General features: G+C 34.2%; 2 protein-coding genes across 2 annotated transcripts; one reads left to right on the plus strand and one right to left on the minus strand.

Annotated features, from left to right (window-relative positions):
- Positions 1–2,581: 2,581 nt before the first annotated feature.
- LOC127838111 (cell adhesion molecule 1-like) lies at positions 2,582–36,327 on the minus strand. The gene is made up of 6 exons (XM_052365681.1): positions 36,248–36,327; positions 32,335–32,667; positions 31,651–31,974; positions 30,885–31,163; positions 4,337–4,461; positions 2,582–3,952 (listed from the first exon to the last, which is right to left on the minus strand). Exons 2-6 carry the CDS (start codon positions 32,645–32,647, stop codon positions 3,926–3,928), a joined length of 1,068 nt encoding a protein of 355 aa, XP_052221641.1. The 5' UTR covers positions 32,648–32,667; positions 36,248–36,327; the 3' UTR covers positions 2,582–3,925.
- LOC127839705 (uncharacterized) lies at positions 34,406–54,869 on the plus strand. The gene is made up of 3 exons (XM_052368089.1): positions 34,406–34,716; positions 51,891–51,957; positions 53,434–54,869. Exon 3 carries the CDS (start codon positions 53,484–53,486, stop codon positions 54,867–54,869), a length of 1,386 nt encoding a protein of 461 aa, XP_052224049.1. The 5' UTR covers positions 34,406–34,716; positions 51,891–51,957; positions 53,434–53,483.
- Positions 54,870–72,089: the final 17,220 nt, after the last annotated feature.

Genomic DNA, 72,089 nt, shown 5'->3' on the forward strand with positions numbered 1-72,089 from the left:
AATATACTTTTCTTGTATAAGACCAATTCTTGAATATTCAGACACTCTTTCTGATAAGTGTTCACAAAATGAAAAAGATGAACTTGAAAAAATCCATACTGAAGCCGCGCGAATAACATCTGGATGCACACGTTTAGTTTCATACGAAGACCTTTTAAATGAGCTAGGGTAGTTGGAATGCCATCAGCCAACGCAGACGCAAACACAAATTAATATGAATGTATACAATGAATTCCACCAATGTCGCAAACTACAATCAATCTCTCTTGCCTCAAATAGTCGGTTCACGTAACAATTGCTCTTTATGAAATTCATCACATTTACAAACAATTCAAGCTCGAACATCACTATATTGAATTTCTTTCTTACCATCTACTGTATCCGAATGGAATCGTCTTCCCGACGACATCAAAAATGCTGAATTCCTTCAACTTCAGACAGACAGACAGGCAGGCAGGCAGGCAGGCAGGCAGGCAGGCAGGCAGGCAGGCAGACAGACAGACAGACATACAGACAGACAGACAGACAGACAGACAGACAGACAGACAGACAGACAGACAGACAGACAGACAGACAGACAGACAGACAGACAGACAGACAGACAGACAGACAGACAGACAGACAGACAGACAGACAGACAGGACAGACAGACAGACAGACAGACAGACAGACAGACAGACAGACAGACAGACAGACAGGACAGACAGACAGACAGACAGACAGACAGACAGGACAGACAGACAGACAGACAGACAGACAGACAGACAGACAGACAGACAGACAGACAGACAGACAGACAGACAGACAGGAACAGGCAGGCAGGCAGGCAGGCAGGCAGGCAGGCAGGCAGGCAGGCAGACAGACAGACAGACAGACAGACAGACAGACATTGTCACATCTGTTAGAAATATAAAAAAAAAAGATTTTAAGCAAATTCGATTTAAAAGGATTAATTTTCTGAAAATAAATAAAAATTATAACTGTTTGAAATATAAAAAGATCCTGAAGGAAATTCGGTTTAAAATTATTAGTTTTCTTAAAATGATTAGTATTCTTAAAATAAAAAAATATATCATCAAACGATATAATAAGATAAAATTTCATTTTGTACATTATAAACAGTTTTGTACTTATGAAGTACAAAGTATATTATTATTTGATACGCAATTGGATATGAGCACACATTAAATCGATTTTATATACATGTGGTTGCGTCGCTTCATTAAAATGCCATGACAGCAAGAAGTTCATTTTCTCTCTTGGGTTTAATGCGTTGAAATTTGGTTTTACCAAAAGAGCACTTTTTGTTAAATTGGCTCTTATATTTAGACAATAACACACAACAGAGTTGGTCCGGACGTGTATTATCGGCCCGCTGCCGACATAACGGCCCGAGGGCCATTATAAGGCTAGGGCCGATTTTAGGCGTCCGGCCCAGCTCTGCCGTGTGTTATCGTTTATATCACATATCATACTATTTTGGTCCTTTACTAAAATTTAAACAGAACCAGCCTTCCGTACTTTTATTTTCATTCAATTGATTACGCAATTTATGACGTATCTCATGTGACGTAATTTCAATGACGAAACTACCTAGATTCTCTGTCTTTTGGACGTGGATGGTTTTTATTTATCAGTTAAATATTTTTAAGCATCGAACGATTCCAAAACGTGTTTCGGATTTTGTGTTTGTCATGCATACTTGGGAGCTTCGATAGAAATAAAATTATTATAATCGTTTCGACATTCGATTTCGTAAATCGTGTTTACGGTGACAGTGTTAAGCATTCGATGCAATCGCTTTAAAAAGTGTGCTTTAGAATCAAAGTCGATAAACGGATGGAATTACAGAAATTGGAATTACAAATCTTTGTTATTTTATTATTATAAGAACCGGATTTAAGTTTTGTATTGACTGATGAGATTATCGTTTTGCTCCAGTTGTTTCGTCTAGTTAAGTCACTAAAGTAGTCAAAACACTGTACAAGATACAAGAATCTGTATTTAACGTCGGATGTGAATAACAATGAACATTAGCTCATGAGCTATTTCCCGACTAAACAATTGTATATATATAACAAGTGTATATTGAGCTGAAAGGAAGAAAGATTAAGCATATTATATAAGCATTTATACTACAAGGACATATTTAGAGCATATAAAACACAAAATTAAGTAAAAAATGTTCATTAAAAGCATAATATTTTGTAAGTTACACACAGATACGACAAAAAGAAATATACCTTAAAACTATACTGGAGCTGTTTTTACATAGTTCATAATTAAAACATATGTTATACACTTATAAGTTGTACAAACAAAGCATTGCAGACCTATATTAAAATTTAAGATATTAAAACAAGTATAGCACACAATTCATGTTAAAAAGCATATACAAGCACATGCACACTAACTACATAGTACAACAAATAAATAGCACAGATATACACATATATACATGTTTATAACATTTTAAAAACACACAAGAAGGGAGTATAAAAAAGCATATTTAATTACATGAAAAACATCTACATAGCACATATATTCACATATATACATGTTTATTTTTATTTATTATTATTATTTTTTTTTAAACACACAAGAAACTCATATACACTTTATACAAGGATAATAAACAAGGGGTTAACTGACAGATAAATAAATAATATAAGCAGGACAGCAAAAAACAAGCAAGCAAGCAAAAAATGTGAGAAGCAGGTTACTCACACATGGCGCATTTACATTTTGAACCTGTCCAGGTACGGATCAGCCGTACAAAGTCTTTATATTTGTCTTTATATTTGTCGACTGTGCGAATATCCTCTGGGAGGCTGTTCCACACCTGTACAGCCTCAAAACGAAAGGAATGTTTGCCATACCTTGTTGTTCTTACTTGTGGTGTCTCAAGGATGTTTGAAAATCTGAAATTATAGGTAGAGGATTTAACTTTAACCAAGGATTGAAGATATTCTGGGGAAAGATTGTGTATACATTTAAATGTTTCTGACGCAACGAGGCGTAACCTGTTTAAGTGAAGAGTAGTACTGTTAACCTTTTTTAGTAGTGTATCATAACTAGATTCATAGTCATTAAAAACAATTCTTAGGGCTCTGAACTGTATCTTTTCTAGTTTTTCTGTGTTGGATTTGCTACAAAAATGCAATACAAGAGGACAAAAATTAAAATTTGACCGGATAAAAGATTTAAAGATTATTAACCTAGTGCTTACATTCAGGAATTTGCTTAGTCTTTGGAGAACATTTGGCTGCCTTTTTGCATACATTTGTAACCTGTGGATCAAAGTTTAACTGGTAATCAAGTTCCACTCCTAAGAGTTTTACTTTTTGTTCACATTTAATTTCATTTTGACCTATAGTAAATGATTTAACTTCTATATAAGTCTTATTACCTACACATATTGCCTGGAATTTATCGGGGGTTGCCTGCATTTGGTTAATATTGAACCAGTGTATCAGGGATTTAATTTCTGATTCAAATGTTTTCTTAAAGGTATTTAAGTTTTTGTGACTGAAGGAAAGGGTATTGTCGTCTGCATAGTTATACAGGGTTGACTTATCTATAAGTCTGTTTATTAAGTCTGTTATCGTCCATCCTGTTTAAGCGAAACCATTGTTCAATCACTGATTTCCACTGTCGGAAAGTATGGTGGGGTCCATCCCATGTCTTCTGTCACTGCTGCGTTTGGTGTATGTATCCCTACACCTAGGAAGAAGCGACAGGCTTTGTGATGGACGGCATTTATACATGTGAATTCCTGTATTCCCCATTGTGCAGCTCCGTAGCTTATTGTTGGCCACACCATTGTGTCGTATAGCTTAGTAAAGACTTCATAGTCCATTTTACCTACGGGTTTATACTTCGAGATCAGTAATCCTAGCGCTCAAGACGCTGACTGCTACGTGTTTTACGGTTTCAAAATGGTCCAATGTGGCTGAAAGAGAAAGCAAAATATAGCAACATCAATTTCCATCTCGTGCGCCAACTCTCAAATCTTTATAAATGTTGATTTATATATCTTATTAGGGAATATTTTATAGAAGAGCTTCTAAAGGAATCATCCTCTTAAACCACAAAATAGCGTGGCTAGATTGTAAAAATCTTATTAACACTCCAGTCTATTTCAAAAGTGAAGCGGCCAGCAAATCCGTAATCTATGTTTCCGTGTGTTTGCAAATATATAAAAATAACTAACATTAAAAACATGAAACGGACAATAGAGCGTTTAGTTGTATAGTCAACGACATTCGGTTAATCTAATGCATTCACCAAGCGGGTATTGAAGTTGATGTAGCACGTAAAAAGAAAGAATGCTCACCATTCTTCTTCTTGATGCATCTATGACGTAGTTCAGTAAACACACCAACAAAGTTACTAGAGTGACACAAGAAATTATACCGCCCACAATAAATCCAGTGTAAGATGGTTTAACGTCAGTGCACGCTGTAAAAAGAAACACATAGCGCATATGAAAATGACATAAACGCTAGTGTTCATAGTTACATGTTGTACTTTATATTTACATGGTTTAACGATATAGACAAATAACGAAACTAAGATTCATGCGTCATTGCTTGAGCAATAGTCCACGATATCCGCGGATGATATCGATGCAAAGGAAAAATAAATATACTAAAGCCTCATTATATGTAAGGAGTCTCATAAATACTTATCTGCCAAATACATTATGGCTGTCATTACCATTTTGTTTTTGTTTCATGATATGATATGAGTTGTTTTGTGTGTAAGAAAACGCTTTATTTTGATATCATATGCTTTTAGCTTAAACACCAGCTCTTTCAATACATGTAAATATTTACGATTACCGCATAAGACAATGTTTAACAAACATTTACTTACGAACAACCACAAGACGAAAGCTCCCAGCATCAATCCGCGTCTGTGACTATCCTATGGTCGGAAGAAGCATGTTAGACGCTGTACACGTATAGACGTCAGCGTCGCTAATATTTACTGTCAGTATTGTTAACGTCTTAGAGGACCACTGTGCGCTAGATTTCTCGCGTTTCCAAATAACAGATGTATTCGACGGATTGCCAGGGGTTATAGGACAATCGAACTGAAAATGACTGCCTTCCTGAGCCATTTGGTCATTCATGTTTTGAACCTTAGGCCCATCTGCAAATGGCAAAGGAATGTGTTAGCAGGCAATGCATATACGTTTAAACTATGTTTTAATACTAATGTCTTAATATATAAAACACACGAATATAAAAACATAATTGAACCATATTTCGTCAAAGAGGAAGTTTATCTCATATAGGCACATTCTATACCGTGTTGCATTAATAAATGACCGAGATATTTATACTTAATATGGGACTAATCGTTTATATGCCAGGGACGTTAAACATAATTATGACCACTTGAAATTAGGATATGAGGGTGAGAAACAAATCCGCAGCATGCCCAATGCTGTATTATTCACTATTTTTTAACTAACCTTTTCTTCGATTTTATAAACTAAAAGTTATAAAGCATAGTCTCTGTTTGTAGATGTTTACGTTTTCTTTTTTTAAAGGAAGTAACACGATATATATATTTTACTGATTTAAAATGACGGACATTTCTTACGAGTATTATTTGTGATAACAATTTTACACGTACGCAAGACATTCAGGCCCACTCTCCTCTGTGATTCAACTTCGGTAAAGTTATTCATCGCCTTGCAATATATGGCAATGCCGCTGTCATTCCGCCTTGGTAGTATTTGCAATGAACTGATCGTGCCAGATATATTAGTGTGTATGGAGAATTGAGAACTATCCGTGAATTCCATATGGGGAATGCCGGACTTGTGTTCTGCTTTGAACCACCGGACGGTCGTAGCGGGGACTCCCGGCGATGTTTTGCATGTAAATTGGACATATGCGCCTTCTATTACGGATAGTATGCTAAGGTTTGGTGTGACCGTTACCCAGGTTACAAGCTCTGAAATCAGCATTGCCATTGCAAACATTAGTATGCATGAAAAACAACTGTTCTGTCCAAAACTAATGGTGCCTGAAAACAAATCAGTTCGTTTAGTGATCCTCTACTTAATATCTTTACATTTTTGTATATTCTTTTAACAATAGATGCATACGTATGTGAAGTCATGCATTAAGGTAGGACATATTAGTTTACTTTATTTAGGTTTGAACGAATTGAACAATTTTACGATCACTAAGGTTAAATTTCCGTATCAGTATATTACGGATATGTAATATAGAAATGAATGAATCCAAAAGTTCGTCCAATGCGAGTCTTGTTTTAAGTATGGACAATATGAACGTATACATACAAGCTAGAACAATCTGTATTTTATTGCTGCTGTAGGTAACTCCTTTCAGTTCTACTTCACATTTCCAAGATCAGACCGTGTCGTTTGCTTCTACTGACAAAATTGTGCAGACGTATTCAAGGTCATTACGGCAGTCACAGTCCATTGTAGGACTTTGGAGAAGGAAATTGCATTCTGTTATATTGCTGCTCATGGCCACTCGTTCGATATATATCCCAGTCTGGTCCGTCAACCAGTGAACAGAATTGCCGCTTTCGGACAGATGACATCGCATTACCAATTGGTCTCCCTTGCGAACAATGGCTGTATCCATAGATAATGTGACCCGAGCCTCTATTTAAAATATTAGTAATTATTGTGTGAATTTAGCTACAGTTATACAAATAGTTAATGTGAAGGTGATCAACAAACAAATATACAGTTACGTGTTTGGAATCTAAGAGTTTCAGAAAAGACATGACCGGATTTTATATTCAGATCTAAACATTTATTTAACATGACAAAATGACCGTTGATGTGACTTTATTTGAATATATGTTAAAAATGGACCTTCATTATTAAAAACTAAATTTGCGCGCGTTGTTTGTGATTGGTTTACCTGCTCAATATGCAGATATTAATAGAAGTAGCTTTAAGTTGTATTTATCAAACTTAATGATGTACCTTATTTCCAATAATTGAAGAAATCCATAGGCTAAATGTGATGTAAATGTGGCTTGTCTAAAGTGCTTTACATCTCGTTTATTTATGAGTCTATGTTAAATATGATGACAAGTCACAGGCAAGATAGATAATGAACGTTAAATGCATCGCTTTTTAAAAATAGATTATGTATGTGCCATTGTGATTGTAGGCAAGCACTTATGTCACGATCGGAAACACCTACTTAGGTATCTTTGATAACTGAAACTTTAAAACACTTTCTTATAAATAGACAATTGAACAAACATGAAACTAATACATTAAATTGTATCGTATTATACTGTTAACCATTTAGTAATAAGATCGTAATCTGATCGCATTCTGTTCATATATAACATCTATAATTAAGAACACGTAATGCCAGGTATCGAACAGAAGGGAAGGCTAATTCTGCAGGTTTATAATGGATTTCAAGTACATATCGTTGTTTGAGTACAAGTTACATTTTGTTTGTTTGAACAAACATGAAACCAATAAATTATATTTATCGTATTACACTGTTTACCGATGAGTAATACGATAGTAATCTGACGACATCCTGTTGACATATAACGTCTAAAATCAGAGTACACGTAATGCCGGTATCGAAAAGAACGGAAGGCTGATTTTGCAGGTTTATAATGGATTTCAAACGAAGTTACCTTTTGTTTGTTTGTTCGGTTGACATCACATTCCTCCAACTGACTATACGTCATTTCACCCTCTATAGATTGCGATATTTGTATAATATTGTGATAGTTCAATGATCTGCTTACTGCATGTATATTAATGTATAACGCGCAACTACATTCATTTGAAGGAATGCAGAAATGACACAACTAACTATTTAAACACCTCATTCGAATACATTGTAAACTATCATAATAACCCGAACATCATATGCATTTTGTTTTTCCAATAAGACCAGCCAGTGTTTATACAGTTGTTTATGTAACACAGATCAGTGTTAATATTTGATCTCCATGTTTTGATAAGCATATGTGTATGATGTTACCCGCAAAAGTGCTATACGGTTACTTGCAATATTTTTTTTCAAAACGTCTCCGCGTATCTCAACGCGTCAAATACATGGGACTTAAATCTACGAGGGTGTGTATAATAAGTCAAATTAACAGGACCTCAAATGTATGTGAACATGCGCTATTTATATGACACAAGTACACGATAACTGCAAAAATAGTTAATACCTCGCAACTAGTTGAGTTTCAATTAAAGTCTATTGAATGAATGACACAAAAAGTTCTAAAACCGTATTTGAGCAAAAAGTGATGGTTGCCATGTGTGAGTATGAAATAATCTCGTGCACGACATTTGCTCTTAACCATGAAGAATGTTATACATAAAGCAATTCTTGAATAATTAAATTAAAATAATATTCTTTATTTTTAGACTTAAGTCTAAGAATAGTACAGTTAATAGGTGCCCAGATATGGTTTAACAATGCGCGTGTATGTAATCCTTGTGCCCGTGTTCTCTCATTTTAGATATGGTTCCAGTATAAGAGTGCGTGGAACAAGAAGATGCTGCTCCATGGGGCCAAGGGACGCATATCAACAAGAAAGGTAAGCTGTCTAGAAAGGGATCTAGCGTCCATATTCATCACACCAGTTTTACACTATTGCATTCTTGGAATATTGAATAACTAATATAAACCCAATACAAAGATTAGGTGTTTTCAAAAATCAAACTGGTACCTATGTTTATTATTCCATTATTAAATTGTTTTGCGGTCTTCTAGAACTGGTTTATTACCAAGTTTAATTTTTACATTTAAGCAATATCGAATCTGTGTGCAAACTTATCGAAAATTATTTATTCTCAATTTCGCTTTCTCCATTTCTACTTTTTGTGAAATGCCCTCGTGATCTCTAATCTTAAAAGGTGTTCTTAAGAAGAGCATCCTAAAAAATGTAATGTTGAACATAAAAGGTCTGATTACACCAGATAAGAAGTTGGTCAATAATTAAATCTATCAATACAAAATGATATTGTTTGTCGGCGCACATATATACTTTTTCTTCATTGTCCAGGCAATTCGCGGCCTCTGTGGGTGTCCGTTCCTCGTAGTCCAGGGCCGTCGCAGTTTGTGGAGTAAAAGACAGTCGGCACCAGTCACCAATTTTGTCGCACACGATACTGTTTTTTTGCACTCGTTATTGTTTAATTATGTGCAGTTTTACTTGTTCGCCAATGAGCAATCGTCTACAAGACTGTTGTGATTAAAGCATTAAATTATTATTGTTTATTTCCTTTTGTAAATGTGCGTCTGTGAACGTGTATATAGATTTGTGAAAGGCATCACCGTATTCAAAATCGTTATTTATTATTTCAGTCTTCATATATGTGTGTTCTATTTGGCATATGTTAATAAACAATGTTCCCAAACTCTACGTGATGCCAGCTTGTCAGATCCGAAGGAAGGGTACTTAAGCTTTTTACATTCAGTTTTTGCTATAGTGTGTATGCAAATAATTCTTCTGAAATAACGTTACACTCTGAAACTCGTTGATTTATTGATTCAGGTGTGTATTTTGAGTTTTTTTTTACGTTTGCACCGGTGTAGCGTGAATATGGTCAGATCGTGAGATCTGTCAGATAAACCGGAAATCTGACGATTCTCACAGTACCCCCGTGAGATTGCTCAGATCAGTCGCCGTGAAAAATGTCAAATAATATTTTACGAATGGTTGTTTATATTCAAATTCATTTCGCGTTTTAACACCTTGCAATTATTTTCGGAAATCTTTTTTTCGGACGGTGAACGTAAAGACGTTGTTCACAACAAAGATATCAAAACAGTAGTTCTAACACCATGCACACATTTGATTTTTTAAACGATGTTCTTTTCAAATGTTATATATATCGATTATGTACATGCATTATGTTGTAAAGAAATAGGTTAATGTGTACTTTATGGTGTTGCAGTGTTTTAATAGAAATATATAACATTGATTTAAGAAAATATTTTCAGAATATATATATATATATATATATATATATATATATATATATATATATATTATTTCAGATAAAAAATGTAAAAAAATGATTATAAACAAAATTCAATTCCAGAAATGTATAATCATAAACGTTGTTTTTATCATTATTTTAGCTAATTCACATGTACACTCAATTCAAGAAAATTATTGTATTATAATATATTTCACACAATCAAAGTTAACACTATCATCATTTATTTACTCTGTCAATAAGCTCCATTGGACATTGTCGGTTTTGCTAGGGTACTGCTTAAAAGTACCCCGGGTACTCTTAAGTATTCTTAACTGTACCCCGGTTACACTAAATATACTAAAATGTACCGTCTGCCTGTCTGTCAGTGCAGTCTCTCACAAACTTGTCAGGGCTTCTTCTCAGAAACTCAATATAAGTTTTCAACATGAAACTTTATGTGTGTATAAATATTGCTGAGGAGAGGTGCCATGCACAAGAACCATAACCCGTCGCTTTCTGAAATAAGAGTGATTGCTCTTTGTTGTTTTGGTATGATGTTACTAGGGCTATATCTCAGATACTATACAAGATTTTAACATGAAACTTCATGGATGTATAATTATCAATGCACAAGAGCCATAACCGTATACTTTCTTACATAACGGTTATTGCCCTTTCTTGTTATTGTTTTTGTATGATGTAACTTTTCAGGGCTATATCTCATAAATAGAACCATAACCCTTCACTTTATTAAATAAGAGTTATTGCCCATTGTTTTTATGTTGTAACTTTTAAATAAGTGAGAAAGGGTACAACCCTTCAAATAACCTTTTCTGTAAATTCTGCACCCATCAATAATCAAAATTTATTTTGCGGGGAATATCAATTTAATGAATTTGCTTGTTATTATTAGTCTAAAGGTGGAAATGGACTTAACATTTTAAATAGCATTGATAATATAAGACACAACAGGCTCATCAGTCCTCAGTATTATGTTTGCATAATATTCTTAAGTCGGTTACTGGCCTAGGTCAAAATATAGTTGAAGTTTATCACCTTTTGAGGTGGTCTAAAAATCCTCACCACCTAGTAGATAAGTCTACAAAGTATTTTAAAACCGGTTCATGAACATGAAATAATAAGTCAATTCCGCCATCGGTATTATTTATTTTAAGTCAATATGTTCTTGGAATCTTAAGGCACACATTTAAAAATACATCACCATAAATAAATAAATATTTAGGTCAATTGTGATTCTGTCAAGCAATGATTATCATATCAATTATTATCTCCAGAGTTTGTTTTTTCTGGACCTTATAATAATCTAACCATCTGCATTATTTTTGCCAAACAGTTGGTTTTGCGATTTGAGCACCACAATCATCAATATTTCGTGTGTGGATAAGATGTTATAAAAAAATTAGGATTTATTTATAGAACCTTTAAGTTTCATTTTGCTGTACTTGTTTAGGAGATGTGTAATACCAACTGGCTACTTCTGTTTTTAGAAATAAAAGGCACAGAAGGATTTTATTAATATTTTGTGGAGTTCTCACATTAATCGAGCCCAAAGCACTTCCTGCTACAAAAACATATTTTCGAGCAACAACACATATTGATAATATACTATTGGTTTATTAAGACATCAACAATAATCAACATGTATGCATGAGCACATATAGTAATTATGATTCATATACATTAATAAATGTTACAGTTGTCTGTACCCAAATAACATGGTGTTATTAATACTTCATTATGTTAATTGATGATTTTTTTATATCCTCTGATTATCCATTATTAAGTGGTCAAAATGAGAAATGCATTTCTAATTGAATCACATGTTATTAAAACCATCAATAGAAATTACACATGCAGTTACAACCAGCTGCAAACAAATTTTTGTTTCTTACATGATTACTGATTCGTGTGAAGGATAGGAAACTACACACATAGTGAATGAAATATTATCAATGTGCACTTATCAACATTTGTCTTTGATTTAATCTATCTTGAATAATGCATACTTTTTAACATGAAAATCTCAATTTCCAACAAAACACTAAATTAAAGGTTACAGGAAGGTGGTAAAAAATACATATATTCAGTTACAAAGCAAGGAATTGAAAAATATCTGTACATTCAAGTTAACTATAAAACATGGCATCACTTTAAAATCAGTATCAATATCACCTAAAATCCGCAAATGTTCAGTAAGATTGCCTTTTTAAACAAACAATTATAATTGCCCTAAAATGAGTGATTTAACAATATACATAGAACTATCATGAACCATTTTCAACATTTACTTTGTTGTTCTATAATTTAAATAAATATGCAATTCAAAATTATTTATGCAGGTAAACCATGTACACACAAAATTTTAGTGCCCATCTTTACTTTTTCGTATTCGGTGTATTTGACCTTGATTTAGTTTTAAAGCCTCATTAATGAAGGAGCTGACTGGACAAACACTTAGCTTTTCTGTAAAACTGCAAATACATTGTATTGTATTTACTCTGCCGACTCCTGTTTGAAGCTTTAAGCATTTTTCTTCTGATTCCACTGCTGATTCCACAAATATTTTTAAGTTGTTGAGACACTCCAGACTTCAAAACCTGTCCACTCATTGTTTTTAGAGTTGCAATATTCCCTTTAATATTGTCTACAACATATGGTCCAGTGTATTTTTTTCAAGATTTCCTTTGGCTTTTCTCGCCGCCCTCGAAGCATTGAACTTAAACACCCTAGCCACAACATGTATTTGATTAAATTTTCTTTTTTTGTTGTTGGCTTGAATTAAGTCTTTTTGGCTTTAGACATATTGTCCAGTACAACTTTTCCTGCGGTTTCTGTTTGTTGCTTTCGCACACTGGATTGTTTTTCAATCATGTCTGGGTCGGACAATACACCTATTATGTCCTGATGAAAAAAAGACAAATGCACATCATAAAACAATCCACCAATTAAGAAATGTGTCCACAGCACACGGATGCCCTCAACTGTAACTTTGTCACTGCATAAAAGTATAACTGTGTAAATGTTTTTGAGAAATACAGCGCGTACATTTAATTAAACTATTAGTTTGCTGCATAAAAGGTGTTCAATATTTAAATTTTGTTGTTTGTTACATATGTCATCTGCTGCAGTTTGTAGATATTTTTTCGCTGTAAAAATAACTATCGTGTTTTCTATATATCACCCTCTTTATTTTTTCATATTTAATACATTTTCAGAATTAAAATACTGCTTTGAAGTAGACAAAAAAAAGCGGACACCATGCTTAATCCTTAAAATGTACTAAGTGACCCCGTGACCTAGTTTTTGACCCGGCATGACCCAGATTCGAACTTGACCTAGATATTGTCTTGATACAACTTCTTACCAAGTTTAGTAAAGGTCAGATGAAAACTACTTCAATTAAAGAGCGGACACCATGCTAAATCCTTGAAATGCACTAAGTGACCCAGTGACCTAGTTTTTGACCCGGCATGACTCATATTCGAACTTGACCTAGATATTGTCTTGATATAACTTCTGACCAAGTTTAGTAAAGATCAGATGAAACCTACTTCAATTAGAGAGCGGACACCATGCTAATTCCTTGAAATGCACTGAGTGACCCCGTGACCTAGATTTTGACCCGGCATGACCCATATTCGAACTTGACCTAGATATTGTCTGGATACAACTTCTGACCAAGTTTGGTAAAGATCGGATGAAAACTTTTTGAATTAGAGAGCGGACACGAAAAGAGTGACCGACAGACCGATGGACAGTGCGAAAACTATATACCCCCTTTTCTTCGAAATGGGGCATAAAAAAAGGAACAAGTATTGTTCATAATTTTTTTGCTTTTGCTGATTAATATTACATTTGCGTAACAAACAATAGTCTTTTTACTCTTCTAAAGAACACTTCTTAACAAATATACTTCTTTATTTCGAATGAAACATACCAGTACTTGATTTAAGAAGGAGAAAATAGTCCATTATATGTCAATATCCAGAATTGTTTTCCTTTCAGTTTGACAAAACATAAAACATAATTTTTGTTTCCCTGTTTGTTTCCAAAGTGAGTGTTTATTCATAAGTGTAGTTGATGAAATTTTGAGCAAAAGATATAACTTATTATGTAGACAGAACAAGAAATATATCGTTGTAAAAGAAAAAGCACATAAATTGAACATACAACATAAAAGTTGACGTAATTATTAAATATTTCTAGAGAAATCCTTATTCTAAACACTTATAATTTAGGTGGTGATCAAGAAATATACTCGTTGTTTAACAAGTATGGCCCTGAATTGCTCACCTGAGTTTGAGGTAACCAAATAATCAAAACTTGACCTAGTGACCTAGTTTTTGGATACACATGACTTGGATTAGGTATTTTCAAAAATAATATTTCGTCAAGATTGGGTCATAAATGTGGCCACTATAGAAGTCACAAGATTTTGGTAAAATTTAAACAGTTGACCCGGTTTTTGGACTCACTGACCCAGATTTGAACTCGGCCTGGATATTGTCAAGATTCTAACCAAGTTTCGTAAAGATTTAGCCATGAAACTAGGGAGTTCACAAACCTTTTCTTTAATTTTACCTAGTGACTTAATTCTTGACCTCTGGCAACTTAGTTTCAAACTTGGTAAAAATATAATAGGGACACATTTTTTACCAGGTTTCAGGAAGATTGGACAATAAATGTGGCCTGAAAGGGAAGGTTCACGAGGTAATTATGATGACGCATTACCAACGACAAACAAAAGGTGATTGAACAAGAGATGTATTCGTCAGAAACACAATGCCCCCTATTGCGCCGCTTTGAAATAAAATTTAAATATATCATAAGGCAGGTTTAGAAATTATCTCCCTTGTATAGCTTATTACTTCCCTTGGATTGTATTTTTTTCTTTTAAGGAAGACCGTGACCTTAAAATTTGGTTTTATTATATCTTTAAAAAAAATATTACTTCCCTTGTGGAATTGATATGTACATGCCAAAAAATATAAAATAGCAATTATCTCCCTTAAAAGCTTGTTATTTCCCTTGGATTTAGTTTTTTGACCTTTGACCTTGAAGGATGACCTTGACCTTTCACCACTCAAAATGTGCAGCTTCATGAGATACACATGCATGTCAAATATCAAGTTGCTATCTTCAATATTGCAAAAGTTATGGAAAACGTTAATATTTTGTTTCGGACAGACTAACATACTGACTGACACACTGACGGACAGTCCAACTGCTATATGCCACCCTACCGGGGGCATAAATAGCTCAGCATGTGCTCGTAGTTCTGAGGTGAGCTAAAAATGTATAAAATTTAAGCACTTGTTTGGTATTTTTGGTTTTGACCAACCAGGAGGGGCAGGAGGGATTAACCAATAAGAGAGTGCTATGCTGCCCCCTTCTTTTGCACTCTAGGGCTTTCCATAACAAGGATATGTTAAAGAATGTGGGACTTACACAATTAAATTGACACAGGATATGGAAAACATTAAATCTTCATCTAAACTCCTGTCAGCAACATATTAAGTATGTAATCAAAGATGCTTAATTTACATACATCAAGAGCCACAGTCTGCAACTGACTCGGGTACATCGCTTCCCGTCCGTACAGAAGGAAGAATGGGCTGAATTTTGTTGACGACTGTTTTTTGGTCCGAATTACGAAAAGAACCTCATCAAGCCTTTCATTCCAATCGTTCTGTACGTCGTTGACTAATTTGCTTAAGGCCCTTTAACAAAAATCAGACAATTAGTGAGGTTTTAACAAATCAGAAGCACATAAAGTGATATTGAACACTATTCTGGTATTAATTATGCAACTTAATGAATTCAATGAAAATTTTTAAGACAATATTTACGCTCCCTACACATATTGTACAGAATCGATATTGAACCAGCTAAAGTCTTCAGGGTAGAAATCCAAATCTTCAAGGCTTCGTTAGAATTACATGTACCAGCAATTGAGGAGGAACCTATCTCTCTTTATGATTAATTTTGGAAAATCTTGTGTGTAAATTTAAGGGTGAGCAAGGCCCAGTACACACACAAAGACAAAACAGATTGGCAAATGCTTGGTTAAAATTTATAGTGAATAATAAGCAAAAACACAGTCACATCTCAGTGATAAACAGTTTGAAATTTACCGTTTGATTGGTCCTTTCATCAAGGCCGTTTGTTTGTGGGTGGTATGCAGCTGTTACTTTGTGTTCAATGTCCCACGTTAAGCACAACTCTTGATTTATCTGAAAAACAAAATAAGCCAAACATATAATGTCGTCCGTTCACCTGTTAATAAAACAGAGCAAGAGCTGTCACCATAGGATGACTTATGCCCCCTATAAATGCTTGATATTATGAAGTTATGAGCTTTTTTCGAAACCTAAACGCAGATTTCGAAACCTAAACGCGGACCGTAAGTTTAAGGTCAAGGTCAAGTAAAAATTTGTGTGCGTAGGGAAAGGCCTTGTCTATATACACATGCATACCAAATATGAAGGTTATATCTCAAGAAGATAGAAGTTTTGAGCATTTTTCGAAACCTAAACGCAAAGTGTGGCGGAAAGACGGACATACAGACACACAGTCAAATCACTATATGCCCCCTTTTCTTCATTATTATATAAAGAGAGATGGTCTGACAAATCTCACGGGCAGTAATTATCAATGTATTCATAAGAAAGGCAAGTGCGCACTACCACCTTCATCATAATCATTATTGCATGCTTGGAGTTGGTCTGACAAATCTCACAGGCAGTTATACTCATGTTATCATGAGAAAGGCCAGTCACCACCACTACCACATTTATTATCATCATTATGGCATACATAGAGTTGGTCTGACAAATCTCACGGGATGTAATTATCAATGTATTCATGAGAAAAGCAAGTGCGCACTACCACCTTCATCATAATCATTATTGCATATATAGAGTTGGTCTGACAAATCACATAGGCACTTATAATCAAGCAATCAAGAGAACGACAAGTCACCACCTTTACCACCTTTATAATCATCATTATTGCATAAAGAGAATTGATTTGACAAACCTCACAGGCAGTTATACTCGTGTTATCATGAGAAAGACAAGTCACCATCACTACCATCTTCATCATCATCATTATTGCATGCTTGGAGTTGGTCTGACAAATCTCACAGGCAGTTATACTCATGTTATCATGAGAAAGGCCAGTCACCACCGCTACAACCTTTATCATCATCATTATTGAATACATAGAGTTGGTCTGACAAATCTCACGGGATGTAATTATCAATGTATTCATGAGAAAGGCAAATAACCGCCACTACCACCTTCATCATAATCTTTATTGCATACAGAGAGTTAGTCTGACAAATCTCACAGGCACTTATAATCATGTAATCAAGAGAAAGACAAGTCACCACCTACACCACCTTTATCATCATCATTGTTGCATACATAGAGTAAGTCTGACAAATCTCACAGGATGTAATTATCAATGTATTCATGAGAAAGGAAAGTAACTGCCACTACCACCTTCATCATAATCATTATTGCATACAGAGAGTTGATCTGACATCTCACAGGATGTAATAATCATGTTATCATGAGAAAGACAAGTCACCACCCATACCACCTTTATCATCATCATTATTGCATACAGAGAGTTGATCTGACAAACCTCACAGGCAGTTATACTTGTGTTATCATGAGAAAGACAAGTCACTATCACTACCACCTTCATCATCATCATTATTGCATGCTTAGAGTTGGTCTGACAAATCTCACAGGCAGTAATACTCATGTTATCATGAGAAAGGCCAGTTACCACCGCTACCACCTTTTTCATCATCATTATTGCATACATAGAGTTGGTCTGACAAATCTCACGGGAAGTAATTATCAATGTATTCATGAGAACGGCAAGTAACCGCCACTACCACCTTCATTATAATCTTTATTGCATACAGAGAGTTGGTCTGACAAATTTCACAGGCACTTATAATCATGTAATCAAGAGAAAGACAAGTCACCACCTTCCTGTACACCACCTTTATCATCATCATTATTGCATACATAAAATTGGTCTGACAAATCTCTCGGGATATAATTATCAATGTATTCATGAGAAAGGCAAGTAACTGCCACTACCACCTTCATCATAATCATTATTGCATACAGAGAGTTGGTCTGACATATCTCACAGGATGTAATAATCATGTTATCATGAGAAAGACATGTCACCACCTATACCAACTTTATCATCATCATTATTGCAAACAGATAGTTGATCTGATAAACCTCACGGGCAAACTTATACTCATGATATCATGAGAAAAAGTCACCATCACTACCTCCTCATCATCATCATTATTGCATGCTTAAAGTTGGTCTTAAAAATCTCACAGGCAGTTATACTCGTGTTATCATAAGAAGGACAAGTCACCATCACTACCCCCTCATCATCATCATTATTGCATGCTTGGAGTTGGTCTGACAAATCTCACAGAAAGTTATACTCGTGTTATTGTGAGAAAGACGTTAGTCACCACTAACCACCTTTATCATCATCATTATTGCATACATAGAGTTGATCTGATAAACCTCACAGGCAGTTATACTTGTGTTATGAGAACGACAAGTCACCATTACTACCACCTTCATCATCATCAATATTTCATGCTTAGAGTTGGTCTGACAAATCTCACAGACAGTTATACTCATGTTATCGTAAGAAAGGCCAGTCACCACCACTACCACATTTATCATCATCATTATTGCATACATAGAGTTGGTCTGACAAATCTCATGGGCAGTGATAATCATGTTATCATGAAAAAGGCCAGTCACCACCACTACCACCTTTATCATCATCATTATTGCATACATAGATTGGTCCGACAAATCTCACAGGCAGTAATAAACATGTAATCATTTATATGATTACAAAGACAAGTTACCACTACTTTTACTTTTATCATCATCATTATTGCATACATAGAGTTGGTCTGACAATACTAATGGACAGTAAATATAATGTTTTTATGAGAAAGACAAGTCACCCTCACTACCATCATCATCATAATCATTATTGCATACAAAGAGTTGGTCTGACAAATCTCACAGGCAGTAATAAACTTATACATGTAATAACTAGAAATGGCGCGGTAGAGGCCGACGAGTATCCCCACACCGCATGTTTGACCCAGGGGCGCTCCAGGGTTGGTAATGGGGCCATGCATAGTTGAGATTGACCGAATTGTCATAAGAGAAGTTCAGTATCAATAAGAAGTGTAGAAATGAAGAAGTTATAGTAGAAGGCAATTTTGGGTGGGTGTGGTCTTTGTTAGCGGGGCGCCCCAGGGTTGGTAATGGGGCCAGGCATAGTTGACATTGACCATATTGTAATAAGAGAGGTTCAGTATCAATTTGCAGTAAATCGGTGTAAAAATGAAGAAGTGAATGTAAAATAGCCTACAAAAATGAATGAAAATCTCTGACCCGGCCCCACCCCAACCCCCATAACTTTTGACCCAGGGGTCAGATAAAAAAAATCCAAATAGTGCAGGGTCGCACATATGCTCGTAGCTACCATGTGCACATATGCTCGTAGCTGCCATGTGTGACAGTTTCAAGGTTCTTAACCAACAATTTGCTTGATAAAGATCTCTTTATCACAACTGTCTATAGGTGAATATCTTCACTAATGAATGATCATTTTAATAAGGCAGTGGTATGGCAAGCGAAATGCACATTAATTCCTTAAACCACGGTTTAATAGTTAACTATATATTTCAAAGAGCCGTTTGCACATGAAGTCCTTAAACCGGGGTTCAAGACTTGGAACCGCGGTTCAAAGTGTGTCTAAAAGTAGATACAAATCTGTTATCTGAAACAACCAATCAGCGGGGCTTAAACCACAATTAGAAGGTAAATACCGCGACTTCATTGGTCATCTCTTAACTATAGGGTTAAGATACTTTGAACTGCGGTTCAAAGTCCTAAACTGTGGTTAAGAGGCGCGGAATGCACATTAATTATTTAACAGTCAATTGTATAGTTAAGAAACTTTGAACCCGAGTTCAAAGTGCCGTTTGCACATTAATTCCTTATTGGTTCTCTCTTCACTATAGGGTTAAGAGACTTTGAACTGCGGTTCAAAGTCTTAAACTGCGGTTTAAAGTCTTAAACTGCGGTTCAAAGTCTTAAACTGGGGTTAAGACGCGCGGAATGCACATTTATTATTTAACAGTTATCTATTTATTCCTTAAACCCGAGTTCAAGAGTTTGAACCGCGGTTCAAAGTGCGTCTAAAAAAGATACAAATCTCTTATCTACATAATTCAGAGACAACCAATCAGCGGAGGTTAAACCACAATCAGAAGGCAAATGTCACAGTTTCATTGGTCGTTTCTTAACTATAGAGTTAAGAGACTTTGAAACGCGGTTCAAAGTCTGGAACCCGGGTTTAAGGAATTAATGTACAATGTACAATGCGTATTTAAATACTACATAACTGTGATTTATATTAATTGCTGTATTTGTTGTTTGGCGAAATAAATTACATTTTCATATCTCCCTTTTTTACACCCTTTATATACTATGCACAAATTGGAATTTCACTATCTAAGTAGCTAAAACAAATGCACTAATTATCTTGCGTGACGTTCATGTAGCAAAAAACAATTACCATCTAATCAGCCTGCGTGGTAGCACACAATTTTAAGTACATGTATTCAGTGCTCCAGCTAGGCCTAAATTGAAGGGCGCCCCGCCCTGCCCTCCCGAACCTGGGCCCTGCCCTTCCTAGGGCCCCCCCTGCCCTTAAAAAATATTATTATTTATTTTTTATTTTTTTATATATGATGATGAAAAAATCTCTTATTACCTAATTACGATACATTATACATGTAATTAATTTATTCCTCATTGTAGACATTATATTTAAATTGTTTAATAATAATGGGAATATTATATTCTAACAATTATTAATAACACATATATTAACATGCAAGAGGAAGCATTCCAGAAACGCCCGCGCGCTCGAAAGTGCCCTTTTGACAAAATACTGCGTGTCCAAAGTGCATTTTTGACAAAAAAGCCCCCCCTGCCCTTTTCAAATCCTAGCTGGAGGACTGTGTATTAGCACGTGTTCTCATGATGCATGGCAAAGAAATCTGCATGTAGATCAATAACTAATCAATATATTTATTTGTTATAATAGCCGTATGGCTAAACATTCCCTATAGAAAAGGCTAAACGTACAGAGCAGTACGACAAGCCAATATAGGCTAGTCGTACGGCCCCGTATGGCTAGCTTATATAAAGTATATTGGCAAGTCGTACACGGCCGTACGGCTAGCCACTTTCTTTTAACAAACAATTTATAAAATATCTAATCTTTGACTTATCCTTATTTCCTAGAATTTTACATTTTATTTGGATTTTTTGAAATATACAGTTGCCAACTTTGCTACACATGTTGTGTAGATGAAAATAATTTGGAAAATATTCACTAACGCTCGATTGGTCATTGTCGGCTCGGGTACTACTTACATGTACCCCGGGTACTCTTAATTATACTAACATGTACCCCGAGTACGGTAAATAAACGAAATCGTACCCGTTCGATATTAGACTGTACCCGAGTTGTATTCCCGCCTAAAATCCGATGTCGTAAAACGCGCTACCGATTATTTTAAACAAACTTATCTTTAAAAAAACTGTGTCAACAGGCTTTTTGAGTATGAGTTTCGATAATATAGAGGCCATTTTACAGAAAAATAGACATAAATATGAATATAATTAATATTTAAAAAAAAATCTGACAACGTCTGATTTAGCGTTAAATTTCCCGGGTACGTTTAAGTATATTTACCGTACCCGGGGTACATGTAAGTATACTTAAGAGTACCCGGGGTACATGTAAGTAGTACCCGAGCCGACAATGACCAATCGAGCACTATTAACAGTGTGTTGGTGATCATTCATGTATACGATTTATAGAATGCTTTATATCAAAATCATGACAAGTTTATTGTTAAGTGTGTTCTTATAAAAATGATGACTGCCATTCAGTCTGAACAGATCGAGAAGAAAGATATCAACAAATCAGGGTTGCTAGGCCCACAGGAGTTTGAAATTCTATCCATAAAACTAATAATAACTAATATTACAAAAATATACCCCTATATGGTAGTCTATATACTATAAAGGGGTATATTTTTTGTTATTTAGCCATTAGATAAACTTTATGGATAAGGCTTTAGGTCAGTTACAAAAGAACTATCTGAAAATAATTATTTCGCCTGTATTTTGTTAAGACATTACTCCTATAAATATGAGGTCGATTTACATCGGTAGATTACGTCTAATTATTTGGACTATTAAGACATCAGTCTTAAAAGAAATTATCTCACTTGGGACGAAATTGTTTTTGTTCAGTATAAAAAGCACATTCAGCACAAGTGTCCGCATTAGTCTAATACATTATTAAATGAGACGTTGAAGTTGAACGCACCGAAGTGAAGTAGCGATATTGCGCACCGATGTCGTTAAGATACATTTAGTAAATAACTGCAGTAAAATTGAAAGTAAATTGTTATCGTAGTTATACATGAAATATTATGCATAGATTGGCATGTGTCTGTTGCAATTATAATTAAATAATGGAAAGAATCGTTCCTCAATATTACCTGTATCTGACGGTTCTCACGCATATGATTTTGTTTATTTATGTTCTATTGCGCATGCGCAGTGCTCTGTGTTTTCCGTTTATCTGACCCTTTTCATGGTCTGACGAGTTTCACGTCACACCGGCGCTAACCAAGTCCATAATTTAATGTTTAGCTATTTTATATTTATTTATTTTCACATTTTGTCATCGCTTAATATTGAAAGCCATTATTCGTATATGTAAATAGTTCTTCCTCCCATTTTAATGTTTCATTTCGTTTTTGTCTGGACGACTTCGTTCTTATGTATAATTGTGAATTTATTGCTAGTATTTTCTGTTTTGCAGAAATAATGCACATGATTTCTTACAAAAAAACTGTGCACTTTTGTGATTTCACAGCAGCATTGTACTCAAACAAGGACGTGTACTGAGTGTAGATATATCGATAATTCTTCAATTGAATCCATTTTATTTTCTTTGTAATTTTGTTTGTACTAGTTAAATAGACATTAGTGTCTTAAAATTGATACTTTGAAAGGCTTTGGATGAGGTAAGGGATCGAGGAATGTTAAAAACACCAGAGTGTTGATGTCATGTGTCTGAGACTGAAAATAGTTCATTCACTTTCTGTAAGTTTATACACGTGCATACATAATGATGTATATTTACGATTAGATATTTCGCTTTACGAGGAACATGAGGGGTAGTTGACAACGTAAACATCACGTTTTAGCACACACAGTACTGTATTCACTATTGTTTAATTATGACAATGATTTAATATTAGTGGTGTTTGTAAATGTGAATATAAATTATATACCTTACGCAAATTGTATTTGCGGATAATGGTTGGTAAGCTTAAACCCCTCAAAATCTGAATCGATGCTTATACCTAGAAAAATAAACAAACCATCTCATCCGCCGTTGACTATGCATAATTTTGTTAACGTCCATAAACATATCGGTGTATTTATGTCTAATGACTGACTTTGGCATGCACATAGTAAAAGAAAAAGCATGGAAACTATTCCATATAATGCGTCGATTAAAAAAAATCTTGAAAGAAAAACTCAATAAAAAATATACTTTTGTTGTATAAGACCAATTCTTGAATATTCAGACACTCTTTTTGATAAGTGTTCACAATATGAAAAAGATGGACTTGAAAAAAATCCACACTGAAGCCGCGCGAATAACATCTGGATGCACACGTTTAGTCTCATTCGAAGACCTTTTAAATGAGCTAGGGTGGTTGGAACACCATCAGCCAACGCAGACGCAAACACAAGTTAATATAAATGTATACAATGAATTCCACCAATGTCGCAAACTACAATCAATCTCTCTTGCCTCAAATGCTCTTTATGAAATTCATCATATTTACAAACAATTCAAGCTCGAACATCACTATATTGAATTTCTTTCTTACCATCTACTGTATCCGAATGAAATCGTCTTCCCGACGACATCAAAAATGCTTAATTCCTTCAAAAGATTAATTAACAGTGAACAACCGATCTCAAATCCTTTATTTTCATATGGCGAAAGACGCTCCCAAATGTTACATACGCGCTTAAGAACAAAGTGTAGCGCCTTAAATGATTATCTTTTCAGACGCAACATAATAACATCGCCTCTATGTCTCTGTGGACTTCACGAAACTACGGCACACTACTTCCTTGAATGCATTCAGTATAAACATATTCGTGGTGAACTAATAAACACAATATCAATTTATTCTGTCACATGCATTGAAACTATTTTATATGGAAAAGAAAAAGGCGACTACTTAACCAATACTAAAACAGCTGATGTAGTTCACAAATTTCTTATAAATAGTAAGCGATTTGATACGTAAATATGCTACAGAACCAGTCACACACTTCTTTTCTTTTTATGTTCGAACGAAAACAAGTCTTCACAAACGTCTTCTTTCTTCTCTTTCCAAAACATTTCTCTTAATTTCTTACCCTTTTCAAACATGTCAATCTATTAATTTTATTCAGCAAATATAACTCTATAATTGGAGCTTTTCTGTCTCAACATATTGTTCACTTTGTCACTTTGCTTAGATAGCCAATTATGTCCGAAAACTTGCAACTCTTTATATAGCAAGGGAGAAGAATAATATACGACTTTGTCTTTCGTTCTAATCCTATTCGAACATGCGAATATGGGTAATGTTGTATGATAATCTATGTATAAATAATGTCAACTTGTATTAAATAAACATATTCAAACTAATGTCATTTACATAATATAGCTCGTCGATCAATTCTGCTGGAAAGGGTCATGTTTGTTATTTGTTGGTTCTCTATGTTTAACACTTATAATTTGTTGGTCCTACATGATTGACACTCATAAGTGAACACTTTTAGGATAATTGTTCTCTATTATTACACTTATAAGCTTCCTTAAATCAAAAATGCATGGAAGAACATTATGTAAAAACAATAAGTCATCGCTTTTCGACGAACAATTGGGCAACCCAATACATTTGACGGAAAATAAATGTTTGTACATAAAATCTTTTCGCACAATGTAATTCAGTAGCAGATATGCGTTTTGATTCATACGCATCTATACTCCGTACCGTAGGGACTCGACTCCAAACTGATATAGAAACATATTATTTTTTAATTACTGTTTCTTTAAAAGTGAGTTTTTTCATGTTTCATATTCCGAAATTTACAATGTTCTAAAATTAAAATTTAGGTTTTTCATTATTTAAAACCCTGTATTGACCGCCATTCGATTGAGAAAGAAGTAGTTTGTATTTCACAGTGCACAGTGGCAGACAGAAAGACAGACAGACAGACAGACAGACAGACAGACAGACAGACAGACAGAAAGACAGACAGACAGACAGACAGACAGACAGACAGACAGACAGACAGACAGACAGACGGACGGACGGACGGACGGACGGACGGACGGACGGACGGACAGACAGACAGACAGACAGACAGACAGACAGACAGACAGACAGACAGACAGACAGACAGACAGACAGACAGACAGACAGACAGACAGACAGACAGACAGACAGACAGACAGACAGACAGACAGACAGACAGACAGACAGACAGACAGACAGAATAGCTTTTTAACGTCTCACTTTTGTACATAAAACACAGAAAAGCAGTTCAAAATCATTATATATATCTAAAAAAGCTACTAGAAACGATGGTTCTAAAAATTATAAAAGTGTTCAACGATTATATACATCATATACCTTTTCACATCTGTTAGAAATAAAAAAAGATTTTAAGCAAATTCGATTTAAAAGGATTAATTTTCTGAAAATAAATAAAAATTATAACTGTTTGAAATATAAAAAGATCCTGAAGGAAATTCGGTTTAAAATTATTAGTTTTCTTAAAATGATTAGTATTCTTAAAATAAAAAAATATATCATCAAATGATATAGTAAGATAAAATTTCAATTTGTACATTATAAACAGTTTTGTACTTATGAAGTACAAAGTATATTATTATTTGATACGCAATTGAATATGTGCACACATTAAATCGATTATATATACATGTGGTTGCGTCGCTTCATTAAAATGCCATGACAGGCTCTGGCATTGGGTTTTATGATGCGACAGCAAGAAGTTCATTTTCTATCTTGGGTTTAATGCGTTGAAATTTCGGTTTACCAAAAGAGCACTTTCTGTTAAATTGGCTCTTATATTTAGACAATAACACACGGCAGAGCTGGGCCGGACGTGTATTATTGGCCCGCTGCCGACATAACGGCCCGAGGGCCTTTGGCCCGATGGCCATTATGCGGCTAGGGCCGATTTTAGGCGTCCAGCCCAGCTCTGCCGTGTGTTATCGTTTATATCACATATCATACTATTTTGGTCCTTTACTAAAATTTAAACAGAACAAGCCTTCCGTACTTTTATTTTCATTCAATTAATTACGCAATTTATGACGTAACTCATGTGACGTAATTTCAATGACGAAACTACCTAGATTCTCTGAATTTTATGACAACAATTCGGACGTGGATGGTTTTTATGTAACAGTTAAAAAAAATTTAAGCATCGAACGATTCCAAAACGTGTTTCGGATTTTGTGTTTGTCATGCCATCGTCGGATACCCACGTTCGACCCATTCCGCTACTCTCCATTTATCGAGATAATGCTGGAGAGTAACGGAATGAATTAGTCGTGGGTATCCGACGATGTTGTCATGCATACTTGGGAGCTTCGATAGAAATAAAATTATTATAATCGTTTCGACATTCGATTTCGTAAATCGTGTTTACGGTGACAGTGTTAAGCATTCGATGCAATCGTTTAAAAAAGTGTGCTTTAGAATCAAAGTCGATAAACGGATGGAATAACAGAAAATGGAATTACAAATCTTTGTTATTGTATTATTATAAGAACCGGATTTAAGTTTTGTATTGACTGATGAGATTATTGTTTTGCTCCAGTTGTTTCGTCGTGCGCCCTGTCTAGTGAAGTAGTCAAAACACTGTACAAGATACAAGATACAAGAATCTTTAACGTCGGATGTGAATAACAATAAACATTAGCTCGTGAGCTATTTCCCGACAAAACTTTTGTATATAGATCTATATAACATGTGTATATTGAGCTGAAAGAAAGAAAGATTAAGCATATTATATAAGCATTTATACTACAAGGACATATTTAGAGCATATAAAACACAAAATTAAGTAAAAAAATGTTCATTAAAAGCATAATATTTTGTAAGTTACACACAGATCTATACGACAAAGGGAAATATACCTTAAGGTAGCGCACCTCTAATGATTTCCCGCGATTTCTTCGAAGGTTGAAGAGCTTACTATTAGGTGCCGTAGCCTAGTGGTTAAGGCGATAGACTAGAAATCTTTTGGGATATTCCCGCGCAGGTTCGAATCCTGCCGACGACGTATACTTTTTTGCGACGAGTTTTATTTATTTTCTAACGTAATTTGACTTAATATGGCATATAAGCTATATTTATTGTTAAATATGTTGCAATTTTTATGCACATTTTTCAATTATTAAAATTAAAACAACGTTATGGCGAAATTGGGTGATTTACTGTTGAAAATACGAACCATGCATGTTGCATTTTTATTTTTATTTCAAAAAGTAAACGGTAAATCTGACTATTTCTTGGTATTTTTGCTGTATATAGTGTTTCTATAAAAACTAAGTTTAAAATATGACTTAAATGATACTATTTTGAATTTTATGACACTTTGATTTTAACCGACCCAATTTTCACTTGGCTGAAATCACTTACATTTCATGGCGCTCTTCCATAGATAAAAATTTGTAAAAAATAAATGTCTGTAAAAGAATACTTATTTCATCTTGTTTAACTTTAAACACCTTTACAGCATCTGTACACACCAACTGCATGCCCATATTTGGAAATTTGAATGAATTATGGAACTTTTATATACCCCAGGGGTAAAAAATAAACTGGACAAAAGCCGAGCGTGGGGGTGGTTTTGAAAAAATCGGTATATTTTTTTAAAAAGCATGGAAAGCCTACCTACAAATTTGCATGTAGTTTAGTGAAATGATGCTGATTAAGAAAAAAATTAATTAGATTATATTTGGATATGTGCCCATTAGAGGTGCTTTACCTTAAAACTATATTGGAGCTGTTTTTACATAGCTCATAATTAAAACATATGTTATACACTTATATGTTGTACAAACAAAGCATTGCAGACCTATATTAAAATTTAAGATATTAAAACAAGTATAGCACACAATTCATGTTTAAAAGCCTATACAAGCAAATGCACACTAACTATATAGTACAACAAATAAATAGCACATGTATACACTTATATACATGTTTATAACATTTAAAAAATACACAAGAAGGGAGTATAAAAAAGCATATTTAATCACATGAAAAACATCTACATAACACATATATACACATATATACATGTTAATATATATATTTTTTTTAAACACACAAGAAACTCATATACACTATATACAAGGATAATAAACAAGGGGTTAACTGACAGATAAATAAATAATATAAGCAGGACAGCAAAAAACAAGCAAGCAAGCAAAAAATGTGAGAAGCAGGTTACTCACACATGGCGCATTTACATTTTGAACCTGTCCAGGTGCGGATCAGCCGTACAAAGTCTTTATATTTGTCGACTGTGCGAATATCCTCTGGGAGGCTGTTCCACACCTGTACAGCCTCAAAACGAAAGGAATTTTTGCCATACCGTGTTGTTCTTACTTGTGGTGTCTCAAGGATGTTTGAATATCTGAAATTATAGGTAGAGGATTTAACTTTAACCAAGGATTGAAGATATTCTGGGGAAAGATTGTGTATACATTTAAATGTTTCTGACGCAATGAGGCGTAACCTGTTTAAGTGAAGAGTAGTACTGTTAACCTTTTTTAGTAGTGTATCATAACTAGAATCATAGTCATTAAAAACAATTCTAAGGGCTCTGAACTGTATCTTTTCTAGTTTTTCTGTTACTACAAAAATGCCATATAAGGGGACAAAAATTAAAATTTGACCGGATAAAATATTTAAAGATTATTAACCTAGTGCTTACATTCAGGATTTTGCTTAGTCTTTGGAGAACATTTAATTGTTTGGCTGCCTTTTTGCATACATTCGTAACCTGTGGATCAAAGTTTAACTGGTAATCAAGTTCCACTCCTAAGAGTATTACTTTTTGTTCACATTTAATTTCATTTTGACCTATAGTAAATGATTTAACTCCTATTTTATCTTATTACCTACACATATTGCCTGGAATTTATCGGGGTTTGCTTGCATTCGGTTAATATATAACCAGTGTATCAGGGATTTACTTTATGATTCAATAGTTTCCTTAAAGGTATTTAAGTTTTTGTGACTGAAGGAAAGGGTATTGTCGTCTGCATAGTTATACAGGGTTGACTTATCTATAAGTCTGTTTATTAAGTCTGTTATCGTCCATCCTGTTTAAGCGAAACCATTGTCCAAGCACTGATTTCCACTGTCGGAAAGTGTGGTGGGGTCCATCCCATGTCTTCTGTCACTGCTGCGTTTGGTGTATGTATCCCTACACCTTGGAAGAAGCGACAGGCTTTGTGATGGACGGCATTTATACATTTGAATTCCTGTATACCCCATTTTGCAGCGCCGTAGCTTATTGTTGGCCACACCACTGTGTCGTATAGCTTAGTAAAGCCTTCATAGTCCATTTCACCTAGCGCTTTATACTTCGAGATCAGTAATCCTAGCGCTCAAGACGCTGACTGCTACGTGTTTTACGGTTTCAAAATGGTCCAATGTGGCTGAAAGAGAAAGCAAAATATAGCAACATCAATTTCCATCTCGTGCGCCATCTCTCAAATCTTTATAAATGTTGATTTATATATCTTATTCGGGAATATTTTATAGAAGAGCTTCTAAAGGAATCATCCTCTTAAACCACAAAATAGCGTGGCTAGATTGTAAAAATCTTATTAACACTCCAGTCTATTTCAAAAGTGAAGCGGCCAGCAAATCCGTTATCTATGTGTCCGTATGTTTGCAAATATATAAAACTAACTGTAACATTAAGAACATGAAACGGACAATGGAGCGTTTAGTTGTATTGTCAACGACATTCGGTTGATCTAATGCATACACCAAGCGGGTCTTGAAGTTGATGTAGCACGAAAAAGAACGAATGCTCACCATTCCTCTTCTTGATCGTCTATGAAGTAGCCCGTTCTTGTTCAGTAAATACACCAACAAAAGTACTACGGTTGTGACGGAAATTATACCCACAATCACTCCAGTGTAAGATGGTTTAACGTCATTGCACGCTGTATAAGAAAACACATAGCACATATGAAAATGACATAAACGCTAGTTTTCATAATTACATGTTGAACTTTATATTTGAATGGTTAAACGATCAAGAGAGAAACTCAGATCATGCGTCATTGTTTGATCAAAAGTCCACGATATCCGCGGCTGATATCGATGCAAAGGAAAAATAAATATATCAAAGCCTCATTATATGTAAGGAGTCTCAAAAATACTTATCTGCCAAATACATTATGGCTGTAATTACAATTTGTTTTGTTTCATGACATGATTGTTGTGTTGTTGAGCTGTTTTGTGAGTACGAAAACTCTTTATTTTGATATAAAATGCTCTAAGCTTAAACACCAGCTCTTTCAATACATGTCAATACTTACGATTACCGCATAATACCATGTTTTACAAACATTTACTTACGAACAACCACCAGACAAAAGCTCCCCGCATCAATCCGCGTCTGTGACTCTCCTATGGTCGGAAGAAGCACGCTAGACGCTATACACGTATAGACGTCAGCGTCTCTAACATTTACTGACAGTATTGTAAACGTCTTAGAGGTCCACTGTGCGCTAGAGTTCTCGCGTTTCCAAATAACAGATGTATTCGACGGATTGCCAAGGGTTAAAGGACAATCGAACTTAAACTGACTGCCTTCCTGAACCATTTGGTCATTCATGTTTTGAACCTTAGGCCCATCTGCAAATGACAAAGGAATGTGTTAGTAGGCAATACATATACGTTTAAACTATGTTTTAATACTAATGTCTTAATATATAAATCACACGTATATAAAAACATAATTGAACCATATTTCGTAAAAGAGGAAGTTTATTTCATATAGGCACATTCTATTCCTTGTTGCATTAATAAATGACTGAGATATTTATACTTAATATGGGACTGAACGTTTAACTGCTAGGGACGTTAAACATAATTATGACCACTTGACATTGGGATATGAAGCTAAGAAACAAATCTGCAGCATGTCCAATGCTGTATAGTTAACTATATTTCATGTAACCGTTTCTTCGATTTTATAAACGAAAAGTTATAAAGCATAGTCTCTGTTTGTAGATGTTTACGTTTCTTTTTTTAAGGCAGCAACACAATATATGTATTATATCGATTTAAAATGACGGCCATTCCTTACGCGTATTATTCGTGATAACAATTGGACACGTACACATGACATCCAGACTCACTCTCCTCTGTGATTCAACTTCGGTAAAGTTATTCATCGCCGTGCAATATATGACAATGCCGCTGTCATTCCTCCTTGGTATTATTTGCAATGAACTGATTGTTCCAGATATATTAGGGTGTATGGATATTTGAGAACCATCCGTGAATTCCATAGGAGGAATGCCGGACTTGTTCTCAGCTTTGAACCACCGGACAGTCGGGGCGGGGACTCCCGGCGATGTTTTGCCATCAAATTGGACATATGAGCCTTCTATTACGGATAGTATGCTAAGGTCTGGTGTAAACGTTACCCGGGTAACAAGCTCTGAAATCAGCATTTCCATTGCAAACATTAGTATGCATGGCATCACGAAAAACAAGTGTTCTGTCAAAAACTAATGGTCCGTCAAAACAAATCAGTTCATTAAGTGATCCTCTACTTAATATCTTTAAATTTATGTATATTTGTTTAACAAATGATGCATACGTATGTGAAGTCACGCATTAAGGTAGGACAGATTAATTTACTGTATTTAGTTTTCAACGAATCGAATATTTGTATGAACAACATATTTAAATTTAAGTATAAGTATATTACGAATATGTAATATAGAAATGAATGAATCCAAAAGTTCGTCCAATGCGAGTCTTGTTTTAAGTATGGACAATATGAAAGTATACATACGAGCTAGAACAATCTGTATTTTATTGCTGCTGTAGGTAACTCCTTTCAGATCTACTTCACATTTCCAAGATCCGACCGCGTCGTTTGCTTCTACTGACAAAATTGTGCAGACGTATTCAAGGTCATTGTGGCAGTCACAGTCCATTGTAGGACTTTGGAGATGGAAATTGCATTCTGTAATATTTCTGCTCATGGCCACTCGTTCGATATATATCCCTGTCTGGCTCGTCAACCAGTGAACAGAATTGCTGCTTTCGGACAGATGACATCGCATAACCAATGGGTCCCCCTCGCGAACAATTGCTGTATCCATAGATAATGTGACCCGTGCCGCTTTTTAAAAATATTTTTTATGATCGTGTGAATTTAGCAACAGTTATAAAAATAGTTAATGTGAAGGTGATCAACACATATATATGAAGTTACGTGTTTGAATCTTAGAGTCTCAGAAAAGACATGACCGGATTTCATATTCAGATTCAAACATTTATTCCACATGACAAAATTACCGTTTATGTAACTTTATTTGAATATATGTTAAAAATTGACCTTCATTATTGAAAACTAAATATGCGCGCGTTGTTTGTGATTGATTAACCTGCTCAGTTAGCAGGTATGAATAGAACTTAAAGATGGACTGTATTTCCAATAATTGAAGCAATCCATAGGCTAAATGTGATGTAAATGTGGCTTGTCTAAAGTGCTTTACATTTCTCGTTTATTCATAAGTCTATGTTAAATATGATGACAAGTCACAGGCCAGATAGATAATGAACGTTAAATGCAGTACTTTTTAAAAATAGATAGACTATCATCGATGACTTGTAAGATTCGGTTGTTTTCTTGATAACTCTCGGTATTGTACTTACTGATATGCTGTCGTTAATAAGCAAATTTATTAATCAACTTAAAAATATTAGACGAGAATGTGTTCAATTTGTTCGCCCCATACAACTTGAGCCTCGCCAATTATGCTCGAAACTCGCCTAAATACGAGAAAAAGGCGGCCAATTTGGAAAACACGGCAAATACGGAAAAAATACGGCCAATACGAGATTCAGCCAATCAGAAACCAGGAAAAACTCTGCCTTATACGAGAATCTAAAATTTCGACAATTTTGGATGCTATTTTAAAGTTGTATGCTTAGTTTTGGTGCAATCGTTAATATCTTTAAAAATATAATATTGCAGTTCACATAAAGCACTCAGCCCCTAATATATTCAGCTCCCTTTTTCGACAATAACAATAGTGTAGAATAACCACAACAGTAAGGTTCAATATTTGAGCATATGTACATAAATAACAACTTTGAACGGTACGTCTAAAGTGCGCATGTGACTCATATTCGCGAATATGACATACAGGTGCGAATAAGAACAAATATCGGCTTCGAAATCCTTCTATGAATATAAATCTTCATAATATATTAATATTGTTTAGATCGAGTGAACACATTAGTGTTTTTTCGTGACATTTTGTATTGTGGAGTCGTCGTGGTTATATTATTGGTCGTGTGTAGCCTAAAACCAATGTTCATATTCGCGAACATGACTATTGAGTTGGAAACATGATAATGACTAGTTTATTGCTCTATTTATGTAACAGGTTTAACACATTATGTATATTTTTCATTATACAGAAATTTGTTGATAAAAACATTGCATAGAAAGCTTCATTCTATGAAAAGATGGTGACGTCACAACGTTATTGTCAGTAAGACCGGTGTGTGCACAATGTAGAAAGCATCAATATTGTCAATATTCGTTCATATTCGCTCGTTTCGTTTATATTCGTGAGTATAAGTCATATACGCATTTTAGACGGACCCTTACGACTAAAGTGCGTATATGACTCATATTCGCGAAAATGACTGAAAGTGACGAATATGAACAGATATCGGCTGTTTTAAAATAGTTTTCTAGCATTTTATGATATGAAAATCCTTCTATGAATAAAAATCTTCCTGATATATTAATACTGTTATGATCGAGTGAACATTAAAGTATTTTCTCGTGACATTTTGTATTGTGGAGTCGTCGTGGTTATATTGTTGGTCGTGTGTAGCCTAAACACAATGTTCATATTCGCGAACATGACTTTAGAGTTGGAAACATGGTAATGTCTAGTGAATTGCTCTATTTATGTTAACAGGTTTAACGCATTATGAATATTTTTCATAAATTCACTAATTTGTTGATAAAAACATTGCAGAAAAAGCATCAAGATTGCCAATATTCGTTCATAATCGCTCGTTTAGTGACTATGAGTCATATACGCGTTTTAGACGGACCCAAATTTTCAAGCTACAAAGAACGCCGAAAGCGAAACTAATTCGAAATCTTGGAGGATTTACATATTACAAATGCAATTCATAATATAAGGTAAATGTTCAATCCTTATTGTCTTTCTCAATTGAATTACAAACAACGGTAGTGAATCCTGAGTTATTCAGGACTGTTATTCAGGTAAATGTTGCATTATTTCGCGACCTGTCAAATGGTGTTCCTGCTTCATGTAATGTCGTGAAAGCATCTTTCGTCAAATAGTTATACTAAGTTTATATGCTATTGTCCTATGCTTTATGAGTAATATCGCCTTCACCTTACCATATTAATTAAATAATAATTATTCTTCTGAAATTAAATGCATGGAACATTTGTTTCCACTTGCAACAATATTCAATTTTCGTTTTAAATTAACAAGATATCTCTTGAAATGTATGTTGGTGTACATAACATTTTCAAAGCATTTTGCATGGGAATATAAGGAGGGAAAACTTGTATAGAACAAAACATTTGCTATTTTTCAAAACTTCATACTTCATTTAATAGCACAAACCTGCAATTGTACTAATTCAAAAGTGAAATTCAAGCTTTTCTTGCTGAATAAAATTATAAAGTTAATCAATAAAATTGTCATTAATAAGTTTAATGCATATTTGCGGCCTCAGGCCAATACGGCTGTCTTCAGCTCAATAGTAAAGCCAATATGAATCAACTAATTAATTACATTATAATCTTGTCTTACCTGCAAAGGGCAATATCCATAGAAAAAAATGGAAGCGTAGCAACATATTAGAATACTCTAAGCATATATAGATGTAATTGTTGTCAAACAATATGTATACTAGAAAACGTTGCAAAAATGTACACAAACTAAAATCGCGATTGGTACCTTAACAGTGTTTGTTCTGTAGATAAAGTCATGTTAAAATGTTGGAGTTGTTTCAATCATGGGATTTCCTGCAAAAAAATCCAAGACACCGTTGATGTCATTTTCCTGAGAAACCAGGACCTTAATTACAAATACAAGGATACCAGGGAAATTCAAGGGATTTTGAAAGTTATTAGCTGTGTTTTAAAATATATATTTCCTGGTTTCCTAGAAATGCCAAGACTTTGAAAACGTAATACAAATGTGAAAAAATATTCTGGGATTCCAGGAAACCAGGACTTAAAATTTAAAAGTATTTTTTAAGCTTATAAATACAAGTATTGGCTTGTTCAAATATCCCTTGGTGAGACAAGTTGTGTGCAAGTTTTAGTTAAAAACAAATCAGAAATGATTGACACAATTAAAATCAATCAACTTATAGTTGAAGTGAGGATCCCTTCCAGTCTGCGACACTAACAGGAGTCCGGTAGTCCGAGACTCCTAGAAATGAGACTCGGACTCCTTGTTTTTGTGTCAAGGAAGTCCGTTGAACTCCTTCAAAATCATCATTGAATTATAAATAAATCTCTTCGTTTACTTATTTGTTTCGCAAGATCAGAATGTCTGTACAAAGGACATCTTACTCAAAATAGTCATTGTCGAGCAATGTCTATAAAACTTTTAGTTGCATTTGTTTATGGTCACATTAAATTTGTAATAATTTAATATTCATCCTCTACATATTCACCATCTACATACTGCGGAAGGAAGTTTTTAATACCAAGTCATGGCCGCACACTTCAACCACTGCTTGAAAACTGTAAGAGTTCTTCTCAACAAGGAAGATTATAGACAGCTGGTCTAGTGATAGTGAGACGTGTTCAATCAAACATAAGTGATGTCGGCAGCATATACAAAACTAGAACAATACAATCATTGGGACTATGCACTTGAATTAGTATTTTCTTTTATCCTATGAAAAGCCTGTCTGGTCAAAAAGTTTGTTTTCAGAAGAATATACTTGTATACTTATTATTGTATCATTATGGTGAAAAAACTTGTCAATTTTATAGTGTATGTAAGGAAAAAAACATTCCATTTACCAGTTCTAGTCAAACAACTTGGAATGCAAAGGACCCCAGCCTATTAACAAAATCGTTGACTAAAAACCCTGTTCTCAGTGCTCTGTCATAGCTTACACAGATGTTACTGGAACTAACAAGAGTCCTTATAAGATTAAATGAGCACAACTTGCTTACAGTGAGCTTTTGTGATGACATTTTGCCCATTGTAAATCATCGGTCATGCATTGTCCGTTGTCGAAAGGTACATTGTTAACACTCTAGAGATTATATTCATTTTCATCAAAACTTTGTAAGAAGATTGGCCTAAATGACAATTGGGTAAATTACAAAACTGCGTTCAAAAACTAGGTTGCTATGTCAAATTAAATGAAAAGTTTCTGACCATTCTAGAAGTTACACGTTTAAACAATCCTCATGAAACTTGCTTAGAACGCATTTTCTAATGGTATATCTGCTGGGTTTGAAAACGGTTCAGGTTTACTGAAAAATATTAGTGCCAGTGGGCTAAGACGTTTTCCTTATGTAAGTTATTAAACTTTGTGAACAATCAATAATTCAAATGTTTTGCCAAATCATCATGAAACTCTATCAGAACAATTCTACTCATGATATTTCAAATGAATTCAAAATTGCTTCTGTCCCTTCCAAAATGCGACTCAAGGTGAAATTAATTTAGGGAGGGATTATATAGAAGTCATTCTTCTTGATCGTTCGGTCCGTCCGAAGTTTTAAAAAGTTTTTTGAAATAATCCCCTGGGGTAAACATTGGCCCCTCCCTGAGGGTTACTTGCTCTATATGTATGGAGCAAACACTTTAAAAATGTCTTCTCTGAAACCGCAAGGCCAAGAGGTTTGGTTTTTGGCATGTAACATTTTATTGTGGTCCTCTACAAAGTTATTTCTAATATCGTCCCTTGGGTAAAAACTGGTCACGCCCAAGGATGAAGAAATTTATAAAGACTTGCATATTCAAAAGTTTTAAAATACTTTTCTCTCAAAACGTTAGGGTAGGGATTAATTTTTTGTTCGACATCGTATAGTGGTCCTCTAACAACATTGTTAAAATCATCACTCTGGAGTTCAAATTGGCCCTGCCCTATGGGTTACTTGTTTAATTATATGCATTTAGTGAAAACTTTGAAAATATTCTTTTCTGAAAAGGCAGGGCCCGAAGCTTGTTATTTGGCATGTAACGTCTTTAAGTAGTCCTGTGCTACAGTTGTTCAAATAATGCCCCCTGGGGTCAAAACTTGCCACAGACCGGGATTCAAATTATTTATTAAGACTTGTATAATAAATATTGATAAACTTAAAAAATCTTCTTCTTTAAAACCAAAAGGGTCAGGGGTTTGATATTTGGTGCGTAACTTAAAATATTTTTCCTCTTTTCTTCTTATAAGTTCATTCAAATCATATGTCAGGGGTCAAAACTAACCACATGGGAGTCTGTCGGACTCCTTTAAATCATCTTTGAATTATAAAATAAATCATTTCGTTTGATCATTCGTTTCGCAAGATCAGAATGTCTGCACTTTTGTACATCCGAAAAATATGCCACTAATCATTCTGCTTAAACACATCGACAAAACAAATCAATCCGAAATTATTTATTTTGGTTCCTTGTCGCAGTGCTTGCGAGTGGTAATAGGGGAAACTCTAGAACTCTGAAACAACCCGATCTGGGCCTTTTTTCTCTCGGATATTTTCGCTTTAAAAATCTAGCTTTCGCTGAAATCTCTAATCACTATAAAAATCATCACAATACCCGTAAATGTTTACACAATTTACGTTTTATGGCCCCAAGGCCCTAAAGATGTGAACGACTGTGAATCAGTTGTGCATAAATAACCCCGTGTCACAATCAATCGACTCTTTTAGGGGCTTGGTATCAGTTTGTTGGCTTTGTCATACCTACCACACTTATCCGCCCATACGATGTACCCTCACGATAAAATCGTGGACAATTACTTAATAGACTAATGATGGCAACTGTGTGAAATCATCGTGGACTTTGTGCTGTTCATGCATAATATTGTCGAAACATTTGTTCGACACGTAAAGCGTTTTAACAAATTTGAAATCATTATACACAAGTGTAAATGTTTTGAGGAATTCTCAAATGAGCATAATTACATTTGTAAACCGAAACACACTCCCCAATGTTAATGTTAACAAGACTTTAACAAAGTCTAGCTTCAAATCAACAGTGCTTCATATATTTCGAGCTGATCCTTTGTCCCCATGAAAATTGCGAAGAAATTATCCTGCGCATGTTCATTTTCCTGCCATCCATATGGAAAGCGTGGGTGTATCGATTTTTCATTTAAAAATTTGTAGTGCAAAGAACATTGAGATATTTTAATTTTGGTTAAATGTATCACAGTTCAGAATAACAAAATAGTATCGCGAATAATTTTGAATTGACATTTCATCTTAATTAATTTCAAATCAAACACACTGTGTTTTCATTGTAACGGTCTTTAAGATAAGTTATCATTGAAACCTTATTGTGCTGTATACTGATTAAGCAGAAAGTCCGACACAACTGGAATTAGTGATGGGCGTTGTGAAAATGCGCTTAGACTGCGTGTAGACTGCGATGTTTTGACAAAAGTGATTAAAATGTGTGAATGCAACTCTTTCCCAATATGGTCAATAATTACAGGTAAGACATTGTTCTGAATCTCAATATTGTTTAAGTTAATACGTTCTCAGAAATATTATGGGGAAAACATATAAAGCTATGGGCTGTTACACCCTTACGATGTGATTCATCAACTATGACACTAACAAAACAGAAAACTTCGATAACGGTTTTTAACCCCAAACCCGAGGATCAACACGCAAGCATATATATTAATGCATTATAGAAAATAGTTTTTTTTTTTTTAAACCTACAATAATTAACTTAAATATTACTGGCATGGGTTTAATAATTTTGCAATAGGAGATAACAAATGACAACAAATATTGAACAGCAGTCACTTTGATCTGAAACCAAACATGAAAGAGGATTTAACAATTTATGGTTAACATGTGATATAACCCGAAAAATACTGTATATAAAAAGTGTCATAATTTTTGGACTACCTGAAGTCTGTTCGGACTCCTAAATTTCAGAAGAAGGGAGTCCAAAGGACTCCTTACTCAGAATAGTTAGTGTGAAACACTGCCTTCTTTTAATTAATTTCCAAGATTAAAGAAGAAACAAACAAACAAACAACAAACATCTTTTACAGTTCGCTTATTGATCCGACAATTAACACGCGCGTCATTTTTTTTCTTTCGCGAAATCCTTGTCCAGGAAACTTAGAGCTTTTATTAATTATGAAAAGAAAAAAAAACATGGGTATTACAAACAAAACTTTAATAACCTATAACTCATGAAATAGATCTAAATAAAATTGAGAGAATTAAAAAATTGAAATATATATATATATATATATCCGTTTTTAAATAATATTATTTTATAAGGTTTTATATGTTAGAAATAAAAATGTATACAAGAATATTTTGTCAGCAAAAACCTTTCAAATAAACTATTCAGCCACATGCGCTCGATGGCATTTTTTTAAATATTTATTTTTATTATTGTTATATATATTAAAAAAAAATTATGTTTTTTTTTTAAGTTACCCGTTGTTAATTATAATGCATACACATGATAAATCAATAAAAAATTTCCGACAAAACATCTTCTTAAAAAGAAGATAGTTCGACTATGTATATAGATATTTGTCGCACTTTTTAAAAGAAGACGTTTTGTCGGAAGATTTTAATTGATTTAGTATGTGTATGCATTTTAATAAATAACGGGTAACTAAAAAACATGCCATCGAGCGCCTGTGATTCCCGCCGCCATTTGGAAATTCTTAAAGCGCTATTTCTTTAACCCTCGAGGCATTATAAATTCCTATTTAACAAAAAAAATTGAGAATTTATCTATCTATGCTGTCTAACTCCCCTTCCGGTCATTATTGACAGGTGCGCAGTCAGTGCCAGATAAAAGTGTTAAACGTGAGAAGATAAAAGTATGATAGATTTATCATATTTTTATTAGATGAAGTTATTGAAAGTTAAAAACTTATAAAAACATGTCTCCCGGAGTTCAAGGGGCAGAAGCTGAAAGCAGGGACAGCTTAAACCCTTCAAGATCAGGATGTAAAACTGTAGAGGCAGGGAGGTTGTTCCACATCACAATAGCAGTTGAGAAAAATAAAAACTTATACTAATTTGCAGTGGTATGGATCTGTCTGTAGGAGACGGGGTGCATGTGACGAAGGAATCTGGTGGGTCGCTCGATATATGATGGTAGGGGCACAGATCTTAAACCTTGAACAATTTTGAACAAGAGATGTGTTTGTCAGAAACACAATGTCCCCTATTGCGTCGATTTGAAATAAAATTTCAATATATCATTTTGCAGGTTTAGAAATTACCTCCCTATTAAAGCTTATTACTGTTCTTGGATTGTATTTTTTTACTTTTGACCATGAAGGATGACATTGACCTTTCACCACTCAAAATGTGCAGCTTCATGAGATACACATTCATGCCAAATATTAAGTTGCTATCTTCAATATTGCAAAAGTTATGGCCAATGTTAAAGTTTTCGGACGCACAGACAGACAGACAGACAGACGGACAGACGGACAGACGGACGGACGGACGGACGGACGGACGGACGGACAGACAGACAGACAGACAGACAGACAGACAGACAGACGGACTGACAGTTCAACTGCTATATGCCACCCTACCGGGGGAATAACAAGATTATTAATTTAGTGTCATTTCGTGTGTCTTGTCGGGTCTGCCTACCAAGTTCCTGTTGCATGAAGGTGACACTGTCTTATGGGGAATAGTTATGCTTGACCCAGCGGACTGCTCGACGCTGTACAGTTTCATTTTTGTGTATATTTTGTAATGTGTGAGGACTCCATACGGAAAAAGCATATTCAGCCTGTGGTCTTACTATGGTCTTGTATGCGAGCTGGCGAATGTTGATATTTCTTGTCTGTATGTTGCTGCGGAGAAAACAAAGAGATTTATCAGCGTTATTTGTAATTCTATTTATATGGGTGTTCCAGGAAAGGTCTTTTGAGATGTCCACACCTAAGTATTTTGCATTGTCAACAGTTTCTAATATTTGTCCATGAAGTCTGTAATTAAAAGAGAATTTTGATTTATTTCCGGTTATGTTTAAAACTTGGCATTTACTTGGGTTGAACTCCATGTCCCAAATATGTTCCCATTTCATTAGTTTATATAGATATTCTTGTATAGTATGGCAGTCATGCATACTGTTGATTGTTAGCTATACGGCAGTGTCATCTGCAAATAAGCGAACTTGAGAAGCAATAAATTGATGTAAGTCATTTATATAGAGAAGAAAAAGTAACGGACCAAGCACAGACCCTTGTGGTATCCTAGATGTCACTGATTCCTCGGATGATAATTCTCCATCTAAAGCAACACGTTGAGTACGACCTATAAGGAATGATTTGATCCATGAGAGAGTAGCTATATCCACACCATGTTCCTGTAATTTGAAAAGCAGTTGAAGGTTCACTTTCTCGAATGTTTTGCTGAAATAAATCAAGCAATAGTAGATCAGTGTGTTGTCCAGATGTCATATTTCGTGCCAGGTCTTCAATGAGTTGTAGAAGTTGTGCTTCGCAGGAACGCTTTTATCTGAAATCAGGCTGTAAGTCATAAAGTATGTTATATTTATTGAAATGAGCTGTAAGATTAGAGGAAACAATATGTTCTAAGGATTTACATATAATACATGTGAGAGAGATAGGTCTGTAATTTGCTGGGTCTTCTTTGTTCCCTTTCTTGTACAGCGGTGTTGCATGTGCAGATGTCCATACTTTCTTGAGAATTCCGGAGTCCAAAGATTTCTGAAAAAGGAGTGTTATTATTGGAGACATTTGTAAACTTAATTCTTTTAGAACAAGAGGTTTGATGTTGTCTGGACCTGCTGCCTTGTCTGGTTAAAGTTTGGATAGCAACTTCTGCACCCCATTGACACTGACTGTGATCTTTGGCATTGTTGGAAATTTTCTGAAAGATGGAGATGAAATTTCATTAAGATTTCTGAAAAAAGAGAGACATGATTAAGAAAGGGTAAGGGGGGACATAGGTGTGAAAACGGATTGGAACTGTTGGTTTAAAACATAGGCCTTTTCTTGATTCACCGAAGTTGATTTTCCTGAAACATTGTCAAAAAGAGTATACATACCTTGAGCGTTTTGTTTGGAGTGTTTAAGAGACTATACAGTTTCTACGGATTAAAGTTTGATATGTTCTCTTGAGCGTCAAAGAAAGCATAATTACTAATGTTTGTATGAAACTTTATTTTATAAAAATCGGATCATTATAGACCAAGTTATAGCCGCCTTTCTATAGCGCCGTAGCAATTTAGCATAACTTTGCTTCATAATCGTAGCCATTGCTACTGACGTGTCGCCATCTTCGGTTTCTTGACAACGTGGCCCCGTCGCGAGATACAACGATAAAGCGCGATGTTTCGAATCTGTGTATTTTTATAGGTCTTTGATATTTGACAGCAAATCATGTCCGATAAATACCGAAATTGTGTTGAAGAATTGCAATAACACGATCGGTGGCAATTTTGCCGGACATACCTCCATGTGAATCAATTATGCGTCACAATTATTTTATTTAGTAAAACTATTTATAAAATCTAAAAGTTATTGGTGAAATAATAATAAATAGTCGATTGATATCTGATTGATTTACAACGAACTTTATCTACCAGTGTTCATTCTGGGCAGTGCCTTTGCGGGATTTCCGCATAGAAATATGAATTGGCGTAATCTAAATAATATCAGTGGGCCATTCGGGAGCATACATAATTGGCGCATTAACCATTAAATTAGTGGAAAATTTAAAAGCGACGGAATCGTACTGCGAATTCTAAACACTGGTCTGCTGACATTCTCCTAGTAGAGTTGTCGTTCGTGCCTCAACATACATCTCTGCAACGGACCCATTGCCAGGAATCTTGGCAAAACACATCAAAGTAATTGTACGCTCTTTCATGCAAATATCTAGGACATCAGGCATAATATTTTAAAGCAATTACATTTAAAAACTGCATATATTGTTAATTTATTGACATATTTAATAACACTTATGAGAACTATTTTCACACCCATTTACGCAGATAACATCAATCCGCTAAAATGTAAACAAAGGCCGAAATGGTGAGGAAAAGCTTGTTAACACATTGAAAGTTTCATATCGTGTATGTTAATGTTAAATGTGTAATCAAAAATAATAGCTGACTATAGGAATATATCGTAAGTCTTCATGTTGGAAAAGCATAATCTTTTGCAAAAAAACTAATATGATACATTAATAATTATTTTTGATATGCTTAACTGTATCATTGTATATAAATAATTAAATATAATGATCACATTTACAAATTTGCATGCGTATTGCTGAAATATTGCTTGTCAACTTTATTTAATGTGGTTTAGTCCTTACCAAGCATTATCAATTACTTTAGAAATGAAACTTCTGTGCTTGTTCAATATATTGCTTTAAATGCTTTACAGTAAAAATTATACACATGATTAGTAGTGTGCATTGTAAATATACTATATTATTTTATGTTAAGATGACACAGGATGAGAAAATTGTGCAGCCAGTACGGGATTTAAACCTAGGACCCCTTGCTCTTCTGATTGAGCTAATCAGGGCCCCACAAAACATCTCCCCTTTAGGCCAAAATTGTTTAATAAAATGATTTTCGGATTTTTTTCTAAAAGTGTCGAGTAGGAAGAGGGAAAAAAAGATGGGTGACCAAATATGCACTCATTTTAAAAATGTTATGGTATGAAGTTCTTTTTACTTAGCAACCGCAGTGATTTTTTTCCAAACATGTTGATTTGCTAAATGATCATAATCAGACTGTAGGTCTTGATTTGCAATTTTTGAATCAGTTTGAATTTTAAAAATATCTTAATATCTTAAATGGTTCAAATGTTATGCAATTTGTTCACTTGCCCAAAATTAACTTGTTGGTGATTTTTGTTGCAGAGCATTTTAATCATAGTACCTGTGCGTTTTGCGGACTTAGTGCGTGGAACAAAATAACTTTTTTTGCTTTTATTTGATTTTTTGTTTTGTTTTTATTGTCTCATTTGGTTGAAACTGGCCATCTATATGTATATTTTTTCACAAGGAATCCATTTTTTGCATTAAACATACTTCATCTCAACAAACAACAAATAAGGTATTGAGGTTTAAAAGAAACATTTAATAGTTTATTGTCCATTAAAATCAATACCGCAGACAAATACAAACAACATAATAAAACCCTTTTGCTCTTAAATGTATTAAACAACAGTTATGTTACTTGCAATACATGTGTTGTTTAGAAGAACACTTTCTTCTAGAGATTGAACAATATGTCATTATGTTCATAATTTGGAGAAAGAAATACTCGCGTCCTGAGGTAATGAACTCTGGCAGGTCGAAAAGATTAAGAATGAACTTTCTCTCTACAGTCTGTGTATCCTCTCTGATAAGCCATACTAACACTTCTGCTTTTCTTTCTTGCAAAATTAGTTTATTTCCATCACTAACTCATTGTTCAAAGAGTCAAGTTTTTGATGTTCACAGCGGATGCCAAGTGCCTTACATGTTGGACCAGGGCATTTCAATCTTGATACAACTGCACATTTTTAACCTGAAAAAATAAAAAATAAACTATTTTAAATAATTAATTTATTTTATTTGGACATTCATGGTTTGAAATCGTTTTAAAAACTATTGATTTTGTGATTTTGAACTTTTGGTACGAACCAGTCCGGAACAAAAACCGAAATTTCGTACTCATTTCGTACCCATTGAAAATAACGAAAAAAACACGTATAATATGCACAAATTCTTCACTACAACTGCATTAAACAACACATGACCGTATTTGTGCTTAAAATATTTTAGATTTAAAGTTGATAGGCGTAAATGGGTTTCGCATTTCGGGCACCTGTTGAATTAAAATCGTTCTTTTCTTATTGCTTTCATAATAATTTTTAGTCATTTTAATGCTGTCAATTTTATAAAATCGTAAAGAAATCATAAAATATTTACTTACAAATCGATTCTATTCTGGATTCATTTGACGGTTGCATAATTATTGAGTTAGCAGCATTGTGTACACACCGGTCTTATTGACAATACCATAGTGACGTCACCATCACCATAGAATGGAGTTAGCAGACTTTGCTTTTGGTAAATTCTAGCACAGTTGAACTTTTTCTTAAACCCGGCACCAGTTTCGTGTTTAAAGGCCACCTTTTTGCATCCGAAAAAATCGAAATTCAATTTTTTTTTGTTCGTCAAAAATTAGATTCGGCGGGTCCGAAAATCATTTTACTAAAAATACTGACCTGAGTGACAATCACTAAGTTCGTTCACTGACATTCTCCTCTACCAAGCTAGAATTTGTTCGAGAATTCTAGTCACAGGGATCATTGTTAACCTGATCCATTCAAACTACGAACAGATTTTGTTAAGAATTGCTTGTGGCACGGTCCCACATTGGACACCAAATGTTGCAGGATGGGAAAATTGTACAGCCAATCCGGAACTCGAATTTTTTACCCCTCGTTATCAGGGCCAGTTCCTATGATCATGCTGTTAGATACATGTGTTAATTACTTGATCACTATTAATGGTTACCATTAACCTGCTTATTTGGAACCGTCACCATTGTGGGATCATACATGTACTATTGGTCATTAATATCAAGTTCTGAACATATTGACTAACCTACATGTATAATAGTAGATGTTTCTTTCTGTTCACAATGCTTAAAACTATAAATCTATAAACTGCAGTTCTAGGTCGACAGGTAAACATTTTTTATGAATAATGTAAAGTATAGGATGAAAGATGTTGTTGATCGCAAATTTCTATTGCAATGATGAGTCATATATGTTCGTGGTGTATGTTTGTAAGTTTTGCTTGTGCTATTTGGAATTTAAATTAAGATAAACAATCCGTGCGAAAAGTTGGTAGTTTAGTAATTCTTAAACTGATGTGATTAGAATAATTTAAAACGTGTCTATATATATTGCTGAGCTATAAATAAAATGGAACAAGCAAATTCGTAGAATTGATATCCCCCGCAACATATGCTTTGTTTGAGGATGCGTGCAAATCGGACGGATGAACATACTAACAGATGGACGGACGGAGGACAATAACTCAAAACTAAGACAGAGGAAACACTTCCAAGATATGGCTCCGAACACAAAAGTGGCTATAGTAAAAAGCATGTTTTCAAGATACAAAGGGCCATAACTCTGGTTTTAACAGATGGTGTACAATGCCATTTGGCGTGAATCATCCTCTTATGCATATGTATACTCATACGAAGTTTCAATGAAATACGCCAAAGCACTTCCAAGATATCGCTCCGGACACAAAAGTGACGTCCGGACGGACAGCCGGACAACGCCAAAACAATATCCCTCTGCCTCTGGCGGGAGATATATACTCATACCAAGTTTCAATGAAATCCGCCAAAGCACTTCCAAGATATGGCTCCGGACACAAAAGTGCCTATAGTAAAAAGCATTTTTTTCATGATACAAAGGGCCATAACTCTGTTTTTAACAGATGGTATACAATGCCATTTGGCGTGCATCATCTTCTTATGCATATATATACTCATACCAAGTTTCAATGAAATCCGCCAAAGCACTTCCAAGATATGGCTCCGGACACAAAAGTGCCTATAGTAAAAAGCATTTTTTCAAGATACAAAGGGCCATAACTCTGTTTTTAACAGATGGTGTACAATGCCATTTGGCGTGCACCATCCTCTTATGCATATACATACTCATACCAAGTTTCAATGAAATCCGCCAAAGCACTTCCAAGATATGGCTCCGGACACAAAAGTGCCGGACGGACGGACAGACGGACAGCCGGACGGACGGACAACGCCAAAACAATATCCCTCCGCCTCTGGCGGGGGATAATTATCTTTAAGGAGTTCTTACCCTGCGGACTTCGTATCAGGAGTCTGTGATGTAACACTTTACTGGAAATTATTAATTAACATGTGGTACACAGTGCGACAGTCTCCAAAAGATATATCATTATGTACAATAAAGAAACAAGCTTTAAATTTGTACAAAGTCTTCATTATCTTATAAAATAATTGCCATGCCAAATATCATAAGTTTCTAACTGAAATAATTCGCTTGCAGAATAAATCTTGTTATTTTTCGTTAATGCAGATGCTTATGAAATAAGTTTTTTATGTAACGTTTTGATTTCAGGGTGATAAATGTCTCCCATTATAATATGGCAAAATTCAACTGAGTGGGCATCCACGACCGAATGCTGGAAAAAGCTTCAAACAGACAGGAGTGTATTCTGTCTTCAAGGCACTGGGCTTGCACTAACTGTACATTAAATGAGTATTATTTCAGTATGTGCTCGTTATTATTTATAATAATCACTTATGGGAAGTATCTTATTTTATATATCTAATATTAATTTGAATAGTACTTTTGTCTGTTTAATTTACCCCCAGATAGTTGTCTTACATAACAATATCAGACCAATCACCATGCAGGGTTAGTCTAACAAAATCAGACTTTCAGTCCATTTCCTGTTGTCAGATCCCAATGTATATTGATTATATATTCACATATTAGAATTGATTGTAAATAACTCTTTACAATAGGCCTTTGTATTTTTATGCTCCCCCTTAAAATTTTGGGGGGAGCATATAGTCGCCGCTTCGTCTGTCCGTGCGTGTGTCCGTCAGTCCGCGCACAATTTTTGTCCGGGCTATTTCTCAGCAATTAATGACCGGAATTCAATTAAACTTTATGGGAAGCTTCACTACCAAGAGGAGATGTGCATATTATCAACCGGTTCTGGTCGGATGATATTTTTTTACAGAGTTACGGCCCTTTGAAATTTTCCATTAACTGTTCATATAGTGCAATTCTTGTCCGGGCTATTTCTCAGCAACTAATGACCGGAATTCAATGAAACTCTATGGGAAGCTTCACTACCAAGAGGACATGTGCACATTACCAGCGGGTTCTAGTCAGATGATTTTTCACAGAGTTATGGCCCTTTGAAAATTTTAAGTTTCTAAACCATCCATCGTATTATTTTGTCCAAAGTTATGCGCCTCTAGACGTTTCCTTTTATCTGAATATATAGTACAATGTTATGACAAAACACCTTTGGGGAGCATCACCCGTCTCCGACGTTTTTTGTTTTTATTCTGTAGAGTACATGTGAGCAGTATACCTCATAACAGAAAGGACCCGGAGGCAGTGCATGATGTTCAATATTCTCAAATATGCGCCAGAAAGGAAAATGGGAGTGTGTTGAAGACTTGGACAAACAATTTGATAACTAGCCTATGCGCTAAGCATGGCAGTCTGTGGCTGGTGTTTTATTCTGGTTACTTCTTGTACAAAAAAGAACAGTTACTTATTTTTGTGAATTGTATTTTATGTCTTTTTTTATCTTAATGTTATTGTTTGTTTTTTTAATAAGACTGTGAAACTTGGATAATTGAATACATTCAGTGTTCAAGTTTCAACAGTACTGAGCATAGTATAATACATAACAAATTAACACCAGTTGTTAATTTGTAATGTATTATACTAGGCTCAGTACTTGGATACTGGCAGTCTGCATGGGAATTTGTATTCAAGGACGTTTGTTCCAGACTTATTTGAGGAACTGTTCTAAAACATATCTAGAATTGTACTGGAACACACCGACTAAAACTGTTTTGTTATCATACTGAAAATGTTCAGGCAACATTTGGCGGTACAATCTTTGGTTAGGGAGCATTCTTTCCAAAGACATGACTTTGTATATAGTACACATATTTTGTTTTGCCAATTTATACGATGTCAAACGGATGTGATTGTATTCCACAATTGTTTCTTTTTTAAATGGCCCATTTAATGTGATATTTTTTTCTTTCCTCAAATTTTAGGTCGCCAGAGGTTCGCAGGATTTCCTGAGATTCAAGGATAGCTAAACAATCCTGAGATACCAGGAATCCTGGGATTCCAGGCTATCTCAAGAAATCCTGGGATTCCAGGACCTCAGAAATTCCTGGGATTCCAGGACTAGGGCGTCGCATTCACCTCCCCTGTTTTTTTGAAATCTCAGGAATCCAGGATTTCTTGTCGTTTCCCTGGAATTGTAAGAATTTTTAGATTTTCATAACCAAGAAACATCGTCCCAATTCCCGCCCCTGGATTCCTGAGATTTCCCCTGGATATTTCATGAGAATTCCTTGGATAATCCCAAGATATCTCAGGAAATTTCTGCACGGGTTATGTCTGTGTCATTGTAATTGTAGGCAAACACTTATGTCACGGTCGAAACTACCTTCTTTGGTTTCTTTGATAACTGAAACTTTCAAACCCTAACGTACTTATAGACCATTGCAAAAACACGAAACTTATATATTAAATTATATCATATTACACTGTTTACCGATGAGTAATAAAAATGTAATCAAACGACATGCTGTTGACTTATAACGTTATAAAATACTAACCCAAACATCATATGCATTGTTTTCAAAAGCTTTCCAACCAGATCGGCCAGTGTTTATACAGTTGTTAATGTAGCACAGATCAGTGTAAATATTTGAAGCATATGTATTTGATGTAAATAGTGCTATAAAGTCACTTGCAATATTTTTTTTTGAAACTTCTCCGTCTATCTAACCGCGTCAAATACATGTGATATAAATGTAGGAGGTTATATATTGTAATTCAAATTAATTTGACCTCAAAAATGTGTTAGCATGCGTTATTTATGTGACACAAGTGCACATAACTGCAAAAATAGTTAATACCTCGCAACAAGTTGAGTTTCAATTATAGTCTATTGAATGAATGACACGAAACGTTCTAAAATCGTTTTTGAGCAAAAAGTGAAGGTTGCCATGTGTGGGTATGAAATAATTTTGTGCACGACATGTGATCTTAACTATGATTAATGTTTTAAATAAAGCAATTCTATTTAAATTAAAAAAATATTCTTTATTTTAAGACTTAAGTCTAAGAACTGTTTAGTTAACAATGCGCGTGTGAGTAATCCTTGTGACCGCGCTCTCTTATTTCAGATATGGTTCCGAAATGCGCGTACATGTAGTCCTTGTGACCGCGCTCTCTTATTTCAGATATGGTTCCGAAATGCGCGTACATGTAGTCCTTGTGACCGCGCTCTCTTATTTCAGATATGGTTCCGAAATGCGCGTACATGTAGTCCTTGTGACCGCGCTCTCTTATTTCAGATATGGTTCCGAAATGAGCGTACATGTAGTCCTTGTTACCGCGCTCTCTTATTTCAGATATGGTTCCTAAATGCGCGTACATGTAGTCCTTGTGACCGCGCTCTCTTATTTCAGATATGGTTCCGAAATGCACGTACATGTAGTCCTTGTGACCGCGCTCTCTTATTTCAGATATGGTTCCGAAATGCGCGTACATGTAGTCCTAGTGACCGCGCTCTCTTATTTCAGATATGGTTCCGAAATGCGCGTACATGTAGTCCTTGTGACCGCGCTCTCTTATTTCAGATATGGTTTCGAAATGCGCGTACATGTAGTCCTTGTGACCGCGCTCTCTTATTTCAGATATGGTTCCGAAATGCGCGTACATGTAGTCCTTGTGACCGCGCTCTCTTATTTCAGATATGGTTCCGAAATGCGCGTACATTTAGTCCTAGTGACCGCGCTCTCTTATTTCAGATATGGTTCCGAAATGCGCGTACATGTAGTCCTTGTGACAGCGCTCTCTTATTTCAGATATGGTTCCGAAATGCGCGTACATGTAGTCCTTGTGACCGCGCTCTCTTATTTCAGATATGGTTCCGAAATGCGCGTACATGTAGTCCTTGTGACCGCGCTCTCTTATTTCAGATATGGTTCCGAAATGCGCGTACATGTAGTCCTTGCGACCGCGCTCTCTTATTTCAGATATGGTTCCGAAATGCGCGTACATGTAGTCCTTGTGACCGCGCTCTCTTATTTCAGATATGGTTCCGAAATGCGCGTACATGTAATCCTTGTGACCGCGATCTCTTATTTCAGATATGGTTCCGAAATGCGCGTACATGTAGTCCTTGTGACCGCGCTCTCTTATTTCAGATATGGTTCCGAAATGCGCGTACATGTAGTCCTTGTGACCGCGCTCTCTTATTTCAGATATGGTTCCGAAATGCGCGTACATGTAGTCCTTGTGACCGCTTTCTCTCATTGGTTCCAGAATGCGCGTGCGCGTAACAAGAAGATGCTGCTCCATGGGGGCCAGGGGACGTTTCCCACCAAGAAAGGTAAGCTGTCTAGCAAGGGATTAAGTGTCCATATTCATCGCACCACTTTTGCATTCTAGGAGTATTGAATAATTAAATATAAACCCAATAAAATGATAAAGCTTTTGCAAAAACCAACCTTATACCTTTGTTGATTATTCAATTATAAAATTGTTCTGCGGTATTCTAGAACAGGTTTGTAACCAAGTTTGATTTTGCATTTAAGAACAATCAAAACTGTTTGCAACAGTTAGCGAAAATTCTTATTCTCATAATCGCTTTCCCCATTTCTACTTTTCGTGAGTTGTCCTAATGATATAAAGATCTTAAAGCTATTTTTAAATATATGATCATATTAGTTTTAATGTTAAACATGTAAGGTCTGAATACACCAGGTAAGAAGTTGTACAATAATTAAATCTATTACTGCAATTTTTTTGTCGGCACACGTATATACCTGTTCTTAATTGTCCAGGCATCTCGCGACCCCTGTGGATGTCCGTTCCTCGTAGTCCTGGGGCGGCGCTGTTTGTAGAGTAGAAGACCGAAGACACCAGTAACCAATTTCGTCGCAAACGATACTGTTTTTTTTTCAAAAACATTCGCCATTGTTTAACTGTGTGCAGTTTTACTTTTTCGCCATAGAAAAACCGTCTACAAGTCGCTTGTGATAAAAGCATTATTATTGTTGTTTATTTCCTGTTGTTTATGTGCATTTTTACGTGTATATACACACATTAAAATGTGCATTTATTATTTCAGTCTTCATATGATTGTGTGTTAATTGGCATATATTGATAAACAATGTATGCCAATGCTACGTATCCGCCGCTTTCAGAGTCGGCGGAAGAATACATTATGTTACTGTAATCAGTTTGTGCGTTTGTAGCTCATGAAAATATTTCGCATATTATAACGCTACATTATGAGGCGCGTACGGTTACCTGCACGTGTAAGGTGCGTGTTTTGAGAATTTTCACGTTGCACCGGTTCTAAACAAGGACAAATATAACTAGTTAATGTTTTGTTATACAGTAATTATTTGTTTGACATTTACTCATCATTGAAAGTTACTATATTGTATATATATATATATATATATATATATATATATATATATATATATATATATATATATATTTTTATATATATATATATACACACACACATAGTTTTCCCAGGTTTCTTTCGATGTTTCATGTTCCATTTTATTTTGGTCTGGTAAACATTGTTCTAATTGATTATATTGTCCTGATGGATAGTTGTTTAAAGAAATTATTAACAGTATATACAGGATTTCTTAAAAGATACTCGCATCCACTCACTATTGTGTTTTACATCAGTTTTATACTCTGAAATGGACATGTACTCAGCGTAAATATATTATAATACTTGAATACACACAATCTTATTTTCGTAGCAATTTAGTTGGTACTAGTAACAGAAACATTGAGCGCTCGTTATTTAAACTTTGATATGTTTGATCTGTATTTGTAGGATGAGGTACGTACGGTTTACAGACAGCGTTGTTTTCATGGTACAAGTATATGGATGGCTTAAGTGTCGTGACGGAAGATGAGTGTTTTGCAGGGAGTGAAGAGAAATTAACTTTTGAATATAGTGTTTCCATAACAAACCGGTTTGAACAAAGGCAAGATGGCGGGCCTGGTGGTTTTGAAACTGTCAACAGAAAGAGGAAAAAACAAAGCAGCGGTTCAACAGATGCCTTTGTGAGTATGAACACAGATAAAAAACTTGTAAACATTTTTGAACAAATAAACAAAACGTATGACAAAGTAGGAACTATCGAAACCCAGCAAACCACATGCAACAACGATATGAAAAATTTCAAACAATGTTACCTGGACTTAGACTATAGGCTACAGAAAATGGAAAATCTATGCAAAACACAGGCCTTACAGTCAAAAGCGCTATCATACAAATCTATTGACGCTCAAGCAAAGAGTATGAGAGACAATATAGTTATATATGGCCTTACAGAGAATATACATAGGGATGCAAAAAACTTAGTTCGAGCCTTTATTGAGAATGAACTAGATATTGACACTAGTGAGATGTATATAGAGCGAGCACATCGAATAGGAAAGGGCCCACGAACCAATGAAAGTAAGCGGCCGATGGGTATACGGTTCAGGGATTATGTCGACACAGAAATCATAATGGAAAAGACCTATAAACTGAAAGGAACAACGTTTGGCATCGGCAGGCAATACCCCAGAGAAATAGCCAGAGCACGATCAGAGCTGCACAATAGCCACGAAGCACGTGACGCGAGAAGCAGACGCCTTAAAATGCAGATCCGGTACCCAGCAAGACTATATGTTGAGGGGAAAATGGTTAAGGATAAATTTCCAGACTGGTATGAAACACTGAACATGGACCGACTGGGTAATACCACGACTGACTTAAGAAATAACACTACTGATACAAGAAATAGGCAAGACCGAAAACACTACAGTGTTTATTCGAATGACACAGTTGTCGACAGTACAATCCCAACAGCTGATCGGAGAAGTCACTCTGAAAATGAAGAAGCGTTCGAAGTAGCCGAAAATAGTGAACACAGCTGCAAAGAAAGTGACAGAGGCCACGCCCCCATGGAGGTAAACAAACCACACAAAACAGCTGCCTATGAAGAAAAGCAACATAAAATCGAAAACAAACTGTGTGCTGATCAATGCCCAGATTCATCGGCTACAGAAGGACGTAATCAGTCCTTTAGTGAAGTGGTTATGTCAACACAAAACAAAATTAACAATGATAACAAACAGTTACACAAGAACACGTCAACAAACAAATATAAACCGGCACCACGTGGAAATGCGATGATTACGAAACGCAAATCTAAAAATAGACTAGGAAACCCGTCAGATGAGGTAAAACGTGACTACTCGCTGGGACCTGTAATATAAATGGGATTCCAATAAGGAAGATGCATATTTTTATGCTCTCTCAGATGAAAACATTTCTAGGAAATTTGATGAACTTACAGAAACTATTGAATTATCTAATAGTAGTTGTGATTTGGATTGTAATCTCCAATCATTTTGTGATATTGTAAAAAGTGTTTGTATTCCTTTTTTTTAGAAAACAATTAAACATAAATAAAACTAAACAATTTAAAAATATTGAAAACATATTATACTTTGATAAAGATTGTAACGATTCTAAATCAAAATATTATAAATGTCTTAATATATATATGAATCACCCGAATATAGAAACAAGGCAGGATATGGTACAGGCAAGGAATACAGTTAGAAAGAAAAAAATTGTCTTTGATGAAAATGAAACTCAAAAATTAGAAAAGTCAAAACTTGAAAATGCAAAAACGTACTGGAAACTATTGAAAGGAACGGTTGTGCAAGATAAGTGTCCCATAAGTACTCAACACTTTTTTGAATATTTTAAATCAGTAAATGATCCCCAATCTGTGTTTTTCAACCAGACGAAGATATTTTATACTTCAATGAAAGATATTTAAACGGAGAACTACAGGTGATGTTCGATGAACTGAATTGTCCCATAAGTGTAGAGGAAATTTAAAAGGCATGTGCAACTTTAAATAATGGCAAGTCCGCTGGACTAGATAAACTTTTAAATGAATTTTTTAAATACGGAGTGCAAAATGTATCATTTATTAATGTTCTGCACACGCTGTTTAATAAATTGTTTAACGCTAGTCATTTTCCAGATAAATGGGCGGAAGGGCATATAGTGCCGATTTATAAAAAGGGGGACGAATCTTTACCAGAAAATTATAGGGGCATTACGTTACAAAGCAATTTCGGAATACTGTTTACAAAACTTCTTAATAATAGGTTGAATATTTGGGCAGAGAAATATCATGTATATATCGAAGCACAGGAAGGTTTTAGAGGGAAAATGGGAACAGTAGACAACATTTTTGTACTACATAGTGCTATTATGCATCTGATAAACAATGGTTAGAAATTATATACAGCTTTTGTCGATTTTACAAAGGCATTTGATTACCTGGTTAGGAATGTTATTTGGTTTAAATTAATAAAATTTAGGGTTAGAGGGAAAATGCTAGATATAATTAAAGCGATGTATATTACCGTCAGATCGAAAGTAAAAAATAATAACCAGCTCAGTGAAGATTTTGAATGCTTTCTTGGTGTAAGAAAAGGTGAATCGCTCTCACCATTTTTATTTTCAATGTACCTTAACGACATTGAAGAATATTTTATATCACATGACTTCAGAGGGCTAGATATAGGTACCTTAAAATTATTTTTGCTGTTATATGCAGGTGATATCGTACTGCTATCAGAGACTGAAACTGGACCTCAAAACGGATTACACTTGTTAGAAGCTTACTGTGAAAAATGGAAGCTGTGTGTAAATACTGATAAGACTAAGATTATGATTTTTAGAAAAGGTACACTAAGAAAAAACGTTATTTTTACATATATGGAGAGAAAAGTAGAAATTGTTCAACATTTTACTTATCTTGGGATTGTCTTTACAACGGGGGGCTCTATAAATGATACGTTTATTTCACTGACAGGCTAAGCTATGAAAACTATTTTTAAGTTAAAAAGTTGTTTTACAAGATTTCCCACAATGTCAATAAGTCACAAGTTAGATTTGTTCGACAAATTAATTGCACCAGTCTTCAGTTACGGATCAGAGGTTTGGGGGCTAAACAAAAATATCATACAAATAGAAAGAATACATTTAAAATTTTGCAAAGAACTACTCGGTGAAAGGTCTCAAACACAAAATAATTTCGTATACGGGGAACTGGGCAGAACCCCATTGAAAAATAGATTTTATATAAATGTTATAAAATACTGGTGTAAAATATTACAAATGGAACCAATTAAATATGCAAACACAGTATATAATACCATGGTAGAAAATGTAGAAAACAATAATGATATCAAGTCATGGGCATATAATGTTAAGAACTTATTACAATCTATTGGTTTTTCCCATGCGTGGATATATCAAGGTGTTGGGGACATAGATATGTTTCTTCTCGCGTTTAAAGAAAGAATCAGAGATGTATTTTTACAAAATTGGATACATGAATTACATTTATTACAACACCGATGAATACATACACCACTATTTTTTAACCAAATTAGTAGAAAAACAATTTGTGTCAAGAAACAGTAGTGGTACCTGAAATAGACAAAATACACTGGTATTACAAATAGATACAACATAACCAGTGTTTTTTTCACAAATAGGGATATGGTTGCGGGGCCCGTCCAAAGGGGAAAAACGCGTCGTTTTTTAGGAAAAGGGGAAAATTAAAATTCACTCTTTTATATGTTATGAAGTTTATTATATGAATACACATGTATGTATGAATGTTATATTCACAGCTGAATTTCTCTGTCCTTTTTGACGATGTTGGAACAACCATCAAACAATTCTTCACAATGGCGACCTATGTAAAAGACCAAGCCAGTCCGATTGAGATAACTCGATTTTTCAGTTACTTCTCTTTTGCATTCGCCACTGCGTAGGATATTGCTCGTCATTGATAACATTCTCCTAGCAGAGTTGTCGTTCGTGTTTAAAAATTCAACAATGGCCACCCCCATGAGAGTCTTGATTCAAAACTTTCTTACTGCATAAATTGGCTTGTTTCGCTATTTAGAAGCTGTCATTTATTTTTTTTATTCAATATCATACATATAATGTAAACATGTATATGATCATACAACACAGTGATTGTATAAAGCAATAAAGTTCAGACATGTTATACAAGATATGCTAATATATATATATATATATATATATATATATATATATATATATATATATATATAAAATTTTTTAGAGAGAAAAGAAAAGAACAACAGAGGAATAGTTATGAAAAATGATGAGTTGTATAAAGTCGGAAGAAAGCATACTGTATTTGTGTGTTTAGTTGTATATTCACAATGATCTTGTCAGATTAAAAAAAATAAAATAAACAAAACTATTTTAGAAAGATACAAAAAACTATTTTAGAAAGATAAACTAACATTGGAGTTAAATGTATATAAGTGGACAAAACATTATGAGAATTTAATCCGATTCCAATTTGGTTCAAAGATTTGTAATGTGTCATTACTGAGGGCTATTTCTTTCTCAATCTGGATTTTTAGTTTAAGACTATGGACAAAATAATTAAAATTTGGTACTTGTTTTTTGTACTTCATGTTTAAGATAAAATATTTCATCAATATAACCATAAAATTCACAATATCATTACCGTCTATTGATTTCAATGAGTTAATTCCGAAACTTACATTTAAGAAAGATAGTTTAACGTTTAGTTGCTGTTGTTCAAGAAAAAGATGTTAATTGATTCCAAATAGGCTGGATTTGTTTGCACTCCAAAAAAAGATGTTCTATAGTTTCAATGTTTTCACTGCAGAAGTCACACAGATTTGAGTTAGATAATTTGCATTTAAAGAGATATTTATTTGTAGCTATAATTCTATGGATGAATTTATATTGAAAATTTCTCAGTGTGCTTTCAATAGTTGCTTTATATGGCATGGTAAATATGTGTTTCCAATTAAGTTCATTTTCTCCAAAAAGGACTTGCCATTTATTTTGGATTTTGGAGTTTTCCGTAGGGGTTTTAATTTGTAGTTTGTAAAATATTTTATTTGTTTTGTTTTTTCTTCCAAGTATGTTTTCTACAAATGTTGTTTGAGTACATGAGGTATTATTTGTATTGATTTCAGATTTAATATGTATGGGTATGCTTTTGATTAGTGTGTAATACTTTAGAAAATTATTTGAAGGTATTCCGCATATGTAGCATATATTATCAAAATAGTAGAAATCTTTAATTCTATAGTCATATAATTGGTCGACATATTTAATGCTTCGTTCAAACCAATCTATATAGAAAAACGTCTTATTGTTTGAAGTTATGTCTTTTTTGTTCCATAAAATTGCTGCTGGTTTGGGTTTCTAAGTTATGAGTGACATCACTCCACGCTGATAGAACATCAGACAGAAATATGTTTTCGTTTGCAATTTCATGTAAGATAGTATTGCTGATGTTACTTTCAAAGAGTAAGGAGTCACCATATTTTTTTAGGATTTTCTGGTAGAATAATTTCCATTTACTCGTATTGGTATTATCTAGGTATCTTTTAACCCAGCTGCATTTGATTGCATTCAAGAATGAGTCAATGTTCGTTAATTGGATACCTCCATTTTCTACAGATTGAATTAACTGAGTTCTTTTTATTTTATCAGGCTTACCATCCCATATGAAGTTAAATATTGCTGATTTTATATCGTTAATAACATCATTTGGTGGATTTGGGAGAACTGTTAATATATATATTAATTAAGGAAGTGCAAACGTTTTCAATACTGTGTTTTTTCCGTTTACGATGATGCCATGATTTTAAGCAGTTTTTAAAATTTTGTAATTTAGGTAATATGTTTTTAAGAACTGTATCCTTTTCATTACTTGTGAAAGTAATTCCTAACGTTGTGGCTTCATCGGATGTCCAATTAAATTTCATTTCTTTTTTATATAGAACATTACTTTGTTTAAATTTACCTACTCGTAGAACAGTACATTTACTTTTGTTTAGTTTTAGACCCGATGTCATTCCATAAAGGGTTAGCGACTCTATTAGGTTATGGAAAGAATCGTAATTGTCGTTTAAAAAGTAAGTTGCATCGTCAGCAAATAGGGATTGTTTGATTTCTTCGTCAGGTTCTAGTGATTTGCCTTTTATGTGTTTATTTGATTGTATGTGATGTGATAGATACTCGATGCAAATAATAAATAGCGATGATGAGAGTGGACATCCTTGTCGATGTTAAAACTGTTTGAAAAGAAGCCATTGTTAATGATTATACTATTAATATCGGTATAGAATAGTTTGACCCATTGAATGCGACTTTCACCAAAGTTCATATTTTCTAAGCAGGAGAACATAAATGAATGAATCAAGCGAATCGAATGCCTTTTCAAAGTCTGCAATGAATATTAGACCAGGACTATTTGACTTGTTGAAATAGTTTATGCATTCTTGGATAAGACGAACGTTTTCACCAATGTAACGTCCTTTTATGAAACCAGATTGAGATTTTGAAATAATTGATGGTAATATATTTTTTATTCTGTTTGCTATACTTTTAGTTGCAATTTTATAATCATTGTTTAGTAAACTAATCGGGCGCCAGTTTGATAAGGATTCTAAGTTTTTTTCCAGGTTTTGGAAAAAGTGATATAATACCTTGTTTTTGTAGCGCAGTTAAGTTTTCATTGTTAAATGAATAGTTAAGTGAATTAATTAGATGTGTTTTTATATCATTTTCAGAATATTTTATAAAATTCGATTGTGATGCCATCAGATCCTGGGCTTTTGTTATTTTGCATTTATTTTTAGGGCTAATCCACATTCATATTCAGTAAGCAATCCTTCGCACAGTTGTTTTTCCTCCTGGTTTAAAGCGTGATGTGTATTTTTAAAAAGGGTGTTATTTTCAACATTTTTTCGTTTATAGAGGGTTTCGAAAAATAAACGTTGTTCTTCTAGTATTTGAGTTCTGTTTGTTATATCTTTGCCATTGACTACTAATTTGTGTACAGTTTTTTGTTCACTTCTACGTTTTTCAATGTTTGCGAAATATTTTGTGTTTTTTTTCATTGTGTTCAACATGCTGAGCACGCGCTCTTAGTATTATTTCATTGAGATGTGTATGATAGATTCCATCTAATATTTGTTTTTTTAATGTTTTTTCATTTTCAATGTCGGTGGTATCATTTGTGTTTGTTTGATGCAATTGTTTTTCAAGTGTTTCAATGGTTTTGATGGTTTCAGTTTCAACTTTGTGTGTTTCTTTTTGTTTAAACAATTGGTAGCCCACTGGGCTACCAATAAAAATATTTGGTAGCCCATAAAATTTTCCTACAAAATGATAAGAGGCAGGTTTTCATCTTTATTTTATTTCTTCATTTACATATACATAATATGTATACATACATATACATAAAACAGCAAGTAGTCTGATGTACATGTAGTCAATATCGTAAATTAATGTTACAGTACAGGCACCGTGTACTTAAATGTAAATGTACCAAAGAAAACCATATACTACATGTAGATATTACATGTATGTGCACATGTATGTGTACGTAAATTCGGACAGCACGTTAAGTCGTAAACGTAAATAAAGCGTTTAGATGATCAATACGATTGATTCGTATGGTGTTAATCAATGCAATTGCCCTTTTTAACAACAAATACCGAGTTTCAAGAAATCAAGAGTATTAAAGCATTTATTTACTTGTGTCCGACTTTAAGTACTGTCCGAATTTACGTATTTCATCCGTATGTTACGACACTTGTGTGCAGTCAGTATACAATACAATAATTGTTTCAATAATGAAGGAACTCGTGTTTACATGATATTTTATTAAGAGAAAATGTCAATGCCAAATAATTCGCGATATACCCCGGTACTTTAGTTAAAATTCACAACGAAACTTTTAATGGAAATTAAATGATCTCAATGTTGTACCCGCTACGAATTTTTTTATTTACAAATAAATACACCCACGCCAATTTTCGCACGCTTTTTATCAAGACAAAGAAATTCATTTCTTAAATGTAGAATTTTGTAACCTAAAATAGCTGTACACAACGCGTGCAAACCGTGGCAGGTTATTTACGCATGTTGCAATACAACGGTCATGATTGGGAGCTTATTTCATCATATCTTTAAATAGAACAATATGCCGAAATTCATTTGACACTTTAGAAAATTTCAAACGTTTGTGTTTATGACTCTTATTGTCTATATTACCCACCCATAATTTGGTTTTAAAAATATAAATCGGGTGTATATGGGATTATTGATAAACAGTCGATTAATCCAATTATTAATTGACAATGCAAACTAATTATCAGGTGTTAACCGCGTTCACAAAGTTGTCATTAATATTCATTTTCGGTTTCGTTACCGTTTTGAAGAATCCGCTATTGTTTTGATTTATTTAATGTTTGGCGTCCTTCGATATTTAACGACATCAAAAACGTTGTCGCTATTACTCATTGTTGCGGTAAACAAAGAATTCCAAACTGCGAAATGATGTTGCATCATGTGCGCCAACTATCCAACCGGCTCTCATTATATTATTAGCAGACGACAAATGTTGATTCTGATTGGATGATTAAAATACACTGTTACTGTTTAAGACATTACCGCAAGTGATCGGTGACTGATTAGATAATTGATTGCACTTTGTTATCGGATTATAAGCAATACACAGTGTACAAACACATGGTCAGCGTGTTTATTCTACGTATGTCTGTCAATAAACCGGGCTACCGCTCTTATAGATTTATTGTAGCCCGGCGGGCGTCAGCTGGAAAATTTCAGTAGCCCGATGAAAAATTTCGGTAGCCCACGGGCTCCGGGCAATGGATTTGTCGGACACTGGTTTAAATGATGTGTATCTAATTGTTGTGTTACGTATATTTCCTTTAATTACTTCCCATAAGGTGTTTGGGTTTGCATCTTTATTATTTTGAACTGTATTTGATATTTCCTGTTTTATTTGTGTTTGATATTGTGTATCTAATAAGATGCTGTTGTTAATTTTAAAGTATCCTGGGCCTCTTTCAGGTTGTATATTGTGCAGTTTAAGTTCAACTAGAGAGTAGTCAGTCATACATCCTGGTTTTATGTTACATGTGTCAATAATGTTGCAAAGAGATTCAGATATTAAAAAATAGTCTAATCTACAAAATATTGTTGGTTTCGTGTTTGAGTGCCAGGTGAATTTGCTTTCGTTTGGATATATTGTACGCCAGATGTCTATCATATTGTAGTTTTCAATTATGTTAATATTTAAAGTGTTTCTATTTTTAGGATGAGTATAAAGGTTTCCATTCTTTTTGTCTAATAATGGGTTAAGAACAGTATTAAAATCACCACCGATTATAATGTTTTTATCTTGGTTATTAATTATAAAGGATTGTAATGTTTCGTAGAATGTGGAATCATCTATGTTAGGGCCGTAAACATTGATTAATGTTTCGTGTATTTTGATATCTATACTTGCTTGTCTGCCAATTATTATTTCGTTAAAGTTATTGACTGTGATCCCTATATTATTTTTTATCAGAAAGGCAATGCCTTGTTTATTAGTATGTTGTCCACTAAGATAGATGCCTCCGTCCCATTCATCTTTTAAGGTTTGTGCTAAAGTATGTGTCAAGTGACTTTCTTGTAGTAGGCATATACTATATTTTTTTTCGTCTAACCATTTGAAGATTTAAATGCGTTTGTCTTTATTGTTTAGCCCTTTTACGTTCAGAGTGCATAATTTAATCATTTAAAGAGAGGGAGAGTGTGTAAATATTATTATGTGGGTTTGTCCAGTAAGTTTCTATTTTAAAGATGTCCATACATACATACAAAATTAGAAAACAAAAATTAGAGATACAAAAATATAAAGATTCTATAGACGTGAATAAGTGAAAAGAAATAATCACAGAAGGATGAAAAATGAGCTGTAAAATATGAATCCCAAAACAGGTATCTTGGAGCAATATATATAATACAATATTCATAAGTTTCAGCTTCTGCATGTTTAGACACAAACAATTCAGCAACTTAAACACAAACATACAGTATAAGAACAAAATACCAAAAAGTACAAAAGGAGGCTTAAGGTTTAATGAATGATTGTGGTTACAATCAAACATAGGGACTTATTTACATTAAAATACATGATTTACAACATATGAAAATATATTATATGTAATTTTATGGGTGATGTATTATGTATGGTGAAACATAAACATGTGACAAACAAACTAATGTCTTCATGATTCACACAAATAAAACCCGAATGCAACAATGTATGAGGGTTCATTTTATTTCTACTTTTCATATGTTTATAGTTTAAATAATTATTAATTAAGCAATAAAGTTGGATAATTTGGAAAAAATCTACACTTAAACATACTTATTACAAATACATTTGAGCTAAACATATATTTATGGAAAGAAAAAACATCACCAGATATATTAAATTAAGGATTTTCATCAACATTCGTGTATTGCAGATATCAATTATATTCATTGAAAACATTTGTTAAGAAAGGAAAAACACATCCCTAAAATGAAAGAATTTTCATTGACATTCATATTTCTAATAATTAGAACATTTCGCAATAATTTTTTATATGGAAAGCTCACTTAATCCAGACTTACTTATTTCACAAAAACTGCACTTACACATACTTTTTACACATGTACACGTGTTAATCATATAATTAATGAAAGGATACATATCTCAGATAATAAGAATTTTCATCAACGTTCACTTGTTGCAGATATCAATTACATTCATTTATAGACATGACAATATTTAAAACATGTATCAATATAAAGAAGTGAAACTACAGCTGCTGGAGCAGTATAAAATTTTCATTAAAACAATTAGTTGGTCCTTTATTTAAGGCAAGTGACCGATTGCCCAAACAGTACAAAACAGCACAATACAGCACAATACAAACCAACATAAACACAAAATATGAATAAAGCTGGGGTCACCGCCTTGGAACGGTCAATGCAAAGCATTGGGGGTTTAAACCTGGTTATAGAGCGCTCAACCTCACACTTGGCCCAGCAATATTCATAATACATTTAAGTGTAAATAAAATTTAACGTCATAGCATTGTAACTAAAATTAAACAATAATAAAAGGGAATTAAAACGCATTCAATTTAATTACTATTTAATTACTCAATTGCATTGAAGATACAAGAGTAACAGAGTTACATCTTTTTGACGAACGATCAAATAAAACTATTAACAATTGTCAACTACATTCCTTCTTTATAGAAAAGAACTTATTTATGTTCTAAAATATGTGTCCTTTACAGACTCTTATTTCAAACATTAATAAAGAAAACGAACAAGTCCGGTTGAATAATTAACCATTGTGATAAACTGCGTATGTTGTAAAGAACAATTACATTCATATCTATCTTTACATCTGAGATATAGTATACAAGAAAAGGCTAGTTTACAATAGTTGTAGTTCTTACCACTCACAGTAGAATTGTAAGCATAGAGTAGTTTTAAAGGAGCCAATATAAGTACATGTAGTTTTATCTTGTCAAGCTTACATGTATAAAGGAAAATAATCAATGTGATCAGATAAACCGTTAAAATATAATTATAAGGATGTTTAATTTTCAATAATTTAAGAGCATCAGTAGAAATTGCAATTAACAATATTTTGTTCTTTAAAGAGCAATACATTGTTTGTAATAGACCTATACGGATAGGTATAGGGAAAACAATCATAAAATGTGCAACACAATCCTCTGTGCCAGAGTATGGAACATAATAAAAACAAGTACAAGCATAAAATGTGCAACACGATCATCTGTGCCAGAGTAAGGAACATAATAAAAACAAGTACAATGTCTGTATTTACATTGAATACAATAGTTTCTGACTTTCAAAAAGGATGTAATTTAGTTCAATAGATCCCCTGTAATGTTTGTACATCACTATGTAGGGTAGGTTTATTAATACATACATTATCCACAAATCTTAATGCAACAACCAGTTAATAACATGGGAATATTTACTGTTGATTATAAACATTGATGTGTAATTTACAGAACCTTAGTTCATACATCTTCACAGATTTTAAAATTAATGGGATTAGTATTTTTAACTAGATAATGACTATGTTCTGCACTGTATTATTGCATAAGTGCTATATGGTCATGCTAAAAATAGAAAGTATGATTCTATAGTCAATTTTGTTAATACAACTGGTGATTATATAGCTAGTATCTTTATTTACTTATGTGATTGCTGCTTGCAATTAATCGTAGTTTTTGATAAAGGCTATATGGTCATGCTAAAAATAGAAACTGTAAATCTATAGTCTATTTTTTTTATCCAGCCGGTGATTATATAGTTAGTATCTTTATTTACTTGTGTGATTTCTGCTTTCGATTAATCAATTGTTAATTTCTACAAATTTAGACATAAATTGTTTTGTTTTTTGTTTTAGAAAAAAGTTGTATTAATGTCTTTTTTTTAAAGTTATATGATTATTCCAAAGATTAGGTTAAGGTGTTTGTTAAACATCTACGTACATAAATTTTAGAAGATAACAACACAAACGGGTTCAACATAGAACAGATAAAAGCTAAAAATGTGCTGTTTTGGTTTTACATGTAATATAGATGTACAGTCATAAAGTTAGAAACATACCACTTTTGCAAGTAATGTTCATTTCTCCGGGTCTCCGCTCACGCCATTTCTTCTATATTGCCTGAAGCTTTCGATAACATCATTTAAATTATCATATATGTCGAATTTGATTCGCTCACCGGCAACAGTTTGTCCATATACCGCCCCGTTAAAATACCACGCACTGTCAATATTTGGATGCAGAAGAAGCCTGTTGATTTAGCCCTGGTTCGGTTTCGTAACATCGTCAACCAGCTTGTAACCGTTGCTCTTCATTGGAGCCCGTTTCCGCATGATGGCAGATTTCGCAGAGTTGTTGCGTAGCTTTATAAGTACGGGGCGAATCTCCCCCTCTTGGAAGGGATACGGTGCAATGCCACTATATCTATTGGTTGAAGGTCAACTTCCGTGTGGGTCTTCAGAATTTGTCCTACAGTTTTTGCAAGTGTTATTTCATTTTCTTCTTTAGCTTCTGGTATATTGAGGATTTTTATGTTGTTTTTCCTCGAATATTGTTCGTTGTAGTTTGCCTTTTTATGTGCAGTTTTACTCACGTCATAGGTTTTTTTCAATTTGCTCATTTATGGCTTTGTTTTTGATCTCATTGGTCTTTTCGAGATGTTCAATTTTTTCTCTTAGGCTTTTAATTTCGAAATCTAGGCTGTCCATTTTGGATTGCATATCATTTACTTTTTCGTTGATCATTCGTTCAATTTTTTGTGTGTGCTGTGTTCAAGGTTTTTCATAAGATTTGTGACTGTGTTCATTATCAGCTGTTCAACTTCATCTGTTTTTAGCATGCCTTTGACATCACCCCTTAAATTTGTAATTCCTTCATTCATGACTTGAAGTTGTACCTGTATTGAATTCAGTTCCTTCATGCTTGAGTTACTGTTATCACTATTGTCTGGCCTGTATTTTTTGACAGCAGGCTTTGTTTGTGGCTTAGTCCCCGTGAAACTAAGTTTTGGCTGGTTTTTTGTTGTCTCGTTGCTCATTGTTCAATTGGTACAAGTACAGTTATTTTTTAAGGTAGATAATTGATAATCACTATAGTCAATGGTTATAATCCTTTTGTAATCCTTTTACACTCTGCTGATGTTTAGGGGTTTTGTCCAGGTGAAGTTTGATGTTTGTCCTACAGGTAAACACTCAGGTGTCACAAAAATATTTAAATCTTTTGATATCCACTTCTTCAAAGTACTATTTTATCACATAACTTTTCCAGGTTTTCAATTTTTTACAGCATCTATTAGTACTTCATGCACATGTTGCACTATAAATTACTACTTTTACTTCACTATATGCATGTATTTTAATGCTTTTTTGAAGAGCAAATTTATCCACACATCTATCCAAGATGACCTTGACCTTGATCCAAGCTGTCATTTATGATTTATGAATTATTTATTCACTAAATCACCGCTAATGACAACAATGGATGGAATTCGAAGGATATATTCGATGTGAATGGATCACTTTCTACAACAATGGCTTCGCCTATGAGAGACTTGATAACACTCGTGTCAAAACTTTCTTACAGCTTAAATCGGCTTGTTTCGCTATTAAGTAATGCATCAATAAATGGAATTCGAAGGATATATTCAATGTGAAATGAAGCACTTTCTGGATCTCGACAGATTGACAAGGCAAAATTGGCATACTGATGATACTCGTATTTTTAGTTATCAATTTAAGTCACATTTTGCTTTATAAATTTTGTTCGAGCATTTTGCGACTTATTGAATGGCTATGATACCCGATATCAACAGCTCATATGGGATTTGCATATCACCAAGCTGTCCTGAAATACAACATTGATTACAAACTCTTTACTCAAATTACTGGTTTGTATGAATTCTTTCTTCTTTCTATTTAAGTAGTTGATATCATAGTCCAAATAATTAGACGTAATTTACCGTTTAGTCCATGTATATCGACCTCATATTTATAGGAGTAGATATTATGTTAAAGGGGCCTTTTCCGGATGATAACTCAAGAATGCTTACGTCTATGATCATGAAACTTCATAGGTACATTGATCATGACTGGCAGATGAACCCTATTGATTTTCAGGTCACTAGATAAAAGGGTAAGGTCACAGTGACTATAATGCTTAAGCCTACGATCATGAAACTACAAAGGTACATTGATCATGACTGGCATATGACCCCTATTGATGTTCAGGTCATTAGGTCAAAGGTCAAGGTCACAGTGAGTCAAAACAGTTAAATGAGATCCGGATGATAACTCACGAATGCTTACGTCTAGGATCATGAAATTTCATAGGTACATTGATCATGACTTGCAGATTACCCCTATTGATGTTTAGGTCACTAGGTCAAAGGTCAAGGTCAAAGTGACTCGATACAGTAAAATAGTAACCGGATGATAACTCAAAAATGCTTACGCCTAGGACCATTAAACTTCATAGGTACATTAATCATGACTGGTATATAACCCTTATGGATTTTCAGGTCACTTGGTCAAAGGTCAAGGTCACAGTGATTCATAACCGTAAAAAGGTTTCCTGATGATAACTCAAGAATAGTAAGGCCTAGGATCATGAAACTTCATAGGTAAATTGATCATGACTGTCAGATGATCCCTGTTGATTTTCAGGTCACTTGGTGAAAGGTCAAGGTCACAGTGACAAAAAATATATTCACACAATGGCTACCACTACAACTGATAGCCCATATGGGGGGCGGGCATGTTTTACAAACAGCCCTTGTTTGTCTTATGTTGGTTAATATTCATCTCGGTCAATTCTAGGTTAAGTTTGAAAGTAGGTCTTATGTGGTTCAAACTAGGTCAACAAACCAAATCACAGAAAAGGTTAGTGAACACTCCAGAGGTCACATTTTCTTCCAGATCTTCATGAAAATTAGACAGAATGTTATCTCGATGAAATAAAGTTTCAGTTTGAAAGTTGGTAGTTTGTCGAAAACTAGGTCATTAGGTCAAAATATAGAAAACTTCCTTAATCTTTCTACAGGTCACATTTTCTTCCTGATTTTCATGAAAATTGCTAACAATGTCCATCTTAATCAAATCAAAAGCTGAATTTGCAAGTTGGTCATGTGCAGGCAAAAGCTAGGTTACAATTTAGTCAAATCATACACAAGTTTTTGACACTATAGAAGGAGTTTTGGGTGAGCGATACAGGGCTATCTTGTTTTAGAACAGCCTGTAGTAAGAAAGGGAAGGTATTGTATTTGTTTCAAAAGTAACATTTTATTGTTATTGGAAGTAACTGAGCAATTATATGATGTCATAGTTTGGTTATTTTGCTCACTTGTAATGATGTGACAAGGTGAGCTTTTGTTATCACTCTTTGTCTGTTGTATTTTATCCAAAGTTTATTGTGAACACATAAGATATCATTTTACAATGTTTCAATTTGAGTGTCAGCTCTTTGCCAGATTCTTATTAAACTAGTCACTTCTATGTCATTTTAGGTTTCTTATTCTATCTACAATTAGGGTTTTAGGTCAAATATAAGAAAAGGTCTGTTAATACTTTAGTGGTCACATTCTGTCTCTGATCCACTTGTAAATTGGTTAGAACATTATTTTAAATGATTTCAATGTCAAGCTTGAAAGTAGCATATTCAACATTTAGGTCACAAGGTCTAGTCTCAATGATTAACAGGTCACGTTCCAAAGTAGGTCATGTGATTCCAAGCATTTGATCAATAACTAAAATCATTAAAATCTATGTTAACACTTACATTTTTTACCTGATCTTCATGGCAGTTGATCAGAATGTTCAAATAAATAAAAGTAGGAAATTGGTTACAAGGCTCAACTAGACCGGATAGACGCAAATAGTTTGTTCATACTCACAATGCCTTTTTTTCTAGATTTTCATGAAAAATTAGTAAACACCACTAGGAAACAATCAGTTTCAGGTAAGCCACATTGTGCTGTTAAAGCTATCTATGTATAGTATAGATTGTTACAAAACCTTGTTTATCAATAAAAATAAATGAAAAAAATGGCTTTCTAAAAGTTGTAGTCTTGGATGATATATTCCTCAACTTATAATCTACGAAAATCTTTTGAGAAGAAAAACAAAATTTGACTATTATTATACCCCAACATACTGTGATTGGGGGCTAGCACAGGAATTCTCAATTATGTTCCTCGAAAAATAATGGGTTAGCATATTGTTGCTGTTTTTTCCAGTTGTCTGTACCATTACTCCCAAAAGAATTGTAAGTTGAAATATGAGATATTTAGGTAAATAAATCTCATTGAAGGGAGTGCAGTCTCCAAGAACGGAAACGATTGCACCACAACCATTAACTATTGACATGCGGATAAATGACAAGCAATAAAAATTACACAATTGCGGTGATGTAGATAAACTTAAATGGATGCTTATTTACTTTATGCTTTCCGGTGATTTATACAGAAATATCAGTGAAATAAACTGGTATTTCACTGTTTTAAACAGTGAAAAATAACAGTGAAAATATCGATATTTTTCGCTGTTTTTCTGGGAAAATCGATATTCCGCCGAATCAAACAAATATCCTCTATATATCCATCCTCTTCAAAAGCATCGTCAAACCAGTACTTTCAGTGCTTTGATTCTAAAATATATCCCAATTTTTTTTTCAACATTAGTTTCAGACAGTTTAGCCTTCATGCACACTCTCAGTTTTCCTAGCCACTTTGCGTCTAATTGGGACTTTCTACTCGATGAAATAGCAAATTTGAGCATTTTTTAATCAATAAAATGGACCAAATTGGAATGTTATTATTATCAAATATTGACACAATATATGCAGATACATCATTTTGGGAAAAGCATGAAATTCATATGAAAAGTACACTTATTTGGAAAATACTTATTTAATGTAACTCTTTATAATTATTCAAAACCATATTATATTATTAATTTGTTAATTACGTTGTTAGTTGTTATAAAATAAATATTTATTATAAGAAAGTTCTTTCTAAAAAAAAGTAATTTTTTTTTATTCTGAAGGGGATTTTTTTCTACAAAATCGGGGAAAAATATATACTCTTTTTTAAAGGGAATGGGGCCGAATATCGGCCCCGAAATTGCCATAAAAACACCGATAACACACAATTATGTTTATTGTGTGTATTGCAAACATAAGAATCAAATAAACGTCATTAGTAAACATCATATTTTATTAACATGTAAGCCAGTATATGTATATTGCTCATTTGTGTATCTAAGTTTATAACAGTTGTCCATCATATACCATGCTATTGTATACTATGTTGTTACAAAAACTTACAAAATGTGCATAATTTGTAAGGTTTACTTATTTGTAAACGCAAATACAATGCATTTGTTTACCACATAACAAATAACAATCGATAAATGTGTTCTCTAATTGTCTAATTGTCTAAATGTGTAACTTTTAAATCTTCAAAAATTGTTAGCATGATGAATTGGCCATCACATATCAAGCCACTCAATTGTATCATTTGTATATACATATAGTTCTACCATGTGAAGTAACCTAATTCCTTGAATTAGATTACTTGACTAACACGAGTCATGAGCAGACTTACACACTTATTAAATAAAAGTTGGTCAACTGTACACATGCGCCTCAACCTAACGTTTTGATTTCGGGTAAGGTTGTCAAGCTTGTAAAACTGTACCACACTTACAACGTTGACTTACCATGATAAAATCCATTTAACTGTATCCACGACGGTAGTTAATGCGATTATTTCCAGACACATTACTCCACTTATAAATCGATTGTGTAACGGAAGCATGCGTTAATATATCTGATAGTAATATCGTTATGAGCTTGAATATGAAAGGCTACACAAGACCAACATCAATCGCAAAATACACATGCACCAATTACATTACCAACGTTGTAAAAATGTTATATG

This window comes from Dreissena polymorpha, chromosome 7 (genome assembly GCF_020536995.1).
Source record: "Dreissena polymorpha isolate Duluth1 chromosome 7, UMN_Dpol_1.0, whole genome shotgun sequence".
Lineage (NCBI taxonomy): Eukaryota > Metazoa > Mollusca > Bivalvia > Myida > Dreissenidae > Dreissena > Dreissena polymorpha.

Bases quoted from the DNA above. Each gene is read 5' to 3' on its own strand.
- LOC127838111 (XM_052365681.1), bottom strand. From the start codon at position 32,647: ATGGATACAGCAATTGTTCGCGAGGGGGACCCATTGGTTATGCGATGT. The intron at 31,164-31,650 runs GTACGTGTCCAA...TGTCATTTGCAG, and splicing joins AGTGAGTCTGGATGTCATGT to ATGGGCCTAAGGTTCAAAAC. The intron at 3,953-4,336 runs GTGAGCATTCTT...TTTCTCTTTCAG, and splicing joins ATGCATCAAGAAGAAGAATG to CCACATTGGACCATTTTGAA.
- LOC127839705 (XM_052368089.1), top strand. From the start codon at position 53,484: ATGGATGGCTTAAGTGTCGTGACGGAAGATGAGTGTTTTGCAGGGAGT.